This window comes from Gymnoscopelus braueri (assembly GCF_963280865.1).
Source record: "Gymnoscopelus braueri genome assembly, chromosome: 15".
Lineage (NCBI taxonomy): Eukaryota > Metazoa > Chordata > Actinopteri > Myctophiformes > Myctophidae > Gymnoscopelus > Gymnoscopelus braueri.
Window position 1 is genome coordinate 44,981,058 of NC_137620.1, and position 60,000 is coordinate 45,041,057.

Below are 60,000 nucleotides of genomic sequence, written 5' to 3' on the forward strand. Positions count from 1 at the left end.
ACAGGTAACGTTATATACAACTTATTATTAAAACTTAAAGGTTATTACAGTGTAGTGACGGAGAGAAGGGAGCGGCTGCAGATGTTTTTAATTAAGTAATGTCAGATAGACGGACCTACTATACACTGTAGGACTGTAAAGTGGTCATAGATCGTTTCACACTATACTATATTAGCCCTAGATAAAGGCTAGTCTCGTAGATGTATTTAATCGATTTTGACATGTTTGATTTTCTACGAGTCTTATCTACCACCCCCCAGATTGCCCTGAAATGTGAGCTCCAAAGCCCGCATTTCTACAAAAATGTACAAATACAAAATATAAGGTTCTTACCCCGCTTTTCCTAAATGTTAACAAGGTGTCCGGAGTATTTGTGCAATGTAATAGTCCATATTTTTCAATAAAGAAGGGTTTTAATCCCGTTTGTGGCCGAACGCCATTTTCCCCCTCGTTCACTTCCTGTTTACATTGAGTGTAATTCTGTCTTTCACCGGATGCGCGCAGTTGCTAACGCCCATAGGGAACTTCTGAAAGAATCGGCCACAGACGGGATTAAAACACTTCTTTATTGAAAAGTATGGACTAATACATTACACAAACACCCCGGACACTGAGTTAGCATTTTGGGCAAGTAGATAAGCACCTTATATGTTGCATTTGTACATGTTCGGAGAAATACGGGCTTTACTGGTGACATTCCAGGGCAAACTGGGGGGTTCGCTAAGACTAGAGATAAAAAATGTAAAAATCGTTAAATACGTTTACGACAGTCTTTGTCTAAGGCTAATACTATATCAATTCACTTTCTTGAAATCAGTCGTCATAATATCTAGTGGTTTTATATACAGGGGTGCACATAACTTTTTAGGTCTAGTACTCAGCACCTGGAGATGTGACTTGGTGCGCACCAAATAAATGGTCCCGTCCCGTTTTGTCAACGGGGGGGGGTGGGGGTGGGGTTCAGCCCGGTGCCCACCGGGACAGTTTTGTCAACGGGGGGGGGGGGGGGGGGAGGGGGGGGGGGGTTGCTGCGCGAGAGAAAAGGACGCTCTGCTTCCAAATTCCGCCGATTTTCGCCGTTTTTTTTTTCCCTGCCCTGTGCTGCGCTGCTTTTATCCGCCAAATTGGGACGTTCACGGCATATTTTGCACCATTACGTTGCGTTCATCATCGGTGACGAGTGCCTCTAACCAGTGATGAGCTGTGGATTTTTGAACTAGGGGGGCTATATTTTCTGACGTCACGTGCACGCGCACGTGCACGCATGTGCACATAGCCAATCAGCTCAGTGCTAGTTGAAATACTGTATTCAACATGTGATTTTTAATGTAATTATATCTTATTATTTAGTTGCATTGTTAATTTGTTGTTTTTATTTTTGTTTCAATTAATTAATTATTTTATTTTCCTTTTAGTTTTATATAAAAGCCCTTTACATAGACTCACCCACACATAACTTAAAATAATCAGACAACTTGTCTTTGTCTTGTCTCAGAGAACTGGGTCCTCTGCTAAGCGATCCCCTTCACACTCTGCAGTGCAGAGACTGTTGTCTCTCATTGTGAGAGGAATGTAACACATTTAATTCAAGTCCATGGCTTTTCTCGATTAGCCTAATGTTATGCAAAGCAGCCAGGTAGACGCTATTGAGAACGGCTCGCCGCTGACGGCGCGAACCTTGAGAGGCTATTGTTTAAACTTTAAGGTGTTAAGACCGCAGCTGACGGTGCGTGCTCGCGCGTGCATGTGGAGCTCCCAGCCCCCCAGCCAGTATCAGAACTAAGGGGTCGCCGACCCCCCATAGCACCCCCTACAGCTCCCCGGACACTGAGTTAGCATTTTGGGCAAGTAGATAAGCACCTTATATGTTGCATTTGTACATGTTCGGAGAAATACGGGCTTTACTGGTGACATTCCAGGGCAAACTGGGGGGTTCGCTAAGACTAGAGATAAAAAATGTAAAAATCGTTAAATACGTTTACGACAGTCTTTGTCTAAGGCTAATACTATATCAATTCACTTTCTTGAAATCAGTCGTCATAATATCTAGTGGTTTTATATACAGGGGTGCACATAACTTTTTAGGTCTATGTTTCTGTATGTGGTATCACTCCAATAAAGACAGACACAGTACTGGCATTCAGCGTGTATTCGAATCCCGTGTCAAACATTACAGTCATGACCATAGTAACGCATCCGGTTAAATACATGACTAGTCGATGGACTATCTCATCGATCTAGACCCTGTAACATCTTTCCTTACAAATAAAGCATTTTAAATATACAGTGCCAATAATATAGTGCAAATACATTTTCTTTTCTTTTCTCTCTTTTTTCCTCTTTTTCTTTTTTTTCTTTTTCTTTTTTTTAAAAAATACCTTAAATGCACATCTTAAAATGAATATCAAAGTCTGTCAATTGTTCACACAATTCACAGATTGAGTCTATCTCGTGGTCTGGACAGCCGTCCAGCCCTTGTTGTGTATGTGTGTCCCTCTGGCAAAGAGTCAGCCACTTCAGGTGAGGCCTGTAGTGCGGGCCTGCTAGGGCTTGGCATAACCCTGGCTGGAGAAGACTCAGCAACAGTACTGTCCGTAATAGTCTTTTCTGGCTTCTGTGCCAGCGCTGTCTCCTCCTCTTCTGTGGATCGAGCAGCGGTCGGCTCTGCCACCCGAAGATCCACTCTGTTGCGACGGTAGAGTGAGCCGCCGATGTCCACCAGATACGATCGCGGTGCCACTTTGCGAAGACAGGTGCCCACCTTCCATCGACCGGAGCTGTCCCCTGGCAGCGGTTTCATTCGGACAGTCTCTCCTACTTCCAGCTCTGGTAGGTCACGAGCAGACCTGTCGTAAATGGACTTGGCAAGTTGCCTTCGATGACGCAGCTTATCCGTGACTCCCAGAACAACACATGGTTCTAAAAGTTTGTTTGTCACCGGAATGGAAGTTTTCAGTCGCCGAGACATAAGGCGTTGAGCTGGGCTGCTGCCCATCTCCTCTGTGGGGGTGTTCCTCCAGTGCAGTATCGCCCTCCATGGGTCATTTCCGTCATGCATAGCTTTGCGCAAGATGTTTTTTGCTATCTTAACTGCTGATTCGGCCTTGCCATTTGCTTTCGGATACCTAGGTGAAGAGGTCACATGTTCGAACTGCCATTCTGATGCAAAGCGTTTGAACTGGGCAGTGAACTGGGGACCATTATCCGTAATTACCCTATATGGCTGCCCCTGCCTGGAGAACTGCGCCTTGCAGCGCTTGATGACCGTGTCTGCAGACAGATCGGGGAGTAGCTCGATCTCCCAAAAATCTGAATAATGGTCCACTATCAGCAGATATTCTTTCTGTCTGTGATTAAAGATGTCCATGCTCACAATCTGCCATGGCCTGGTGGGCAGTTCATGTGACAGCATGGTCTCCTTTTGCTGCTTGTGAGCATATTCGTTGCATGTTGAACATGTGCTAACAAAGTCTCTTATTTCAGCTTGCATATTAGGCCAATACAGCGTCTCGCGAGCCTGTCTGTAACACGCCTCTCCTCCCGTATGGCTTGAATGTATGCGGGCGAGCATCTCCGGACGCAGTGCCTTGGGGATGATGACCTTTTGCCCCCGAAACAGGATGCCATTTTGAACACTGAGCTCGTCGCGGAAGGACCAGTATTCTCTTGTGATGTGAGATGTATTTTCTTTCATATCTGGCCAGCCTGTAAGCACCATAGACTTGAGTGACTGCAAGCACTCGTCTCTCTCTGTCTGCAGTCTGATCTGGGCTAAGCTTTGATCACTCACATTCAAATAGTCTGCTTGGTTGATGTGTTGAACATCTTCCTGTTCTTGTTGAAGAGAACAGATGGCGTGTCGCTGGTAGACTGTTCCTCTGCCCGTACATTCCGCTGTCGCCCTGCTGAGCGTGTCACTTATAAACATTTCCGGTCCCGGTTTGTAGACGACCTGTAGATTGTAGCTTTGCAAGGTCATGAGCATACTCTGAAGCCTCTTAGGTGCATTAAGGAGAGGTTTATTGAAGATGGAGACCAAGGGCTTATGATCCGTTTCTGCAGTGACCAGTTCCCGGCCGTACAAGTAGTAGTGGAACCTCTGGCAAGAGAAAACAATACTGAGACATTCTTTCTCAATCTGTGCATAGTTTTGTTCAGTAGGTGTAAGCGCTCTTGAAGCAAACGCCACCGGCTGGCCTCCTTGCATGATGCAGCACCCAAGTCCACTCTGGCTGGAATCGCTCTGCACAGTGATTGGTTTGGTGACATCATAGTTGCAGAGTACAGGCGCAGACGTGGCTAAGGATTTCAGCTCCTGAACTGCTGCTTCATGCTTGGGCAGCCAGTGCCAGGGTGTGTCCTTGTCCATCAAACGTCGCAATGGCTCACAGACAGCAGATAAGTATGGCATAAACTTGGCTAAGTAGTTTGCGAAGCCAATCAGACGTTGCACACCTTTCACATCCACCGGGTTAGGCATGTCAATAATGGCCTTCACCTTCTCTGGGTCCACCTTCAACCCTGTGGATGTAAGAATGTGTCCATGGAAGCGGATTTCAGCCATCTTGAACTGTAGCTTCTTCAGGCCTAGCCGAAGTTTAACTTCTTGGCAGCGCTCCATCAGGGCTATGAGCTTGGCATCATGATCTCTTTCAGCCTCCCTTTCTGTGTCCCCACAGCCCACCACCAGAATGTCATCAGCGATGGGCTCGACACCTGTCAACCCTGACAAAAGTTCATGCTGCTTGCGCTGATACACTTCTGGTGCTACTGAAACACCAAACGGCAACTTCAGCCAGCGCTTCCTCCCCCAGGGGGTCCAGAATGTCGTCATGAAACTGCTTTCCTCATCCAGCCTGCACTGTAGAAACGCTTGTCTGGCATCCACCAAAGTGAACAATCTCGCCTTTGGCAATTTATAGAGGACATCCTCCAAAGTAGGCATGATATAATGAGAGCGTTTCAAGGCTTTGTTCAGGAATTTAGGGTCCAAACAGATTCTCAGCTTGTCCGTTTTTTTTATAATGACCATGTTACTTATCCAATCTGTCGGCTCTGTAACATCTGCAATGTGGCCGTCAGCCTGGTACTCATCCAGCTGTGCTTTAACCTCAACTTTAATAGCAATGGGGAAGTTGCGAGGAGCACACTGGACTGGGGTAACATCAGAGTCCAGCTCAAAATGAACCACACCGGGCACTGATTCCACAGGTGCCTTGAAAACATCCTCATATTTGTTGATCAGTTGATCTCTGGTTAGAGCTCCACACTGTGCGTGTTCCATCTGGCGTATTTCCTCAGGTATGGTGAAATGCATGAGCCCTAGGCGTTCAGAGGTTTCTCCCGACAGAAGAGGCTGGCGATTAGTATTCACTATCTCGAACGACAGCTTGTACTTCCGCCCACTAACTACACAGTCAGTGTCAAATAGTCCCATTGAGCACAATGCCTCTCCCGAATATGGCCTCAGCTTAGCCTTGCTGGGGCGTAATGGTGCTTTTGGTGCCAGCCTGATTTTGTTCTTATAGCTCATAACATCACATGTGGCACCAGAATCTAATTGACACCTCTGTGCCTTGCCATGCATCCTTAATGTGACAAACCATTTCTTTTTTCTATCTTTGATTGGCCCATTTGTCTCATGCATGTACGTGTATATATCTTCAACACTGTGGCACTCTGAATCCTCAGCTGAATCTTCCACACAGTGCAGCTTTTTGTCATTATATCTTGTTTTGCTCTTCATACAAACTTTTGCAAAGTGATTATTTGTTCCACATGATTTGCATTGCTTTCCATAGGCTGGACAGCGTTCTCTGCCTCTTGCATGAGCATTGCCACAATATCTGCATGTACTGTCAGTGTCTGTGCCTTTGGATGAATTGCTCTGTTTCCATTTGTTTGGTCTGGCCCGTTGGTAGTCATTGGCAACGGCATGAACAGCATCAGCTGACGTGCTCGCTGACGTCATGTCCATCGCTCTCATACGAATGTCAGCCTGCTCGGCTGCACGGCACATTTCTACTGCAGAGATTAGTTTGAGATCTTTCTCCCTTAACAGCCTGCGTCTAGTGCCCTCGTTTGCAACACCCAGTACAATCTTGTCACGAATCATTTCATCTCTCAGTTCCCCATAGTCACATGTCACTACTTTCTCTCTCAGTCTTGTAACAAAATTGTCTATAGACTCCCCGTCCTCTTGTTTACACATTCCGAAGACGTACCTTTCGTAGATCACGTTTTTTGCAGGCTTAAAGTATTTCTCCAAAGCGTCCATAATAGATGCGGGGTCCTCTTGCTCCTGCTCTGTGAGATTCAGATTGTGTCGATAGATGTGGCGACATTCACTTCCCATAACACTTCTCAGAGTTGCTGCTTGAACGTTCTTTGGTCTGTCCTCTAGACCCGTAACCAGAGCGTAATCCTCATATTCTTCCCGAAATATATCCCAATTGTTGCTCCACTCTCCCGTGAAACTCATCGGAGCCGGTGGTGGGAAGGCAGGGAAGCTAGCCATGCTGCTAGGTAGCGAGTGTTGTGTAGATGCAGCCGCAGCAGCACTCGGGCTCGTATCCTTTTTCGCCTGTAACTTTCCTCGTCCTCGTAACATCTAATATTACTAAACTGACTGGCTGACTAATAAAAATAACAAACGCAATTTAAATCCCACTTCTGTCACCATGGTTCTGTATGTGGTATCACTCCAATAAAGACAGACACAGTACTGGCATTCAGCGTGTATTCGAATCCCGTGTCAAACATTACAGTCATGACCATAGTAACGCATCCGGTTAAATACATGACTAGTCGATGGACTATCTCATCGATCTAGACCCTGTAACAGTCTAGTACTCAGAAGAGCACCTGGAGATGTGACTTGGTGCGCACCAAATAAATGGTCCCGTCCCGTTTTGTCAACGGGGGGGGTGGGGGTGGGGTTCAGCCCGGTGCCCACCGGGACAGTTTTGTCAACGGGGGGGGGGGGGGAGGGGGGGGGGGGGGTTGCTGCGCGAGAGAAAAGGACGCTCTGCTTCCAAATTCCGCCGATTTTCGCCGTTTTTTTTTTCCCTGCCCTGTGCTGCGCTGCTTTTATCCGCCAAATTGGGACGTTCACGGCATATTTTGCACCATTACGTTGCGTTCATCATCGGTGACGAGTGCCTCTAACAGCCGCTGCGTGCAGCGAGCTGCGAGTCGCAGCCTGTCTGTGTGTCAGGATGCGAGGCTCACACAATCACAGCATGCGTCCCCCTGCGCCTAATGGCTGTACATGGGGCCGACGCGTGCTTTAGCGTGATTGTGTGAGTGTTGCTTCAGGAAGTAAATTCCTAGCCTCGATCTTCAGGCTTTTATTTTTTATTTTTTCTAAAAAATAAAAGCTTGGAAATTCCTAGCCATGGTTCACATGACGCTTGTATACAAGCGTCATGGTGCCGAGTCCCCCTGGTCTAAAGTTGTGTTCGATTTTTTCACATTGCCATCTCTCACATAAACATAAACGTTCAGATTTCAAATATAAAGTGCTTACCACCGAGCCACGGATGTTACAAGGCGATGCGGACCGCGATGAGTACCCGTATCTCCCGTATTGTTCAATAAAAAGCATTTTAATCCCATCGCCGGCCATTTTCTCCAAATTGTCTCCGATACTTTCAACCATGCGACACTAATGGTTGGGAGGTGTATTGCACTCTGATACATTACAAAACAAAAAAAAACAAAAAAAGAAAATGGCCGGCGATGGGATTAAAATGCTTTTTATTGAACAATACGGGAGATACGGGTACTCATCGCGGTCCGCATCGCCTTGTAACATCCGTGGCTCGGTGGTAAGCACTTTATATTTGAAATCTGAACGTTAATGTTTATGTGAGAGATGGCAATGTGAAAAAATCGAACACAACTTTAGACCAGGGGGACTCGGCACCATGACTGTCATGGTATGACAGTCATGTTTCAGGGCTAGGAAATTCCTGTCCCAGCTGTTGGTACGCAAAAGCGCCTCGCGTCGTCTGATGTGGTGCGCATTATTTATTTTGGGTGCGCATGCGCACCTGCGCACCAGTTATGTGCACCCCTGTTTATATCACACTAATGAACACTATATCAATGATGGAAAGTAACTATTGTGTGTTGTGTTGTGTCGTGGAATGCCCACTTCCACCTAGTGGCAACCACACAACACAACACACTATAGACTACGGACATAGCTATGTCACAGGTTCGAGGCTCCGTTAACTCCGCCCACTTTGGCCGCCATTAGTCTTAGGCTTGTTTCGTCGCGCTGGTACCCTTAACAGACTCTATGGCTGGTACACCACTCTGTAGTCAGCAAGCAGCAAGTGTAGACGGTGTACAATGTACATGATCTTCCATCTCTCTACTATCTATCTGGTCACGCTGGTACATCCTGGTACATCACTCTGTAGTCCTGTGCTCATTGTTCAGCAAGCAGCAAGTGTAGACTGTGTACATTATCTTCCATCTCTCTTCTATCTATCTGGTCGCGCTGTAGTCCTGTGCTCGTTGTTCAGCAAGCAGCAAGTGTAGACGGTGTACATGATCTTCCATCTCTCTTCTATCTATATCTAACTTGTATAATCTCTAACACATATGCTTCTGTGCTCAAACAAGCATGACAGCACACAATAAAAATATAAACATCTGTTGTGCTGAGTCGCAGATAGCAGAGCACCGGCTAAGTGGCTAGTGGCTAAGCTAGCAGTTTGAATGGGACGTTTACGGCCGTATTAGCTAAATCTGGCATTTAAAAAAAAAAGAATTTATATCGAATATCTTAAATACAATGAAACAAACACATTTAGGCTCCCTACCTGTGCTCAAACAAGCATGACAGCGCACAATAAACATAAACATGTTGTGTTGATGAGACCGAGTCTGGCTGAGAATCAGCGTTGCCATGTCGGCTTATTATAAGCGACTTTGGGCAGAACTTTTTCTGGCTTTTTCTGTAAAGTTGCTTGTAAAATTGGTAGTTGCGGGTTGCGTTTTTTGTGTGGCTTATTTATAAAGTGTTCTTGCTTATTTAGGCTTGCTTCCAATTTTTTATTTTTTATTTAAACCAGTGGTTTTCAAATATTTTCATGAAAATGTTCTGTGCCAGGGAGCATTTGTGTTGTTAGAATGTTAAAAAAAAAAAAAAGTATTCTTTATTTTATTGCAAGAGTTTTTTTTTAAATAGCCTATGTACAAGCTCACGTGAGCTTGTAGATCGGCTATTTTCAAGTAGCTGATGTCACTAAGCCACTTCTTTTGGGCTTGTTTTCATAGACCTGGTTGCTTATTTCTCTCGCAAAATCTGGCAACACAGGTTCCGTTCCGTTCACTTACTAGCTCAATGATTAATGAATGAACAGTATAATAATAATAATAATAATAATAATACTTCGCTAATAATATCAATAATAATATATAAATAATCAGTACTCAAGATGACTATATTTTATTTTCGGTTCAGGTGAACCAGTCTATGAAATGAATGATTGTGACTCTGACTGGGCACATTGTCATTACATGATCTGGGGCACAGATGTAATGAATTTTTTTCCAGGTAGCGTGCCTTTGCGTCCGCGTTCAGCTTCTCTCTGTATGGTATGTCTCTGTCACGCATTGTGTGTGTATGTGTTGTAGACTTTACACAGACTGTGCGTTCAGGAGACGTTGTGAGTAGCTGTCAATGTTGTTGTTGATACGGCTAGCTGTTCATACGACCCTAGTTAAGATGGCCGCCGAAATACGTCACTGGTAGCTAGGCTCCTCCTCGACTCCTCCCTATGCCCGTTCTCTATATCAGTGATGGAAAGTAACTATTGTGTGTTGTGTTGTGTTGTGCTGTGGAATGCCCACTTCCACCTAGTGGCAACCACATCCTCCATTCCTACATACAAGAGAAGCCGTAAATTGAATACACTAGACTAGATGGTAGGCAACCATAATTATTGTCAAGTATGGACCTTCGAAATCTCTTATCTTTGTTTGAGGGAATGTTTTTACTATGTCACTAAAGCCCTGTTTCTCTATTGGCACGTTTGACCCTCAAGGTTTCAGCCTCCAGGTAGAAACTCAAAATAGTCAGAGAAGACATAAAACACCATAAAAACACCACCTGGGGGCTTAATGAAGTTCTATCAACCTCATACAGACACATGAAAAACAGAAAAAGTGCAGAACCATGGCACCACCTCTTTAAGTAAAGCATCAGAGTACTTTTTCCACCACTGCACTATATGATTGATCACACACTGAGATTTCACCAGGAAGAGATCCAGACCCGACACCACACACAACACACTGTATATTTGTCTAAATACACATTAAACATTACAGATTAATATCTCTACTCTAAATACATTGTTTTGTTTTAAGGACAACCTCAGGTCATAGGGTCATCTAAGACTGTGATGGCTTGGGTGGGAGATGATGTCATCCTTCCTTGTCACACTGAACCATCTGTCAACATGAGGGGGACGGTGGAGTGGACCAGACCTGGCCTGAAGCCTGAGTACGTACACATGCTCCAATATGGACATGTCATTACTGACCAACTGAACCCGTTGTACAAATGGAGGACGTCCATGTTTCATGAGCAGTTGTCTAGTGGTAACATCTCACTGAAGCTGACCAGGGTGAAGCTCTCAGACGAGGGGACGTACAAATGTTTTGTTCCACGCCTGAGCAGCAGCAGTTATATCCAGCTCCTTGTTGGTAAGATTTACTGTTCATAAAACAATGGATGTAAAAACAACAATAAAGATCATGACAACATAGCTGTCATTAAGTCAATACTAAAAGGCTCAGGGTCCTATCAGTGAGTCAGGCTGACTGAGAGAGCCTCACAAACTGACAGCGGTGGAATAAGTACCCAGATAGTTTTCTACTTAAGTAAAAGTATCAATACCATAATGTAGAAATACTCTTTAAAGTTAAAAGCATCAAAATACACTTACAGCATAAAAAGTAGTAAATGAGTTGTAAAAGTGGCTACTACTACTACTAATAGTAGTAATAATAATAATAATAATAATAATAATAAGGGTAATAATAATAATAATAATAATTAATAATGATAATATAATTTTATATATAATCCACTTTACATTTGGGCAAATCTCAAAGTGCTACAATAAACATTTGCATTAAAAAAAAGCATTTGGATGTATAATGTCCACTTAAATTTGCCAACATTTATTAAAAGCTTGGAACGTGTCATGATGTGAATATGCTTAATATGAAACAGGGCTTAAGTGTTTAATGTATGTTTCGTAATAATTATCTACATCTGCAAACTTGTAAATAAAGCTGTCAAATAATTGTGTTGTCAAAAGTACAATATGTGCCTCTGAGATTTACATTCTTAAGCACAACTTTCATCTAAGTGTATTGCTTGTCTAAATGATTTATAAATGATAAATGTATCAGTTTTTTTTTACAAATGGAACCAAATGGATCTGTTCCATTTGTACACTCTTTGTCTTAAAGTACCAATAAGTTAAATGAGCACTGAGGATTCTACAGTGTAGGCTGCATAAACTAATAAAGGAACAGAGCCGACCACAGTGATCAGTATAGGCTGAAGAAGAACATTTCTATTGGTTCACATTCAGTCTGAAAATAGAGGGGAAAGGATGCAATTACAAAATCTGAGGGTTGTAACGGAAACGTATGTCATGTAACTACTTACTGTGCAGGGAATAATAAGTGATTGACTGATAATGACTGATGATCTGTTTGTGTGTTTTAGCAGGGTCTGTGTCTCAGCCAGTGATCTCTTTAACTGGAATAAAAGGTGATCTCTTATCTTGGAGATGTGTTTCTGGGTGCTGGTATCCTGAACCTGAGATGTCTTGGCTGGACAGTGATGGAAACAACACCAATGCTGAACCCTCAGTGACAGAGAAACCTTCAGATCACTGTTATGTTGTCCAGAGGACTGTGACAGTGGCTCTAACAGAGCATATGACCTGTAGAGTTCACCTACCACACTTCAACCACACTGTTGAGATACACAGTGTTAAACCAGGTAATGAACCTTTCCTTTACTGTTTAACACCTTGAGGAACCTCTGTAAACACCTCTGTCATACTGTAACACTGTATTCACTCACTGTAATGAAGGTTTGAAAGTAGTTTGATAACTCTAAGAAATAAGACGAGTCGATTGCAGAGTGAAACATTCTGAATGCTCCATGTGATTAACGGTCATTGATTAAAAGCACGTCCCACACCTACATACGTGGATGTGCTAATTAAAGAAAGATGGTGGTGTAAACATCACAAACAAACTGGACAGATGTACAGTATGGAGAATGGAGATGACTGACTGGAGACACAGATGGAGGGCTCGTCTGAGGACGACGTACAGAGATATAGATATTTTTGATTAAATAAATTATTATTTTTAATTAAAATTGATTATCAATTGTGTTTTATAATCGATTAAATCTATTAATTCGATTAACTGTTGCACCCTTAATCTGTACATGCAATACTCTTTACCTGCTATATTTGCACAACAACTGTTGGGCCAGAGTGAGCTTTGTAATTCATTTACATCTGTCATCCCTTCTTGTTATTATAGTGGTATTGCAGTTATGCATTTATCACATTGGTTGTGCACTTATAGAGCATAGCAGTGGCAGTCATTTTGTGGTGCCACAGATCGAAAGCCCATTCATTTTTCCCATAGAGATTTCTAAAAATATTCATATAAATTATTTTTATTATTTTAAGCCTCAAACCAAGCCATCCAGGATCCTGGTGAATCTTGATCATAAAACATTAGATTTTGTGTAAATACATAATTTGAATATTTAATTATATTATTATACTATATTTATTAAATACCCTTTATTGCGGTTTTCAAATATGTTTGGACACAGAATCAAATGTTTTATGGCTTGGTTCACCAGGAGCCTGGACGGCTTGGTTCCAGGCTTAACATAATTTATATTTCCAGAAATTTCTATGGGAAAAAAGAATGGGCTTTCGATCTGTGCCGCCACAAAATGGCCACCACTGCTATGCCCTATTATGTCCTGCACTGCAACATGGAAATGGTGTTTGATCAATATACCTATAACTGTCAACTATTAAACCACTTATTAAAACTATACATTGAACTGTGGTACCAAACAACACGTTGTAAAAAAAAAAACTAAAAAAAACATACAACTTGATGTGAACGATGTGAATGTCAGATTATCATTTCATCATAAAGTCTTCATCCACATGTGAAGCTGTTTCTACTCTGGACTTACAACAAAGCAGAAGGATGTTTTTCTCAGGCTCCTTGATAAGCAAAGCAAATGTACATTTATTTATCAATAAATGTACATTTATCTAAAGTGACTTACTGTAACATCACCGCAAATTTGATGGATTATAATGTTACATAGTGTAACAGTTGTGTCATGACTCACTGTCTTTCAGAGAATGTCTCTCTGATAGCAGGAGTGATTGCAGGGATTGTTTTAACAGTGATCATCATCTTGGTGGCAGCAATACTGGGATATTTCTACTGGAAAAAGAAGAAGCAAACTAGTAAGTCTTGAACAACTTTGTTAATTTATATATATTTTTCAAATCCATATTTGACACATCCATCCATCTTTAAATATATAATGATAACTATGTGAGGATCTAAATAATTAGTGTCTCCACAATGACCTTTCACTGTCTCACATCTCAACTTTTACAGAACGAGACACAGCCACACCCTCCATCATATGTCAAGGAGGTAAGTGTGTGTGTGTGTGTGTGTGTGTGTGTGTGTGTGTGTGTGTGTGTGTGTGTGTGTGTGTGTGTGTGTGTGTGTGTGTGTGCATGTGCATGTGCGTGCGTGTGCGTGAAAGCCTGGAAATTTGTTATACATAATTATAGATGATAATCCAATATTTCATATTGTTTCAGATGAAGAACAGGTATTCCTGGGTGAGAAACTACAACTTCATTTATTTATCATTTTGATCAACTGTATTAGGGTGACATATTTTTGGGCATTTGGGTGGCAGATCTTCCTTGACCTGGTGGGAAATCCCCATATAGGCGTGGCCTATATGGGGATTTGCATCATGATGCAAGGAATCGAGGGAAAGGTTTTTTGATTGTACGGCTTACGGTCCAAGAGTTATAGGCTAAAATGTGAATTGGCCATGAGGCCGATTTGAAACACTGTGGGGTACAAAGCAAATCTTCAAATGCCATTAAAAGGTTATAGTGGGAATAACAACATTTCGGTCTGTTAGAGATGCACAAAATGTAAATATTGTGTTTGTAATCCACCCTCTGTCTCTTTATGGCCATATGTATGTCTGTGATTGGAATATATATGTATGTATATATATATATATATATATATATATATATAAATATATATATATATATATATATATATATATATATATATATATATAGGTGGGGAAATACAATGTCTATGCAGAAAAGTGGAAAAAATTGGAGGAATACTTTTGTCATGTCTATATGTTTCCATGTGTTCCATTACAGAGCCATCAGAATCCAAAGAGATGACTAACATGTCAGTAAAAGAGGAGGGGCAGAGAGATGACGTCATTCCTATTACATCACCAGAACCACGGAAATGGACCCCAGTCAGTGAAAGATGGAGGCCACAGTTAGAGAAGCTTGCAAACATTGATGACTGTAAAGTTACCAAAGTTAGGAGTCTTCTGTTTGTGACAGATGAAGAATTCCGCATCGCAGTGGGAAGTGATGGAACTGAGGTCTTCTTAGGGTTAACAGATGATGGCACTGAAGTCGTAGTGAAAAGAATGTCTAAATTCTTCTTTCATGTGCTGAAGAACGAGACAGACTTTTTACGTCTTCCAAAGCTTAAAGATCCTTCAATTGTACGATATGTTGACTTTGTAGAGGATGAGAACTTTGGTTACCTTGCTCTTCAGTTGTGTGAATGCTCCCTGGCAGAATACATCACTGAACACAGGCTCTCTGAACTAGAGAGGAAACAACTTGCACATCAGTTTCTCCAGAGCTTACGTATTCTTCATCACCAGGATCCTAAAATTCTCCACCGGGATATCAAGCCCCAGAATGTCTTGATTGGTAAGCTAAGAAATAAAAATTAAATAAGCAAATAATATCAGAAATATATGCAGCATATGCTGAATTTATTATCTAAAACCCTTTATTATGTTGATATACCCAATTTTCCTTGCAGATATTCAAAGCAAGGCAAGACTATCAGATTTTGGAATAAGCCGAGAATTACCCAAAGGACAAACAACCCTAGTCACAAGAGTTCAAGGAACGAAACACTGGAAGGCAAAGGAGACTTTGGACAATGATCAATTCCCATATAAAAGAAGCACCGATATCCAGGTTGTTTTTTTATTCTGTATGAGAACAATTTAATTAATAACAACACAAAAATGTTCTAACTCAATTTTCATGCTCATTCTTAACTCTTTGACTGCGGACGACGCGATAACGCGTCAAGTGCTACTTTGTCCAGTTGGCCGTCGACGCGCTCGACGCGCTGGACGCGCGTTCATTGTTTAATCTCTGATTGCGCTATGCTGCTTAATATTCAATGTTATTCTCGATTTCCACTTACTTCACGGACATCTGCATCCGGTTTCATGGCCTGGATTCCGTTTCCGGTTTTTGATTTTTTTCCCCAGTCATTTTCGTCCAAAATAGGTAAATAAACGGGTTTTCACACGGTATAACGGACAAACGGACAGCTTCTCTTCTATAATCTATGGTCTGGGTGACGATCAGTCATCGCCGTCGTGTCTCACAACGTAATTTTCGCTGATCAAAACAGTCTGGGTGACGTCACATCCGTTTTCATGTTTTTCCTTGTCTAATCTATGAAGAAGGGTGAGAGAGACCCAACGACATGATCTAGCTGTCATGTGCTGCTCTCTGGTGGCGGGTTTGTGCTGGGTCTTTACATTATGTGTCCTTAAATTATTTTCATGAGAAAAATTCAAAATAAAAAAATAAAAAAACACGAAAATTGCTGGCACTGGGGGAGTACTTTATGAAAATACTCTGGCAGTCAAAGAGTTAAGGTGGCTGGGATGTTGATATACTACATCCTGTCTGGAGGACACCATCCATTTGGCAAAGGCGTTAAATGTGAAGGCAACATTCTGGATGGAAAGTACAATCTGCACCATGTTCAGGATGTGGTCGCCAAGGATCTCATCGAGAGGATGATCAATGAAGACCCAAAGAAAAGACCTACAGTGGAGGAATGCTTGGCTCATCCTTTATTTTGGTCAAACGACAGGTATGATAGAAATATTTTCCCTTCCACATTATTCATTCATTCACTGATATCTAAACGTTATTTCAGTTCATCATAGTCTAATGCTTTCTGTATATTGTTTTTCCAGGAGAGTAGAGTACTTGAGAAGGATTGGAAAGGAGGTTGACAACTGTCCAGACGATGACAAGGACCTCATCACTGTACTGGACCAGTATGCTGAGCAGGGACAGTTCAACACATGGAAACACAAAGTGAGTTTATTACTAATAGTGTTGGATAAATGTATCCAACACTATGTAGGCCTATCATTATCATACTACCCCCTGACAGAAAGCCAACTTGCAAAAATCAGAAGTCGTTAATGCTCTAGCTTTTCAGATCTCTCTAACAGGTATCAAGGTGATTGCAGGCTTAGGGTCATTCATTGATTAGAGAGAGCACTGACGAGTTTGACACTTTTATGGCCCAATCAATCAACTCAGTGCACAACCCCTCTGAAGTTCACAGGGATCAATTAAGAGCTCCGGCCTCTCCCCCCCTCTCCCCCCATGGACTGTTCAGTCCCTGCAAAGGGATGAATGTCAATATAAACAGTGGAATTAAACCAAAATACAGCCAGAGGGATGTGTCTGATATAGGGGGAAATGAATATATATATATTTTTTGGCTCAAAGTTACCTAGTCTGCCTTTAACCTTTATTATCTCTATTTCACTACTTCTTTATTCATTATATTCTTTATTTCACTTTAACAATGTCATCTTCAGTGTAACTCAATAAGTAATTTCCACAAAGGTTCAGACCAGAACAAGATGAGACAGTCTATAATATGAGAACCATAACAGACACAATCTAGATGTAAAATCTCCAGCATTCTATTTAACAACTAAATTCATACATTTCTAACAAGAAAGGTCAGAGTAAATGACGAGGTTAGTGCTTCTGATATGTCAGCTTATAGTCTCAGATATTGTGACGTGTGGCACAGTTGGATATGAAAGAACAGATCTAAAATGTGCTGAGTCACCTGGCATGATAAGAATCTTTACACTGAGGTTCCCTGGACACTTATGTTCTTCAAAATGTTCATCCAGCCTTAAGTCAGTCTCCAGTCTCACCAGAGCCCTCAGTTGGTGAAACACACTAGATACGGGAATGAATGAATATTGCATTATCTCTTCATTCCCTTTACAATACCTTTGTAATGCCTTTAAATGCCTCTGTGTATGAAATATACTTTTAAAATACACTTGTCTTGTCAAGGTAACTAAAGCATAATTTAAAGCTCATATCCAGCTTCATGTTCCCAAGTCATTAAGTTAATCTTCAAGCTGTATGTTTTTCTCATTGGATACTGATGTCTCTGTAATGGTAGACATGGACATGTCATACGTGTGTGTGTGTGTGTGTGTGTGTGTTTGTGTGTGTGTGTGTGTGTGTGTGTGTGTGTGTGTGTGTGCGCGTGTGCATGTGCGTGTGTGCGTGTGCGTGTGTGCGTGTGCGTGTGCGCGTGTGCGTGTGTGTGTGTGTGCGTGTGTGTGTGTGTGTGTGTGTGTTTCTGTGTGTAAAAGATCAAGTCCCTTTCATTTGATCTTTAAGTTGTTTATAATTTTTGTCCAGTTACCACTTGAGTTGAAGATGGATGAAATGAAGTCGTACCCTGAGAACTCTTTTGGACTGCTGCGCTTCATTCACAATCTCCATGAGCACTAGTAAGTTAAATTACATTTAAAAACACAAACTTAAATAAATATCTGATACCCACCAAAATGTATAGAGCACTTCTCATGCAGCAATTTCTCTGGCTGTTAAGTGTCGGTCCAAGTCTGTTCTGTTTATCAGTGTTACACTTGAATTGTAGGACACTTGAATTGTGTGTTCACCATCAGATGTTGTGACTCCAGTGATCACTGCTTTGTGTTCACAGTGCTGAAGAGGCAGCTGGTGTTGACCTGATGGAGATGTTTCCTGATCTGTTTGGATGTGTTTACCAGTTTGCCCAAAAACAAGACTGGAACTCAAGGCCAACCCTGAAGGACATGTTTCAAACAGAAGATGTCTTCATCAGTTCTGTATGAAAGTCCACAAACCCTTTAGACAAAGACACTTTTCAGTCTTCAGTATTCAACGACTCAGTGTCTTGTAGGACTCTCATGATTAAAGAGTCCAATATGCAGTAGCCTGTAGTAAGAAAACATGTTCCCCACCAATCTAGTTGTCCCCACCGGGAGGAAATAGCGCCTCCCATTCAACATTCCCCATTGACATGTGCCGCCCAGCCAATAGGAGTACATGTAACAAAGATCACCCTCCCCCAGCCAATAGGAGTACATGTAACAAAGATCACCCTCCCCAGCCAATAGGAGTACATGTAACAAAGATCACCCTCCCCCAGCCAATAGGAGGGAGCGCTCCCTGTGATAACGGCACCAGCGCCTGCCTGCTATAGCCGCCTGCTATAGCTGTCTGCTGTAACTGTCTGCGTAACTGTCACTGTCTAGGCCCCTCAAGCCTAATTTATACTCCGTCGGGGGAAAGTGTCGCTCACATAGAACGACCGAGAATAGCAGACCTCCAAGCTCACAACGGTCGCTTCCAGCCAACACATATGAGGACATTGAATGAACTGAATCCAGAGCTCTCCAAAACAACAGGTTTGGGGATCTGTTAGGAATTGATTACATGAAACCGGCACCTGCGTGTGCAGTCTCAATGTTTGTAAACAAATAATTGGTCTATACAGCTTCAGTTTGACTAATACCTCTACTACATGGTACAGTAGCACCCTGAAGGTGATTCAAACTGAACTTCCAACAGTAGAAAGTAAACTAGACAGTTAATGGTGCGATACGATGTGAGGGTGTTATTTTTATAGCATTGGGTTTTTGTTTTTTTGTTGTTTTTTACTTGTCTTTTGGATTTTTTAATGATGTATGTGACGTGTTCGCTACGAGAGGGTGATGAGGCCTGTGTTTCTCTCCGTTACATCGTCTAGTTGTTCCCCTCTTTGCTCATGCCATTGGTTATACAATCAAATATGACAGACAAGCACTGATGAACATCAAAACGGCCATCACTCATGTACATAAATGTTTTTGGACGGATATGCTATGTGTCAATATGTAGATTGTACATAATGTACATTGTTGTCTATTTTTGTATTCCTTCTTTATTTTGTATTCCTTCTTTACCCCCTCCCCTGTTCTCTCTTTTCTTACTTTGAATGAAAATGAACTTCTTTGCTAAATCCAGTATATATCCACTGTATCATATATTGTTCATTAAATCCAGTATATATCAACTGTATCATATATTGTTCATTAAATCCAGTATATATCCACTGTATCATATATTGTTCATTAAATCCAGTATATATCAACTGTATCATATATTGTTCATTAAATCCTGTATATATCCACTGTATCATATATTGTTCATTAAATCCAGTATATATCCACTGTATCATATATTGTTCATTAAATCCAGTATATATCCACTGTATCATATATTGTTTTAACTATATAGCTCCATAGCAAGGATTACTATCACAAGATATTTAACACTGTTACTGAACAAACACTCTATAGCAATGATTACTCTCACAATATAGAGATATTTAACACTGTTACTGAACAAACACTCTATAGCAATGATTACTATCACAATATAGATATATTTAACACTGTTACTGAACAAACACTCTATAGCAATGATTACTCTCACAATATAGAGATATTTAACACTAACAAACACTAGTAATGATTACTATCACAATATAGAGATATTTAACACTGTTACTGAACAAACACCCTATAGTAATGAAAATCTCCAATTCTAGTTTTTGCCATTTCATTATTTGTTGTAACAATAATAATATATCCAGTGTGAATGCAACATAAGGCTTCATTCAGAATGCAGTATATTGTTGCACTCTCTGACCAGCAGGTAGCAGTAATGGACTGTTTGACTTCCACTGCTGTTCCTGGCCTAGTTAAGCAGGCTAGTGGATTGACTGGCCCTATGAGTCTCTTTTCTTAACATTGATCATTTAACCATTTTTTGGTATCCTTAATTCATTTATGTGCACTGGCTGAGCCATCAGGCACCAACAATATTTTAATATAAGAAATATGATGTCTTTAAATGAAAAACAATGCAAAATAATGTTGGCCAAGGCCTGGGGTATTTAATGCCCCAAATATACAATTAGCTCTATGCGTGTGTTCCTTTTAAACAATATTGTTTAAAACAGGGGTCTTCAACGTTTTCAGGCCAAGGACCCCTTGGCTGAGAGAGAGAGAAAGCAGGGACCCCCATTATATATTGTATAAAGTATTTTTTATTTTCATAGATTTCATAGGCAGCTTCATAGACTTGTTTCACAGCGCTATCATGTTGGATTCATGTTAATGTGTATTTCCAGACATTTAACCATGCTCTAAAAACAATACTTAGTAAACCTGACCTTTCGCTCTGTACTTTCTGTACTTTCACTCTTTTCCCCCCTATACTGAACCACTTTGCCGAAAATAGCAGATCTACAAGCGCACAACGCCTCGCAGTGCGAGGCGTTGTGTGCTTGTAGATCTGCTATTTTTGGCAAAGTTCTCCTCAGAATAGGGATGCTTGGTTAAAGTGGTTAATGTAAATATCACAAAGATTTGGCGGACCCCCTGTAGTAACTCTGAGGACCCCCTAGGGGTCCCGGACCCCCTGTTGAAGACCTCTGGTTTAAAAGGAACACACACGACATGATATTTATATCCTTGTTTGTCCAAACTAGATCCCGTGCTGTCGTCTCTTCACCTTGGCTCTGCTAGAGCATGTAAAGACGAGAAAAACAGGAAAGGCAACTTTCGAGAGAGTGAGTGAGAGTGAGAGAGAGAGAGAGAGAGAGAGAGAGAGAGAGAGAGAGAGAGAGAGAGAGAGGCAGAAAGAGAGTGTGTGTGTGGCTGCGCGCTCATGTGAGGGGAGGGAGCAGAGAGGTGACTTGCGACAGGTGTATCCCCAAAGCAGGTATAGCTGCACCCTCTTTGACTGCTTAGCAAAAAAATATCGTGTTGACACTTTGACAAAACAATAAGAAACATACTAAAGGATTCCAACTTATTCCAGGGCAGAACTGTTTTTCATCACACTTTTTTTTCTCTCTGAAGGACACAGCTGTAACTTTAGACTTAGCCTATAATAGTCACGGATGTGCTTATAGTGGATGAGGGTGTGAGTCATTAACTGAATCAGAACAGTTTCTACCTGCCGTCAGAGAGAGAGGAATTATTCCCAGCATAAAGCAGGGCTGCTGTTGTTTGTGGATTTGTCTCTTTTAAATCGCTAACTGTACTTGATTTGCTCGGACCGATGCCTTGAAAGTCTCCTCCGGTAGAGAAGTGGTCCCAGCTTGTAAACAGGTTGACCGTCTCAGCGTCCATTTGGTGGCTCGACAGATTAGAACCATCGGAGGAGAATGACATCGCTGACCAACGGCCTGTCACTGTGTCTGCTGGTCCTTTGGAGTTTAGGTAAGTTAGCGCTATAATATTTGTTCTTATTTAAATGTTTCTCTTACTGATGTTTGCTGTTTTTAACATGTATGTAAAGCACTTTGTAACAATGTTTGGAAAAGCGCTATAGCAGGCTATAGGCTATATAGTTTTCATATTTAGTTTTATTCATTATGCTCTCTGAAGTCTAGGCAGGTGGCCAACATTCTCAAGGGTTGTCTTCTACTGGGACCGAGTCCAAGAAAAGATAGAAAGAAAGAAAGAACGAACGAGAACACTTAAGAGGCTGTCTGATATTTCAGAAAAAAATGGTGGCTGTTGATCAATTTCCCTCCCAGCTGTTTGTGATTCACAGTGACTACATACTGTGTGCCTGCGTGCGTGCATGCGTGCGTGCGTGTGTGCACATGCCTGCGCACATGCCTGCACAGCTGGTGCGTGTGCAATTCATATACAGTGTGTAAATGCACTGTGTGTGGCTACCGGTGGTGTAAAGTAACTAAGTACATTTACTCAAGCACTGTTACTGTTGTATTTCCAATTTTCAGTATTTTTACTTCTATTCCACTACAATTATTTGCAAACAAATTTACTAGTTACTTTGCAGATATAAATCATTATATTATAAAAACATACATTCACCACTTCAGCCCTATTTTATACCTAGGCTATTATGACAATAGCAAATCTACAAGCTCACAACATGTCACATCACAATGTGTTGTGAGCTTGTAGATCTGCTATATTCAAACATTGTACTTTTACTTTTGGTACTAGCAACTGAGACTATCTGGCGTCTATCGTCTAACCTTTAATTAAGCAGTATTACGAGAGAGGGCGTGCTTTACCATTATTATTGGCATGACAGTGATGCGGTCAGGACCCAAGCATTTGTACTTTCGTGCCAATAATGCCGGTAAAACCCATCCTCTCATGTTATGTTGCTTAATTTGTGCCCGGGTAAACCGAAGCCAAATGAGAGCAGATTACTATGGTTAATGTTTATCAAAGTGACAGCCGCCCTTTTTTGTCACATTAACCCATTAAGACTGGGAACGCATCTGTGTAATTTGTATATTTCTTTGGCTATTAAAAAATAGCGGATTAGCTTGCCGCGCTACGAGCTTGTAGATCTGCTATTTTTTGAAAACCTGTGAAAGTGTGTGCACATCTTTGAATATATATATATATTTTTTAAAGCGAAAATGTTTCACTCAAATTGAACCACTGAAATAGACATATACGTTTCTTTAAAAAAAATCTGTTAGGATTTAGAAGACATTAAAGAATCCCAAGAAGAAAAGATTTGAGTTAAAAATGTTATACAGTATATAAAAATATATACATTCAAAGATTTGCTCAAATTTTAACGGTTTAAAAAATAAATAGCAGATCTACATGCTCATAGCACGGCACTCGGTGCCGCGTTATGAGCTTGTAGATCTGCTATTTTTGAATAGCTAAAGTATACAATAATGGTTCAAATCTAAAATGACAGATGCTTTTCCCGGGTCTTAATGGGTTAAAAGTGCAACTGAATTCATAGCAATGCTGGACTAGAGGAAAGCCTTTGTATAGTGTCTTTAAACACACACAAGATCAAAACTTGTCTCCTTGAACGAGTACCAGAGTACAAAAGTCTGCTATTTAAAAAAAATAATATATTATTATGAAAGACTTTACCAGAGGTTTTGAATACCTTGTTTAGCTTGAGGATATCTTATATTGTTTTATTGTGTGATAAGGTTATATTGATATTATGTTAAGTGATATATTACTATGTTATGATAGCTGTATACTATACATGTATGTTCATTTCACTGCTGTTAGCGTACTCCTCACTTTGAAACCACAATGGAATGAAGTCTTTGACTTTTTTGTGTTATCCCTGATCACTTTTGGGAACACATGTTCATGTTTTGAATAACGATATAAAAATACATACATACAAATAATACATAATAAAACTAAATGGAACTAAAACATAAGGAAGAATAGTGAATTAACATCCTTGCTGGCTGGTACGTATAAGGAGCAGTGGTGTAAAGTAACTAAGTACATTTACTCAAGTACTGTACTTAAGTACAATTTTGCCAGAGTATTTCCAATTTTCAGTACTTTTACTTTTACTCCACTACATCTCAGAGGCAAATATTGTACTTTTACTCCATTACAATTATTTGAGAACTGTAGCTACTAGTTACTTTGTAGATTTTGATTATTATTACAAAATATACATTAACCACTTCAGCCCTATATACATTTTGGCCATTTGAAAATAGCCGATCTACAAGCTCACAATGCGTTGCGATGTGACGCATTGTGAGCTTGTAGATATGCTATTTTCAAAAAAAAAATAGACATTTTATCTTTTTCCACCACTGCATCATACATAATAAAACTAAACTAATAATAACTAAAACATAGGGTAGAACAGTGAATTAACATCATTGCTGGCTGGTACGCATAAGGACTGCCTGGAGAAACAGGTTGCGTAGCAGTACTGATCATTTCATCACCATCCAACTGCATAATATATATTTGTGTCAACTCATTAATGCCTGTCTCGTTATGCCTGACTCTCTGTGTCTAATGTCTGTCTGTTAACCATCTATCTGTCCAAAACATAACAGTCACACAGGTGCAGGGAGACTTCGTTGAGCCCCCTCCCGACCACTCCATGCTGTGCGTGGTGGAGCATGAGACCACTCTGCCCTGTCGCTACCAGGTGGATCCGGGGGACACGCTGGTGCAGGTCACCTGGTACAAGGTGAAACCGGATGGCACCATGGAGCCCATTACTACTGCGCACCACACCGATGGCCAGACAGGTAGCCTACTGTCCTCATGGGATGTTTGACAAAAGCAAGTATACACAAATAGCAAGCAGGGGTGGAAAAAGTACTCACATTTTGTACTTAAGTAAAAGTATCAATACTGCAACATAGAAATACTCTGTTACAAGTAAAAGTCCGGAATTCAAAATGTACTTGAGTAAAAGTACAAAAGTATAGGCATCAAACTGTACTTAAAGTAACAAAGGTAAAAGTACTCATTGTGCAGAATGTCCCATTTCACAAGTTCAAAATGTATACAAAATCTTTTTTATACATTTTGCTCACATCGCGAGCTTATAGATCTGCTATTTTCAAATGACCGAAATAGGGCTGAAGTGGTTAGTGTATGTCTTGTAATAATAATCAAAATATACAAAAATAACTAGTAAGGGCGCGCTCCCACCGCACTTTTATTTTTCCTCTGGGGCGGAATCTGCCAATGCTTTGTCAATGCAAATGTGTGGATTCTTGGAAAAATCTGCAAGACCATGAATCCACGCATTTACATTGACAAAACATTGACAGATTCCGCCCCAGAGGTAAAATAAAAGTGCGGTGGGAGCGCGCCCTAACTAAGTTTTCAAATAAATTGAGTGGAGTAAAAGTACAATATTTGCCTCTGAGATGTAGTAGAAGTAAAAGTTTTGAATATTGGAAATACTCAAGTAAAGTAAAAATACCTCAGAATTGTACTCAAGTACAGTACTTGAGTAAATGTACTTAGTTACTTTACACCACTGCTGCTGTCTTCACGGGATGTTTGACAAAAGCACAAGTATACACAAATAGCAAGTAGGGCGGACATAGATGAGCGAGTAGAGCAGGTCGCCTGTTTATGTTCATTTAGCTTTCAGCATGATCACAGGTTTAAGAAGACGGGTGCCATTAAAAACACAGAATTATTTTTTGCTCATTCAATATAAAACTTCAATCTCCATAAATCAAATAAGTTCTAAAATCTAAAAATCATCATAGTCATCTGAGCTGCCATCTCAGCTGGGTGAAGCTGTAAAAGCAACATCCCCCCACCCTCTCTCTTCAAAATTGTGAAATTGTGTGCAAATCTTTGAATATATATATTTTTAAGCGAACATTTGTAACTCAAATCTTTGCTTCTGAGGGTTCCTGGAACAACATATTTTGAGATGGGGGCCCGTGGCCAAATACATATCATTTTGGGCATACATGGGCAACTGGCGGCCCGGGGGCCACATGCGGCCCCCACCTTCACTTAAGGCGGCTTAAGGTTAATATAGGAATACTGATATATCTATTTATGTCTATTTTAGTAGCTTAATGACTATTAATATTCTATTGTCTTTTTTATGTAAATTTTAAGTATTTGTATTTAAGTTCATAAAGTTAACACAAGTATAACTACATGCATTTGAAATTAAATACAAATGTTATTTTTCAGAATATCAATTTAAAAATTTCAAAAAACTAAATTCCAATTCCAATTCAAAAACAGCAAAAATAGCAGATCTACAAGCTAAAAACGTGTCGCAGTGCGACGCGTTTTGAGCTTGTAGATCTTGCTACTTTTGTGTGACATAGAATGGTCCGACATTATGCAATGTGTCCCTCTGGAGTGAGTGTGGAATGGCCCTCTCCATCATCAAAGTTGCATCACCCCTGATTTTGGGGGTCCTTGACAATGAAAAAGTTTGAGAACCACTGATGTAGCAACATACCTCTCTTCAACCCCCATGCAGCCTTTGGCTCCTGGTCGAACCATGTGAGGTTCAGAAGCAACCAGCCCACCGTGGACTCCTCTCTGGTCATCATGAACACAAAAGTGTCCAACGAGGGGAAGTACACGTGTCTCATCAGTACCTTCCCCAGCGGGTACTTTGAGAGGCAGATGTCCCTCACTGTCCACAGTAAGTCCTTCCTGTTCATCTCACCTGACTGACTGACATAATGTGTCCTGCATGCTCGGCCGCTTTAGGACACCAAATATCTACCACTCAATATTTTTTTTTCTGGTTAGGGCAGGGCTACTCTATACACTATTTTGTTTTGAAACAACTCCACTGGATTGCCAATGCCATGCAGTCCAGCCCTTTAAGACAGTGGCGCAGCCAGAACGCTAGTATAGGCTGGGCCTGACGCGAAAATGTGCGGTTATTGCGCAGATATTAGTCATTTGTGGGCGTGTTTTGGTTACTTTATTTCGGTTTTAGGGTTAGGGTTAGGGTTGGGTTAGGGTTATTTTATTTAATTCTTATTTTTGCCTGATTTTACAGATTTTTTTATCCAAAAATTAATTATAAAAATATATATATATATATATATATATATGTATATTTTTTATTTTGCAAAATGTATTGGGTGGGCCAGCTCTCTATGTGGGTGGGCCACGGCCCACCCAGGCCAACCCATGGCTGCGCCCCTGCTTTAAGATACACAGATATAACATCATACCATCCACAGAATCATACATTTACATACATTTAAAGGGATAGTTCACCCTCAAAATGACTTTTTTTCCCTATCGATTACACACCCCATAGAGACTTCATTCAATTCAATCAATTCATGGAGATGTTTGTGTTTTTGTCTCATTCCTAAGCCAATCATTTGATGACCGGCGGCGGCTCCGGTAGGAGACACAAAGTGTCAACTTTGAGTCTCCTACCATTAGCATCTTTCCACTGGTCATCAAATTATTGGCTTAGGAATGCGACAAAAACTAAAAATAATCTCCATGAATTCAAGGCTTCATGGTGTGTGTAATTGGTAGAAAATAAGTAACTTTATTGGGTGAACTATCCCTTTAAATGGCAGAGGAGAAGGCTGGAGAGGTGGAGGGAGTTTGAAAACAGATAGCATCAGGAACAGCTGTGACCAATGCTGAACATGAAGTGTGAACAGTGTTTAAAAAGACCGCTTATAAGTGAATCATTAGATTGAGGGCGAATGTGTAACCTTGTTAGCTAATGGGAATGAAAGGAGCTGAGTGAGTAAAGACTGTCTGGTTTTAGTGGGTGTAATATATATTAACTGTTGAGAATGAGGAGGAGAAGTGTGAGGCTGAGTGTGTAAACCTCCTGCCTGCCAGTACCTAGTACCTACCTGAACTAACGCTGTGCTTGATTACATGAGTACATGTACTTAGTTACTTTACACCACTGATTAGGGTGTAATATGGATAGTCTCACCGTAGCGCCTCTTTCTTAACCCTTGACCCCTGCAGCCAGACCCATCACCAGTTTGGACCTCGTGGTCCTGACGGAGGGTCAGGACTTTCGAGTGGCCGCCACCTGCCGCTCCGTGGCCCGTCCGACCCCGCGCCTCTCCTGGGACACGGATCTCAACGGCAGGTCCAGTAACCGGACCTCCGAGAGCGGGTTTGTCAGCAGCCAGTACTCCCTGCACCCCCTGCGGAGCATGAACGGCAAGAAGCTGGACTGCCTGGTGTGGCATCCCACTCAAGACGCCCCCCTGAGGCTCAGCAAGAAGCTGGTGGTGCACTGTGAGTACCCAGCTATGTATCGTATGGAATATTGATCCAGATCTGGGATAAGTTTGATGAAGATGATGATGATGATGATGATGATGATGATGATGATGTGATCACCGATCGATTGTAGTTCGACACTCTCTGTCCACTTCCTGATGTCTTCCCAGGACCCAAGCTGGTGAAAATAGCAGATCTACAAGCTCACAACGCGCCGCGATGCGACGCGTTGTGAGCTTGTAGATCGGCTATTTTCACTTAAAAGACAAACTTAAACTTAACATTTGTTTTTTTATGGAATTTCTTTGATTTTATTTTCATTTATTGATACAAATGCGGAAGTACATGCTTTTAAGTATTCAAAAGCAAAAGATTACAAAGTGAATTTGGTTTTTGATATGAACGCATTGCCGTATTGAAATTTAGACATTTAAAAAAGTAAATCTACAAATACTAATAGTGACAATAGCAGATCTACAAGCTCACAAAATGTCGCATCGCAACTCCTTGTGAGTTTGTAGATCAGCTATATCCGTGATATTTGAAATACGGCTTAAAGGACGATATAATCACATAATTGGTCCTCACTAATGCTCATGATAAAATGGTACCATTTTACCTGTGCGCAGTGACATTATCTTTAGGCAGGTTTTTTTTTCTCCAAACAAGATACCAAATTATTATTATAATTTTTTTATTATCGCAAGAACAATCACTGCTGGGTAACAGACCGAGAGAGAGGCACCACAAATACACATGCAAATATGGCCTTTGGTTTTAATACTGTTAAAAATGTGAAATGTAGGCTATTGTCTGTTTACTAAACAGCTGAAGAGATTGGAAGGAGACCCTTGTTACTGAACAAACACCAAATAGCAATGGTCATAATCAGAATATAGAGCTGAAACATTGCTTATTTTTTTAAGACGGGGTGCCGTGATTTTCAGTGATTCCCCCCCCCCCTAAAACATAATCATCAGGTATTATGGTTTTACTAGGAGGAAGATTTTTTTCAAAAAAGTGTACAGAAATTGTTAAAATTATGTTTTTATGTGGACACGCCTCCAGTTCATTAAGTATACCTGGTTCTCACCTTAGCACCTCCTCCACCACCTTAGCACCACACCTGTTGTGTTATGATAATGAGGGGGAGGGTATGGCTTTGTGATGTCACTAAAGCGCTGTTTCTCTATTGGCACGTTTGACCCTCAAGGTTTCAGCCTCCAGGAAGAAACTCCAAATAGTTAGAGAAGACATAAAACACCATAAAACCACCACCAGGGGGCTTAATGAAGTTCTATCAACCTCATAGACACATGAAAAACAGAAAAAGTGCAAAAACATGGCACCAGCTCTTTAACTTTTTTTGTTATACTTATACTTTGGGCTATTCAAAAATAGCACCGAGTGCCACGCTACAAGCTTGTAGATCTGTTTTTTTGTTTTGTTTTTAATCGTGAAGATTAGTGCAAATCTTTTAATATATATATATATATATTGTTTTACATTTTTAACTCAAATCTTTGCTTCTGGGGATTCTACAAATGTCTCCTAAATCTTAACAGTTAAAAAAAATGTATGTGGCTATAATATAACTTTAAATTAATTATTTATATTATAAAATGTTCTATTCTTTCTATTCTTTCTATGCATATTACTGTGTTCTATCTGTGTCTAATTAACGCAACTCGATTTGTGTTTTTTTTGCCAGACCCCCCAGACACAGTCATAAAAGGCTTCAGTAATAAGTGGTTCGTGGGCCTTGAGCAAGCTGCCCTGAGGTGTGAGAGCAGAGGAAACCCCACACCACAGAGTTTCACCTGGACCAGGTAGGACCTGTCTGTCTCTCTGCCTCTCTGCCTGTCTGCCTTCCTCTGGCTGACTGTCTGGATGACCAACTGTCTTAAGGCAGGTACAGACTGCAGCAGTGGTGGAAATGGACTGGATTCGCTTTGGGAACCCTACTCGTCACACATGCACGCGCGCGCATGTGTGACCGTGACCGTGACCGTGTGCGCGCACGATTTTTTTGGCGGTTCTGGGCGGATTGGGTTCGTTTTTTCCGCGGTTCTGGGCGGATTGGGTTCGTTTTTTTTCCAGTTTTTGGTTTCTTTATTTTGGTTTTAGGGTTAGGATTAGGAGTTAGGTTAGGGTTATGTTATTTAATTCATATTTTTTCCTGATTTGACCAATTTATTATCACAAAAAACTATTTCTGCCTAATAAAATATTCAAAGAAAATGGGTTTATACTAATGTATTTTGTGGATTATATTAGACAACAACTAGACGGTTAATTTCGCGGATTTGGGTACTTTATATTATTTTTTTTGTTACTTTATTTTGGGTTTAGGGTTAGGGTTAGGTTAGGTTTATGTTATTTAATTCTTTTTTTTTTGCGGTTAATTTCGTGGATTTGGGTACTTTATTTTCGTTTTTTTGTTACTTTAATTCGGGTTTAGGGTTAGGGTTAGGGTTAGGTTGTTTAATTCTTATTTTTTCGATTGGGTGCCCCTGATTACTCAATAAAAATACCTTAAAATTATACTCGAGTACAGTACTTGAGTACATGTACAGTACTTAATTAGTTACTTTCCACCACTCTCACTGTCAGCGTTAGATTAAAATTACTTACTCACCTTCTGCAAAGATTGTCTTGGTTTCAGAGAGCAGAGCATGGTGGTAAATATGAACTTTTGCCCCAAACTTTAAGTCTTTATATTCCATATGTCCACGTCCGTGTGTAGCAGCCTTGTTTACCTTGTGTGTGCACTAACTAGTCCATGAGCCAGAGCCCCAAAATTGAGCAATGATTATCGAAAGACTGGGCAAAACCAAACCTATATCAAATTGTTCATAGGGTCAATACGAGTAAATAAATATATGATAACCTCTCCACAGGAGCAGCTTTTTCATGGTTATCACACATTTTGTTATTTTCCCCATACGTACATGACAGGTGAAAAAATGACAAAATTTTAAAAAGAGTTATCATAATGAAACTTCCTGAGTTGATTACTTACATGAAGACAATGATTTATCGTATTACAAGTTTTCTGAAATTGTATATTTAAATATGCAAATTAGGCATTAGGAAAATATGCCCAAATTTGCATAACTTTCCAGAATCAACATTGGACAAAGCCAGAGTCAACATACTTATTTCATTTTGTTAAAGGGATACTTCACTTTCACATAAAATAAACATTAAAAAAATATATTTAAATATTTTAAATAAAAAATGAAAGAAGTTATGGCAAAATAAAGGCCCCCTCACACATTAGTAGGACACTCTAATGCGTGAGGGGGCCATGAATTTTCCATTACTTTTTTCATTTATTTTTTATATATTTTTTAAATGTTTATTTTATGTGAAAGTGAAGTATCCCTTTAAGATGTTGGAGTCAAAGGTTTTTAACGAGGGAATATTCAATATCTGGCTCAATTTTGGGGCTCTGGCTCATGGACTAAATGCCTAATTTGCATATTTAAATATACAATTTCAGAAAACTTGTAATACGATAAATCATTGTCTTCATGTAAGTAATCAACTCAGGAAGTTTCATTATGATAACTCTTTTTTAAATTTTGTCATTTTTTCACCTGTCATGTACGTATGGGGAAAATAACAAAATGTGTGATAACCATGAAAAAGCTGCTCCTGTGGAGAGGTTATCATATATTTATTTACTCGTATTGACCCTATGAACAATTTGATATAGGTTTGGTTTTGCCCACTCTTTCGATAATGAAATCTTGTCTGGCTCATGGACTAAACGTAGGCTTTACGTCGTCAAGCAAGCGGCCACAGAAGTCTGTTTCCTTTCAAAGCGATGTGCATTTCAAAATAAGAGTTTTTTTTAAATCTATACTTGAAAAGTGTTATAATTCAACACACGTTTTATTTTGAAATACTACTGGAAATAGAAGTAGCCAGGTTGAAACTACTTCACACGCAATTTTTTCCTGGACTAGGACCAAAATTCAGTCCTGGCACTTTGGTCCGGACCAAACATAACTAATAATTTGGCCGCGCGACCCGTAAATGACCGTAATAATCCTAAAACGGGAGCGAAAATATTTTTCCACAAAAAAAAAAAAAAAAAAAAAAACCTTTTTTTTTGTTTTGTTTTTTGGACAATCTGAAGAGCGTTCCCACACGTGTTCACAGCGTTCCCCCGCAACGGTTGCTATGGGAACGCCGTTCCCAAGCGTGCAACGCCATTTCCACCACTGGTGTCACTGCAGGACCTTTAAGTGGTCGGGGGGTCATCTGATCGTTAAGCATTACACACTGCAGGAGTTTATTTCTTGAAATCGGCTGTCATATATCGTTGTAGTTTTCACACTATAGATTGATCCCCGACCAGGGATTACACACTGTAGGATAGTTCACTAGGATGCTATCTCCAGTCTTAGACCCAATACATACATTTGTGTTTATTCCAATTCATTTTAATCGACGTATCCCGTGATATGCCCCTCGATCTCCCTCTCTCTCTCACTCTCTCGCACGTCAAGTGCGCAGAAGCAGTCAGTGACAGAGTTGCCATGTCCGCTTATTATAAGCGACTTTGGGATGTTTTTTCTGTAAAGTTGCTTGAAAGTGTAGTTGCTTTTTTGGCCTTGTTTCCTAATGTCTTTTGAACCAGTTGTTCTCAAAAATGTTCATGGCAAGGACCCCCAAATTAATATTTGTCCGCAGAGGCGCAGACCTCCCCCTTCTGAAAATATGTTGTGCCATAGACCCCCATACAAGATCTGCGTGGATTTGGAAAATATTTCAATTCCCCCCCCCCCCCCAGATTTCTTCTTTAAAAATAGCCTATCTACAACGTGAGCTTGTAGATCGTCTATTTTCAAGTATCCAATGTATTTGTATATAGGCTTCATGCATAGTCGCTTGTTGGGCTTGTTTTCACAAACCTGGTTGCTTATTTCTCTCGCAAAATCTGGCAACACTCACAGACAAACACACACATACACACACACACGCACACACACACACACACACACACACACACACACACACACACACACACACACACACACACACACACACACACACACATACGTACAGATCGCTCGCTCTCTGTGTGTGTGTCTCTCTCTCTCTCTATCTCTGTGCAATAGTCTCAAATAAACAGCCCCCTTCGAGCACGCTCGCTCACTCCCATTCTGTTTTATAATAATGTTTAACTTAATACAGGACTGGACAATAACTATGTGGGGGATCTGTTTGTTGTGGTCAGGTGGTCCACCGACCTTCCATAGCCACGGTGGCTGTAATGTGCTCTCATTGGCTGAAGCGTGCATCTCCTCGCAAGGTGGTCGCAGCCCCGTTCATATTGTATGATATTGTCTGCTGTCTTGTCCCAGACAGAGCTGAATATCTAACAAGGTAGTTATCTGAAAACGGTCTGAAAGCCGTCGCAGAGCAGATAATCGCGGCCATATCGTCTCGCGGAGCCTTTCACACACAGCGAGCATTAGCTCGCCGATCAAAGGCCGATCTGTGTCAGATCGGGAGGTATTTTCGGCGAGTGCCAAAAAAGGTCGGCGACAGCAATATCGGACCAAATCTCCTGCAGTGTGTACCTGCCCTTACTGTCTGTGGTTGTGTGTGTGGTCACTGTTAGGGAGCTGACGGTTCCAAATATATATATATTTTTTAAGTAAAAAAAAATATATCATGGTATTTTCTCTTTAAAGCAGGGGTCTTCAACGTTTTCAGGCCAAGGACCCCCTGGCTGAGAGAGAGATGAAGCAGGGACCCCCACTACATATTGTATGAAATTGTGTTTCAGATTAAACTTTTTTTGTTTACTTGGTCTGCCCTTTTTTCCCTCTACACCTATACCTCTTTGCCAAAAAATAGCAGATCTACAAGCTCACAACGCCTCGCAGCGTGAGGCGTTGTGAGCTTGTAGATCTGCTATTTTTGGCTAAAGTTCCTCTCAGAAAAAGGGATGCGAGGGTTCAAGTTGTTAAGGTAAGAAATCATATCCCATGAAGATTTGGCGGACCCCCTGTAGTAACTCTGAGGACCCCTAGGGGTCCCGGACCCCCTGTTGAAGACACCTGCTTTAAAACATTGAAACACTAGTTTTCATTGTGATATTGATTATGTTAGCTCCATTGATCCAAGCAGGAACACGATCTTGTTAAGCCGGAACACGATCGATTAAACATGCTTTGAAAATGATTGCCCATGCTCCCATTTACTAACCACTTAGCCTCGATCTCCAGGCTTTTATTGTTTAGTTTTGCTAAAAAATAAAAGCCTGGAAGCAGCGCGTCGGTGTACCCGGTATAGGAAGTGTTTCATTTCCCCAACCAACCAGAGTGCAGTGGGTGTCGCTCGTAATGTTGTGTTGACGGGGCGGGGGCTGACGGACAGATCGGTGAACCAATGGGATCACACGGATTCTCTCGCCGGAGATGTTAAACACACCCCTTTAGGTCAGAAAACAGGAGCGCTGCTGCAGCCTACTAACCACTTAACACGGCAGCCGAATCGCTAAGGTTAATTGGTTAAGTGGTCAGAATCTGACCACTAGATTTTTGTGGTCAGCACCTGACCACTTAACTGCCGATTCGGCGGTCCTGACAGTCAGATGGGTGGGCCGTGGTCCGTGGATGCTTTCGAGATTTTCAAGTGGGCCCTGATCCAGAAATGGATGGGAACCACTGGACTAGAGGTAGCTTTGTCATCGATTAATGGATTTTTCAGTGACGTTGGATTTGAGTCATTTCTAACTGGTTGACCATACTGTATCCTGTATATGATATTTACAGTTTTTCTCAATTGTTAACACACAAAAAGCGAAAATTCGGCACAATTTTCACAACCTTAACTTCATGTACTAATCGCTCGACCCAATTTGGCACTACTTCACACTCCCTTATCTGCATTAGACTCTGACTTTCCTTCTTTACACTCTGATGTCAATTACATTATCACCTTGTTGTCAAAACACTACACACAATGTTCAGTTGTTGCACACTCTTCTCACGTAAAATCTCAAAGCAACAATCTACAACACACCTTGTTGTCCAAACACTACACACAATGTTCAGTTGTTGCACACACTTCTCACGCAAAATCTCAAAGCATCAATCTATAACACCTAAATAGTCAAATCTCTAAACATTCAGGTCTGGTGAGCAATTTGCACCACCGGGCTGCTCCAGTGCGTGAGTGGTTCCAGGACCACCCACATTTTTCCATTCTGTACCTTCGACCTTATTCTCCTTTCCTGAATCCCATTGAGGAGTTATTTTGAGCTTGGAGGTGGAAGGTACGTAAATGAACGGAACCCACAGAGCCGGGTCCCACTGCTCCAGGCCATGGAGGAGGCTTGTGGCGACGTCACTGTTAGGGTGTGAATCTTCTGCTATCTCACGATTCGATTCCGATTCTTGGGGTCACGATTCTGATTCTTTTCCGATTTTTTCAAAACAAACGATTCTCGATTACGTAGTAAAATATGTTTTTTTCCAATTCAAAATCGAAAAATGACATGGCCAGACATAAACCGGAGGCATGATGCCTAAATCATGTAGAGAAATAAAACATTTTTGGCTGCATATTTGTTTTGTTTTATGTTTGAAAAAAGTAGGCCTACACTGAGTCATTTTACAAAAGGAGAAATGGTTCATTCTCCAGAGTCATTGTCATTCATATGGTGTGTTCCATTTCTATGATTGTGTTTTCAATTTTGCCCTGCAGTGTGCTGTAAATGTTTGGTAGTGTGCAGCACATGCTTATTGTGTGTACTGTAATGAATGGTATGTGTGTGTCATTTGAAAATATGGCTGTGTGTACCAAATGAAAACACGAGTTCCATTTTGTGAACAGTTAAAAGATTTGATGGCAAAGAGTCATCTTGCAAAGGCAGTGTGGGGTTTAGCATTTTGTGTGTGAGGTTTTCAGTTTTGTGTGTGCAGTTTTGAGAAAGCCGTTATTGTTTTGAGAAACGTGTGTTAACAATTGTGAAAAACTGTAATATGCTATTATGCTATGAACTTCTTTATGCTCCACTTGTTTATGCCTATTTAAGCAACGATGATGACGCACAGATTTTTGGTCATCTCAACGTTAATGGAAACTGATGGAAACTGACTTGTTTCCATTGACTGTTAATGGAAAATGGAATCAGTCACATTACTGCCCAGCAGCAGTATGCTTTTGCGGCTTTCTGCCTGAGTCACCCGGTGACAACTAGAAGCCATTCTGCTGGGTGGATTAAAGTATTCCCAGGGTGTGGCACGTTTGAAATGAGAGCCAGGGAAAATGGTTCATGACAATTGGCACTCCGTCTATTTATGAGAACAGACAGTTAGGGCCTGAGGGGGAAATGATTCACCCAGTGGCGGGCTAAAGGGGACAGTAAAGAGCTGTCTAAACCTTTGGTGATTTGCCTACAATGTGGAACCTATACAGTATGGTGAGGTGAGGTGCTGTTATTATTGCCAGATGAGAAAGTTGCTGGTAACTGCCACCTGATCTTAGACAATAGGAGCTTATACACGCCTTGAGAAAGGAGGGTTTGTGAGTAAAAAGCTTACCAGATGCACGCCATGGCATTACGCAATGACAGCCACAGGCAATGGCTGTGGGCAAACCTGTTAGAGAGAGAGAGAGAGAGAGAGAGAGAGAGAGAGAGAGAGAGAGAGAGAGAGAGAGAGAGAGAGAGAGAGAGCAGTGATGTTGCTAGGTTTTCAATGTAATGTAATGGCTCACAGGTGGTCATTGAAATGGGTCCCAGAAAAATGTTATAGGTCCCCAATAAAATGTTCCTTTCTTTTGTTCTTTCTCTCATTCTCTTTGATCTCCAATGGTTATACTTATAGCTACATTCATGTATGTTCAAATTATCTGAAAAAAAAAAAAAAAAAGGCAAATTTTAAACTATTTGTAAAATAAAGTGTGTGTGAGTACAGTATATCCTAATGCAGTATCCCCAAAATAATCATATTTGAACTGGGGGCCCCCCAAAATAATCATATTTGAACTGGGGGCCCCCCAAAATAATCATATTTGAATTGGGGGCCCCCCAAAATAATCATATTTGAACTGGGGGCCCCCCAAAATAATCATATTTGAACGCCCCCCCCCCCCCCCCAACCTGACAAGCACCTGGAACCAGGGGTTGAGGCATTACATTTAGTTTGACTCGGTTCCACAGATAAATATTGTGAGGCGTTGTGAGCTTGTAGATCGTCTATTTTCAAAATGTTTGCCTCTTTCTTATATTATTTGACAATTTGGCCAATGTTTGACCAGTTTTTACAGTATAGTTTGTTGATTACTTTTGATGCAGAAATGGTATTTCTTCTTTTCTTTCTTAAGGTATTAAAAGGGTCTTAAAAGTCCTTGTAGATCAGCTATTTCCGGCAGCTGAGACGCGTCCCTGTTTATCCCGGGTAGTAACGCTAGTACCTCTTGACCTATACGCATTGCCTCCAACTATATATATAAGGATTGCACTGTCTTTGTTTCATGATTGTTTGTACAGTTTGTTGCGTGTTGTTCTATATAGCTCTAAATAGCTTAATGAAATGAACTCATGAAAGGCACCACTCTCTTCACACTGGGTGTGATTCTTCTTCTACTGCCAATAAAGTATTCTATTCTATTCTATTCTATATTCTATTTAGCTAATGCAGAATGCAGTGGTGGAAAAAGTACTTGCATCTTTTGCTTAAGTAAAAGTACTGCAATACTCTGTTACAAGTAAAAGTCAGGTAATCAAAATTTACTTGAGTAAAAGTACATAAGTATTTGCATAAAAATATACTTAAAGTATCAATAGTAAAAGTACTCTTTGTGCAGAATATCCCATCTAACAAGTTCATAATGTATACAAATCTTTTGAAATAGCAGATCTACAAGCTCGCAATGTGTCGCATCACAACGCATTGTGAACTTGTAGATCTGCTATTTTCAAATGGCCTAAATATATATAGGGCTGAAGTGGTTAATGTATGTTTTGTGATAATAATCTAAATCTACAAAGTAACTAGTAACTAAAGTTATCAAATAATTGCAGTGGAGTAAATGTACAATATTTGCTTCTGAGATGTAGTGGAGTAGAAGTAAAAGTATTGAAAATGGGAAATACTCCAGTAAAGTAAAAATTCCAGAAAAGTGTACTTAAGTACAGTACTTGAGTGTACTTAGTTACTTTACACCAGTGCCACATGCGTGTGCATGTGTGCGCACGCGTGTGCATGTGTGCATGCGCACACATGCACACGCACACATCTGTGTCGTCGTGGACACTGGATAGTAACCATAGACTGTAACCCATGAAAAGATTTATTCTCCCCCTATCGGTTCACAACTCGGACGGCGCTGATTCGACTAGCAGACCTTCGGCCGGTCGGTGCGGGCACTCGCGCCTCCTCGGCCTCAAGCTCTGCTGAGTCGGCGCGCCTCCGTCATGGACAATAACTATTATCACGTGTGAGTGTGAACGTGTGTTCAGCGTTCCCCTAGCGTAGCTTCCTGGTTGCTATGTGGGGGGGAACAACAAAAGCCAGGTCGGCCTCGCATCAAAGCCTCGCCTCGCGCCTCCTCCTCCTCGCGCCGCCTCGTATCAAAGCCCCGCTTCGCGCCTCCTCCTCCTCGCGCCACCTCGTATCAAAGCCCCGCCTCGCGCTCCTCTTTCAATTTCCCTGGAATGCCCATTTCCCTGTGACATATATACACATGCTAATTGAAAGCATATTATAATGGCTGTGGACATGTGTTTTTGCTCCTTGCAGAGAGGGCAAGGACTTACCAGAGGGTGTGATCCCTCACCCTACAGGGACACTGGAGTTTGGGCGGCCCCTGAGCCTGTCAGACGCTGGCATCTACAAATGTGAGGCAAAGAATGAAGTCGGGGTGGGGAAAGCAGAGATGGAGGTCACCGTGGCTGGTAGGTGACAGGCAGACATGACAACATGGGACATTCTGCATAATGAGTAATTTTACTTTTGGTACTTTAAAGTACATTTTGATGCCAATACTCTTGTACTTTTACTCAAGTAATTTTTGAATTCCGAACTTTTACTTGTAACAGAGTATTTCAGGTATTTTCTTACCTTAATACACATTGTCATAAATACTATGCTTCCAGTCGCTAGTTTAAAGTCTTCTTTCAGTCATCATGATGTGCGTTTTGGTAAATTATGGTCCCATTTATTTTAAAATGTATTATAAAGTATGCTATGCTCTAGGAGGGGTGAGATGATTTCATTGACAAGCTACACAACCAATAGCATTCATTCCCCGCCCCCGCTCTTGATTGACAAGATACACACACACACGCACACACACACAAACACACACACACACACACACACACACACACACACACACACACACACACACACACACACACACACACACACACGCACACACACACAAACACACTAGTCAGTAGATTTTGTCGCTGATTGACTTGTATTCTCTGACTACTGTCTGTTCAGTGTCCTCTCCCAGGTAGCAAATCAAGTCAGGTTTCTAGTGTGACGACGTCTCCACGCCCCGCCGAACGGAGCGTCCGCTCGTCGGGACCCGACGTCTCCACGTGCCGTCCTTGATCAGCGTTTACCGTGCGCAACGCCGAGCGTCCACCCGGCGTAGCGTTGGCGGGACGGGCGGACGCGCCAGCGGCCGAGTAGCGTGGCGCTGTTGTATATGACCCCCCCACCCCCCTGGGTGGGCGATTATGGACCCCCACCCACATTTTTTATATAGCCTAGATATTGTATTCTTTAAGTGTGTATAGTTCAGACATTTAACCCATACTTTGTAAGGTGCTCCTTTATCCCTGTACACCAAACCTCTTAAATCCAAGCCAAAAATAGCTGATCTACAAGCTCACATGTCTGCGACGCGTTGTGAGCGTGTAGATCTGCTATTCCCCCAATAGAGATGCAAGGGTTCAAGTGGTTATGTAAAAATACAGTACCTATCACAAAGATTGGCAGCCCTGTTGAAGACCCCTAGCCTAATGTAATAATGCAGCACAGATGTTAAAGGGTTATTTCACTTTCAAAAAAACTTTTTGTCATTTTCTCATCTACTCAGGCCTTTGTGAACCCCCCAGACAGTTTTTAAGTTGCTTGATTCATTATTTAGATATTTGATATCCATTTTAACAGACACGCCCCCTTCCTATACAAACCCATTATAACTTCAATCTCCATTTTTAACATGTTAGATTCGTCAAAAACACCCGTCCTTGGTTCTGGTGACTCACCCTGCTCTCCTAATACGCGAGGGGGCCGTGTTTTTTTGATAACTTTTTTCATTTATTTTTAATATTTTTTTTGGAAAATGGAAAAAATTAAATACATTAAAAAAATTAAATAAAATAAATGAAAAAAGTAATCGAAAAAACACGGCCCCCTCACGTATTAGGAGGGCAGGGTGAGTCAGCAGAACCAAGTACGGGTGTTTTTGATGAATCTAACAGGTTAAAAATGGAGTTTGAAGTTATAATGGGTTTGTATAGGAAGGGGGCGTGTCTGATAAAATGGATATCAAATATCTAAATATTGAATGAAGTAACTTAAAAACGGTCTGGGGGGGTCACTAAAGCCTGAGTAGACGATAAAATGACCAAAAGTTTTTTTGAAAGTGAAATATCCCTTTAACTTCGTTTTGTTTTATTAGAAAAGGTACACAAATTAAGCAATACATATCCATAATGAAACAATACATATCCATAATGAAACAATACATATCCATAATGAAACAATACATATCCATAATGAAACAATACATATCCATAATGAAACAATACATATCCATAATGAAACAAACTTTATTAATTTAAAATATATTTTCATATATACACAAATGCTATCATTTAGCTAGGGAACACCTGGAACCCTCTCAAGGACCACTGGTGGTAACATTCATAAGGAAAGAAGTTCATTCAAGTGACAGTTCATATGAATGGCCTGAATGGCCTGTAGTTCGCTGTTTTACCCCTGCTGGTGTCAAAAAGATATTTTTCTCCAAAGGGTTGTTATAAATGCATGGAACATTTAACCGCTGAAAACAGTCCAGTGTTTCTGAAATAATTCTACAACGTGCCTAGTTTAACTAGCTATGTAGTATAAAACAAGCATGGCAACATAAGGGCACAGTCACACATAGGCTTCAGAAACTCCAGCGTCCTTGTTCACTTCAGTTCTGTGGGGGATTATGCGCTTGCTGTGTTTTGCCGCGACACTTTCAATGTGTCTGAAGCGAATTGGTGATCTTGTAGTTTTCTTTCTGTGAGCCAACCGCTCAAGTCAAACAACTACAAACCAGAGAACTGGCACTGCCCACAAGGCAATATGGGGAAGTATGCATCTGACCTAGCCTGGCTCCACCCCCTGAATCCTTTGCCTAGCATTCAGGGTCTGGTGACGCTTTCGAAGGCGGGTGTTCCTCGGTTGAAAATCTGTACGACGAATCGGGATCGGGACAATCCAGTATGAACCAATCGCGTTGGTTCATAGTGGAGTCCCACTTTGGCCACGCCCCCATCTCAGAACTCCGCTGCATTGAGAGGGCTTTCAGACTGAATAATGGAGTGAAACGAAATGAAAATTCAGGCTGAGTGTCAGGCTACATCTGACCCCTTGACATGTGTTAACTACAAGGCTTCTGACCTAGATGTGTGACCATGCCCTGAATCCTCCTCACAACTTGAGAAGTAGATGGGAAGGCATGTTTTGAACTGTACTTAAACAGGTTAAGGTTAATATACTATATGCTTCCAGTCGCTAGTTTAAAGTCTTCTTTCAATCACCATGATATGCGTGAAATTATGGTGCCCTCTGCAGGTTGTAAACTGTATGACATATGTGTATGCCTTACTGATCTGATCACATCTATAAGACATAGAGTTCAGAGGTCACAGAGAAGTGTTTTAAACACTATTTTATACTTATACATTTTCTTTTAAACAATGGTTATATAACCGATCTATAGGATCACTCAACCCAGTGCATAGTGAACTTGTAGATCTGCCTATAATGGCATCATGCCCTGAATAGAGACACCAGGATGAAAGCTGTAGATCTCACTGTCAGTTTCACTATTTGACTGTCTGCAGGACCGTTCTTTATTCATCCATTTTGATCTGAGGATTTACACTTTTTAAACAACTAACTGTTTGACATCAGTCAGCAGCAGTGGTAGAAAATGTTTTACTTAAGTAAAAGTATCAATACTGCAATGTAGATGTACTAGTAAAAGTCCGGAATTAAAAAATCATTTGAGTAAAATTACAAAAGTATTGGTATCAAAATATATTTAAAGTACCAAAAGTTTAAGGTACTCACAATGCAAATTGTCCCATTTCACAAGTTTTCAAATGTATAAAATGTCTAAAAAATCATTTGAAAATAGCAGATCTACAAGCTCACAATGCTTCGCATGGTCACGCATTGTGAGCTTTTAGATCTGCTATTTTCAAATGGCCGAAATGTATATAGGGCTGAAGTGGTTAATGTATGTTTTGTAATAATAATCAAAATCTTCAAAGTAACTTGTAAATAAAGTTTTCAAATAATTGTAGTGGAGTAAAAGTACAATATTTGCCTCTGAGATGTAGTGGAGTAAAAGTAAAAGTACTGAAAATTGGAAATACTCGGCAGAAAATAGGGTCCATTTCCGGGGAGGGAATAAGTCACAGCTCAGAGTCCGAGGTTTTCATTCTCAACAATTCACTTTATTGTCAGTCTTTTAGCAATCACATACAATTTAGGTCAGATCTTGTATAGAGCAATTTGTCCACAGAATCTACTTTATCCTGTTGAACGTGGCATCCGCTTGCATGTCAAACACGGAGCCCTGTCCTCCTCAAAAACAGGCCATTATATATCAAAGCATTTATTTCACATAAGACTACCTACTTCTGTATCAGTCAATCACCAGTGAGCGTTGTCAGAACAATTGACTTGGGCCAGCCCCTTCTCAAGCAATGAATTAACGATCTGCCCCCTTCACTCTGACACATGAAAATCTTTCTTTATCCCCATCTATAAACCCGTACTTTCCCATACGCTCACATTATAACATTATTATACAACATTTTATTAATGTTTAAATAAGTCCAAACAGTAACATGTCCGATGTCGTATGAATGATCTAGATAATTGAGATCACTTAAAAGAAACGCGCTCTCCTCCTGGGTTCCCCCGCCGTACCCCCTTCTTGGAGAACTCAGCCCCTCCCCTCTGGAGGGAACGTCAGAAACCCTTTTCTCAATAATTTTGCCATTAATCACGGAATGATCATATTATCCCACTAAAGGTCTTCAACTATATTTTACTAAAGCTCATATCTATCTGTGAATTTAGACAATGAATCCTGTATGTTTTAGATTAATTCTGTCAGTCTGCTAGTTCAGGGAGCAGTGTCTCACGGTGCGTTTTAACAGCGGGCGATCAGCGGGCGATCAGGATAGTATTTTCCGGAAGTGCATTATATGTCTATGAGAGCCGGCGACTACTGGCGATAGGGCGAAGTGGGCGGGGGGGCGATGAAAGATGGATTTTCTTTATCTTTTGGACGATGTCGCCGGCGATCGCCCGAGAGTCGCCCGCTGTTAAAACGTACTGTTAGTGTCAACAGGCACTCTTGCATAATATTATAATGATATCTGTCGGAACAAAAGAACTCGGCTGGGTGCGGTGCTTAGATTCACACTTCAAACGGCCATCGCCTGCTTCATAACAAAAGACAGGATTCTTAGAAGTGTTGTCTTGATTAACTCACTGCAGCTGGCAGTCACAGGTAAAATCCCACAAATAGCAACCTTTTTATTGTCCTAATTACATGAAACATTTTAACATTTCCTGGGTTTAAAATATATTAATATAATAGTTTCAGTCCATATTCTATAAGCACAGGACCCGATATACGACATTCTCCAGTAAAGTAAAAAATACCCCACAATTGTACAGTATAAGTACAGTACTTGAGTAAATGTACCCAGTTACTTTACACCACAGGTCAGCAGGATGTTCACTGTCTGACTGAAACTGACTGAAAATCAGTCTAGCTGAACTTGGAAATCTAAATTTGATACAACAGTGCCCTCTGGTGGAGGAAAACACAACATTTTCAACAGTTAAAATGCAGCATTAAGTTTAGTTAACACATTATTTGAGGTTATTTGTTGTACTTATTATAGAACACATACATCCTCAAGGAACACAGTGGAAATAAACTGTCAGCTTTATTGAGTTTTTATCCTTTAGATGATGGTGGAGCCTGTGGATATGGAGTGACTGTCATGATCGTGATATTTTACTTAACATATAATATAAATATATATTACATTTCTGTTTGGCTTTCAGTAGTGTAAAGTAACTAAGTACATTTACTCAAGTACTGTAAGTATTTTATTGAATATTTGTATTGTATTACATTTTTTTCATTTTCCCAAAAAAATATCAAAAATAAATAAAAAAGTTAGCGAAAAAACACGGCCCCCTCACGTATTAGGAGGGCAGGGTGAGTCACCAGAACCAAGGACGGGTGTTTTTGATGAATCTAACATGTTCAAATTGTTTGAAGTTATAATGGGTTTGTATAGGAAGGGGGCGTGTCTGATAAAATGAATATCAAATATCTAAATACTGAGTCAAGCAACTTAAAAATGGTCTGGGGGGCTCACAAAAGCCTGAGTAGACGATAAAATGACCAAAAGTTTTTTTGAAAGTGAAACATCCCTTTAAACATTTTTGTATAAATATTTTCGGATATCTCTATGGGAAAAATGAATGGGCTTTCAATCTGTGGCACCACCAAATGACCGCTACTGCTATGCCCTATTAGTGCACAACCAATGTGATAAATGCATAACTACAACTATAGTAACAAGAAAGGGTGGCAAATGTAAATGAGTTGTAGCTCACTCTGGCCCAACGGTTCTGTTGTGCAAATATAGGAGGTAAAGGTGTAAAGAGTATTGCATGTACAGATTAAGGGTCCAACAGTAAATCAAATGAATAGATTGAATTAATTATAAAACATAATCGATAATCAATTTTAATTAAAATAATAATTGATTTAATACAATTATCTATATCTGTATTGTCCTCAGACGAGCCTTCCATCGGTGTCTCCAGTCTTACTGTACATCTGTCCAGTTTGTTTGTCCAGTTTACACCACCATGTAAATGTTAGTGTTAGTGCATGTTAGTGCATTATTTCCATACACTAACATGGAAATAATGTTTGCTCAATTTACCTATAACTGTCAACTATTAAACCATTTATTAAAACTATGTACATTGAACTGTGGTCCTTAACAGCACATTGTAAAAAAACAAAAACATATAACTTGATGTGAACGACTACGTCACCACAGAATTTATTGATTCATATTATTATGTTATAACAGTTGTGTCATGACTCACTGTCTTTCAGAGGATATGATTCAGAGAGGATCAACTGTAGGACCAACAGAGAGAGGATTAACAGAGAGAGGATCAACAGCAGGAGTGATTGCAGGGATTGTGACTACAGTGATCATAATCTTGGTGGCAGCAATACTGGGATATTTATACTGTACAAAGAAGAAGCAAACTAGTAAGTCTTGAACTAATTTGAAATCCATATTTGACACATCCATACATCTATGTATCTATTATGATAAAAATGTGAAGATCTAAATGATTAGTGTCTCCATACTGACCTCTCACTGTCTCACATCTCAACTTTTACAGAACGAGACACAGCCACAGCCTCCATCATATGGCAAGGAGGTAAGTGTGTGTGTGTGTGTGTGTGTGTGTGTGTGTGTGTGTGTGTGTGTGTGTGTGTTTGTGTGTGTGTTTGTGTGTGTGTGTGTGTGTGTGTGTGTGTGTGTGTGTGTGTGTGTGTGTGTGTGTGTGTGTGTGTGTGTGTGTGTGTGTGTGTGCGTGCGTGCGTGCGTGCGTGCGTGCGCGCGTGCGCGTGCGCGTGCGCGTGCGCGTGTGCGTGTGTGTGTGTGTGTGTGCGCGTGCGTGCGCGCGCGTGCGTGCATGTTACACAAATATAGATGATAATACAATACAATATTTCATATTGTTTCAGATGAAGGACAGATCTTCCTGCAGGGTGAGAAACTATAACTTAATATATTTATAATTTTGATCAACTGTGTTAGGCTGACATATTTTGGGGCATTTGGGTGGCAGATCTTCCTTGGACTAGTGGGAAATCCCCATATAGGCGTGGCCTATTTGGGGATTTGCGTCATGATCCAAGGAATCGAGGGAAAGGTTTTTTGATTGTACGGCTTACGATCCAAGAGTTTGGGCTAAAATGTGAATCGGCCATGAGGCCGATTTGAAACACTGTGGGGTACAAAGCAAATCTTCAAATGCAATTAAAAGGTTATAGTGGGAATAACAACATTTCGGTCTGTTAGAGATGCACAAAATGTAAATATTGTGTTTGTAATCCCCCCTTTGTCTCTTTATGGCCATAATATGTCTGTGATTGGAATATATATATATATATATATATATATATATATATATATATATATATATATATATATATATATATATATACAAACAATCACAGAATATGACGTGTCCATGTGTACTATTACAGAGATATCTGAATTCAATGACATGACTAACATGTCAGGAGAAGAAGAGGAGCAGAGAGATGACATCATTCCTATTACATCACCAGAACCACGGAAATGGATCCCAGTCAGTAAAAGATGGAGGCCACAGTTAGAGAAGCTTGTAAACATTGATGACTGTAAAGTTACCAAAGTTGGGAGTCTTCTGTTTGTGACAGATGAAGAATTCCGCCTCGCAGTGGGAAGTGATGGAACTGAGGTCTTCTTAGGGTTAACAGATGATGGCACTGAAGTCGCAGTGAAAAGAATGTCTCAATTCTTCTTTCATGTGCTGAAGAACGAGACAGACTTTTTACGTCTTCCAAAGCTTAAAGATCCTTCAATTGTACGATATGTTGACTTTGTAGAGGATGAGAACTTTGGTTACCTTGCTCTTCAGTTGTGTGAATGCTCCCTGGCAGAATACATCACTGAACACAGCCTCTCTGAACTAGAGAGGAAACAACTTGCACATCAGTTTGTCCAGAGCTTACGTATTCTTCATCGCCAGGATCCTAAAATTCTCCACCGGGATATCAAGCCCCAGAATGTCTTGATTGGTAAGCTACGAAATAAAAATTAAATAAGCAAATAATATCAGAAATATATGCAGCATATGCTGAATTTATTATCTAAAACCCTTTATTATGTTGATATACCCAATTTTCCTTGCAGATATTCAAAGCAAGGCAAGACTATCAGATTTTGGAATAAGCCGAGAATTACCCAAAGGACAAACAACCCTAGTCACAAGAGTTCAAGGAACGAAACACTGGAAGGCAAAGGAGACTTTGGACAATGATCAATTCCCATATAAAAGAAGCACCGATATCCAGGTTGTTTTTTTATTCTGTATGAGAACAATTTAATTAATAACAACACAAAAATGTTCTAACTCAATTTTCATGCTCATTCTTAAGGTGGCTGGGATGTTGATATACTACATCCTGTCTGGAGGACACCATCCATTTGGCAAAGGCGTTAAATGTGAAGGCAACATTCTGGATGGAAAGTACAATCTGGACCATGTTCAGGATGTGGTCGCCAAGGATCTCATTGAGAGGATGATCAATGAAGACCCAAAGAAAAGACCTAAAGTGGAGGAATGCTTCGCTCATCCTTTATTTTGGTCAAACGACAGGTATGATAGAAATATTTTCCCTTCCACATTATTCATTCATTCACTGATATCTAAACGTTATTTCAGTTCATCATAGTCTAATGCTTTCAGTATATTTTTTCCCAGGAGAGTAGAGTACTTGAGAAGGATTGGAAAGGAGGTTGACAACTGTCCAGATGATGACAAGGACCTCATCACTGTACTGGACCAGTATGCTGAGCAGGGACAGTTCAACACCTGGAAACACAAGGTGACTTTATTACTAATAGTGTTGGATAAATAGACAGAAAGCCAATTTGCAAAATTCAGAAGTTGTTAATGCCCTAAATTGCACTTATCTGTCTGATATAGGGGGGAAATGAATATATATATATATATTTTTAGGCTCAAAGTTACCTAGTCTGCCTTTAACCTTTATTATCTCTATTTCACTACTTCTTTATTCATTATATTCTTTATTTCACTTTAACAATGTCATCTTCAGTGTAACTCAATAAATAATTTCCACAAAGAGTAAGACCAGAACAAGATGAGAATGTCTTATATGAGAACCATAACAGACACAATCTAGATGTAAAATCTCCAGCATTCTATTTAAAGGGATATTTCACTTTCAAAAAAACTTTTGGTAATTTTATTGTCTACTCAGGCTTTTGAGAGCCCTCCAGACCGTTTTTAAGTTGCTTGATTCAGTATTTAGATATTTGATATTCATTTTATCAGACACGCCCCCTTCCTATACAAACCCATTATAACTTCAAACTCCATATTTAACATGTTAGATTCATCAAAAACACCCGTCCTTGGTTCTGGTGACTCACCCTGCCCTCCTAATACGTGATTAGTGTTTTTTTCGATAACCTTTTTCATTTATTTTTTATATATTTTTTAGAAAATGAAAAAAATTAAATACAATAAAAAAATTAAATAAAAGAAATGAAAAAAGTAATCGAAAAAACACGGCCCCCTCACGTATTAGGAGGGCAGGGTGAGTCAGCAGAAACAAGGACGGGTGTTTTTGATGAATCTAACAGGTAAAAAATGGAGTTTGAAGTTATAATGGGTTTGTATAGGAAGGGGGCGTGTCTGATAAAATGATTATCAAATATCTAAATACTGAATGAAGCAACTTAAAAACGGTCTGGGGGGCTCACAAAGGCCTGAGTAGACAATAAAATGACTCAAAGTTTTTTTGAAAGTGAAATAACCCTTTAATAACTAAATTCATACATTTCTAACAAGAAAGGTCAGAGTAAATGATGAGATTAGTGCTTCTGATATGTCAGCTTATAGTCTCAGATCTTGTGACGTGTGGCACAGTTGGACGTTAAGGAACAGATCTAAAATGTGCTGAGTCACCTGGCATGATAGGAGTCTTTACACTGAGGTTCTCTAGACACTTATGTTATTCAAAATGTTCATCCCAGCCTGAAGTCAGTCTCCAGTCTCACCAGAGCCCTCAGTTGGTGAAACACACTAGAAGTGGGAATTAATGAATATTGCATTATCTCTTCATTCCCTTAATGCCTTTGTAATGCCTTTAAATGCCAGAGCCGTGTATGAAATGTGCTATTATTTTATCTCATTTTATCTTAAAGTTGTATATTTATTCCCAGTTATCACTTGAGTTGAAGATGGATGAAATGAAGTCGTTCCCTGAGAACTCTTTTGGACTGCTGAACTTCATTCACAATCTCCATGAGCACTTGTAAGTTTAATTACATTTAAAAACAACACAAACTTGGGGGCACGGTATATAAAATCATTGTAGATGTGTGTGTTCACCATCAGATGTTGTGACTCCAGTGATCACTGCTTTGTGTTCACAGTGCTGAAGAGGCAGCTGGTGTTGACCTGATGGAGATGTTTCCTGATCTGTTCGGATGTGTTTACCAGTATGCCCAAAAACAAGACTGGAACTCAATGGCAACCCTTAAGGACATGTTTCACACAGAAGATGTTCAGTAAGAAAGTCCACAAACCCCTTAGAGAAAGACGCATTTCAGTCTAACGATGCAAGAATCAGTATTCAATGACTCAGTAGACTGCCCCAACGCTCCTGATTTCGTGTATAGAGGGGCGGGTGTAAAGAGCCGGCGAGAGATTGCGGCTGATCCCATTGGTTCACCGATCTGTCCGTCAACCCCCGCCCCGTTAACTCAAACATTACGAGCGACGCCCACTGCACTCTGGTTGGTTGGAAAGTGAAACACTTCCTCATACCGAGTACACCGACGCGCTGGGCCAGGCTTTTATTTTTTAGCAACACTAAACAATAAAAGCCTGGAGATCGAGGCTAATGACTCAGTGACTTGAAGGACTCTCATGATTAAAGAGTTCAATATGCAGTATCCTGTAGTAACAAAACATGTTCCCCACCCAATCTAGTTGTCCCCACCGGGAGGACATGAGCGCCTCCCATTCAACGTTCCCCATCGACATGTGCCGCCTAGCCAATAGGAGTACATGTAGCAACAAAGATCACCCTCCCCCAGCCAATAGGAGGGGGCGCTCCCTGTGATCACCAGCGCCTGCCTGATAGCTGTCTGCTTTAGCCTACCTGCTATAGCTGCCTGCTCGCGTAGCTTTATTTCTCCGTCGGGGGAAAGTGTCGCTCACATAGAACGGCCGAGAATAGCAGACCTCCAAGCTCACAACGGTCGCTTCCGCGACGCGTTGTGAGCTTGTATGTCTGTGTATGCCCTATCCAGCCAACACACATGAGGACATTGAATGAACTGAAACCTGTGCTTCCCAAAACAACAGGTTTGGGGATCTGTTGGGAATTGATTACATGAAACCGGCACCAGCGTGTGCATTCTCAATGTTTGAAAACATATAATTGGTCTATACAGCTTCAGTTTGACTAATACCTCTACTACATGGTACAGTAGCACCCTGAAGGTGATTCAAACTGAACGTCCAACAGGAGGAAATAAAGTAGACAGTTAATGGTGCGATATGATACGATGTGAGGGTGTTATTTTTATAACATGGGTTTTTGTTTTTATTGTTGTTTTTTACTTGTCGTTTGGATTTTTTATGATGTATGTCACGTGTGCCTGTGTTTCACTCCGTTACATCAGTTGTTTCCTTCTTTGCTCATGCTGTTGGACATATAGTCCCATAAGACAGACAAGCACTGATGGACATAAAACGGCCATCACTCATGTACATAAATGTTTATGGATGGATATGCTATGTGTAAATATGTAGATACGTTGTTTTTTATTCCTTTATTTTTGTATTCCTTCTTTATTACCCCCCCCCCCCCCCCCTTCTCTCTCTTCTTTCGCTTTTCTGGAAATAGTACAATTTAGAGGTATTTTTTACTTTATTGGAGTATTTCCAATCTTCAGTACTTTTACTTCTACTCCACTACATCTCAGAGGCAAATATTATACTTTTACTTTTTATTATTACAAAACTTACATCAACCACTTCAGCCCTACAGTGTATGCATTTCGGCCATTTGAAAATAGTCGATCTATCGCGACGCATCGTGAGCTTGTAGATCGGCTATTTTCAAAAGATTTTAATTACAATTTATTCATTTGAAAACTTGTGAAACCGGTCATTCTGCATAATGAGTACTTTATACTTTTGGTACTTTAAGTACATATTGATACTAATACTTCTGAACTTTTATTGAAGTCTTTTTTTTATTCCAGACTTTTACTTAAGTATTTCTTCATTGCAGTATTGATACTTTTCTTAAAGGAGAATTTTGGACTAAAGTTTTCTTACCTTTTCTATGACGTTATGATATCTTAGGATGAATGGTACAGTAGAAAAATTCCATAACTCCACCCCTGAGCCGCCACAGCTTAAAAGGTGCGCGGATAGGCCTTAGGTTAGATCACATATTTTAATAGCTTTTTTTTTCTTTCTTTTTTTGTGAGATCTGACGTTCATAGTGACAGAACACTGTCCCCCCCCCAAAAAAAAAAGATTTCAATCTCGTCTAGCGAGACTTCTGTTTTTTTTTTTTTTTTTTTTTTTGGTTGCATAGTGTGTATGAACGTCAGATCTAAAAAAAAAAGAAAAAAAAAAAGAAGCTATTAAAATATGTGATCTTACCTAAGGCCGCGCACCTTTTAAGCTGTGGCGGCTCAGGGGTGGAGTTATGGAATTTTTGCTCCTGTACCATTCATCCTAAGATATCATAACGTCATAGAAAAGGTAAGAAAACTTTAGTCCAAAATTCTCCTTTAAGTAAAACATTTGAGTACTTTTTCCACCACTGACTATCACAATATAGACACTATAAACACTCTATAGCAAAACATAGGCCCTATTATCAGAATATAGAGCCATTGACAATGAGTAGACCTACTACACAATATAGATCTATTTAACTAAAAAACGTTTTGTTTTAACCAAAAAGCCTCAGCCTGTGTTCACTCAGGGTCAGTTTTAGGTCATTCTTCAGGGGAAAAACAATCAGAATGAATGTTTTTATTGTCTGTGATGTGGAGGAATAACTGACAACTTTGTTTATAAGGTGCTGCTTTAATTGTCTGTGACTCATTCAAACATCTTTGTAATAAGTTTGCTTTGATAATAAAATAACATTCTCTATTCATGTCAAATTCTCTGGAGACTTCTGCTTTTCGGAAATAAATGTAGTTTGTACAAACTACATTTGTACAAAGATAAAGAGTGTATCGTGTGTTTTTATGGGTTAGCTGTAGCCTAATTGTTGTTGGCGGGGCGGGGGGAGGGGGGGGAGGTTGAACAAGCCCTTTCCATGACAGCTGTATCTTGGTACAATTGAACATAATCAGATGCACCCTTATTTCATTATCTTAATCCAAATATTTAATGTTGTATTGCCTTTTAATTGCAGCTTCAAGCAAGCTTTTATCTTGATGTCAAATACATAATACAAATACTTCCTTAAAGGTCTTGTAGTGCATGTCACTATGCAGTGGGTAAGAATGAATGATACTTGAGTCAATATTCTTCACTGTAGCCTTACATCTTTATTATGATCCTTACATCTTTATTATGATACTTTAAAGTACATTTTGATGCCAATACTGTACTTTTACTCAAGTACATTTTGAATTCCGGACTTTTACTTGTAATGGAGTATTTCTACATTGCAGTATTGATACTTGCTTAACTTTTATTTAAGTAAAAATGGTGAGTACTTTTTCCAGCACTGCCAAACGGAGGACTCTGAAAGTGTGTCTATGTGAGAACAGGATGCTGTGACAACAAGTCACTGCATGCTGAGGCTGCTGGTGACTCACCTATACTAACATGCATCTGGCCCAACCCAATACAAAGGTTCAGCCATTGGAACACGTGCACGCACGGGCGCACACACACACACACACACACACACACACACACACACACACACACACACACACACACACACACACACACACACACACACACACACACACACACACACACACACACCCTCTTCCTGTCATGTTAGTGACTGACTGCTTAAACACACACACACACACACGCACACACACACGCACACACGCAAGCGCCCGCCCACCCACACACACACACACACACACACACACACACAGTGGTGAGCTGTGGATTTTTGAACTATATGGGCTATATTTTATGACGTCACGTGCGCGGGCACATAGCGCATGTGCACATAGCCACTCAGCTCAGTGCTAGTTGAAATACTGTATTCAACATGTGATTATTAATGTATTTATATTTCTTATTATTTTGTTGCATTGTTAATTTGTTGTTTTTATTTTTGTTTCAATTAATTAATTATTTTATTTTCCTTTTAGTTTTATATAAAAGCCCTTTACATAGATTCACCCACACATAAGTACTTAAAATAATCAGTCAACTTGTCTTTACATGAATTACTTTTTTTTAAAGACTTACATTGTTTTCAAAACAGTGGTTTTTAAAACAAGTAAAAAATAAAAAAAAATCACACCCAGTGTGAAGTGGGCGGTGTGGTCACAGTGGTCATCACAGTGATGGAAGAAGTGATGGAAGAAGTGATGGAAGAAGTGATGGAAGAAACCTTAAACTTAAAAAAAACACATTTATGTTTTTTTTTAAGTTATGGTCCTATTTATAGGGCTATGCACATGTGTCATGTTTCCCTAGCCAATCACAGTCCTGAATAGACTGTGATTGGCCAATCACGGTGGAGGGTTAGGGGGGTACATTTGTGGCCAATCACAGCGCAGGATTTGGTGTGCAAATATCCAAACCTCACATATAGGGGTGGTTTCACCGCCCAGAAATACCCTTTTGCTACTCACCAAAACAAAGACGGTTTTGTGGAGTTGAAAGCCTACTTTACTAAATGGGAACACTGTGAGCCCCCACCTCACGTCTAAAATACACTTTTTGGCCAGAAAAGAAAATATTTCACCAGAATTAAAACCTGTTTTTGATTACTCCACAGTGCCCTCTACAGATATGGTCAATGGAATGTTCCTATTGACCAGATTCTTCCTTCCGGTGAAATATTTTCTTTTCTGGCCAAAAGGTGTATTTTAGACGTGAGGTGGGGGCTCAGAGTGTTCCCACTTAGTAGAATAGGCTTTCAACTCCATTAAACCGTCTTTGTTTTGGTGAGTTCCAAAAGTGTATTTTTTTATTTTACTACAGACGAGAGGCTGCGCTACCGCGGTGCGAGGGGAAAGAATGGAAAGTACCATAACGTTAAGGAGAACTCCTTCTAACGCCATGGACCAGAGCTAGACAGGGTTAACTTTGCAGCCAGGTTGAGGCCATTGTTTAAGCTTCAAGGTGTTAAAGACGGCTCGCCCCTAACGGTGCGTTGTTGTGCTAATGATTGACGGCTCGCGGCTGACGGTGTGTGCTCGCGCGTGCATGTGGAGCTCGTGCATGTGGAGCACGCGCGAGCCCCCAGCCCCGATAGTGTCAGAAGAACTAAGGGGTCGCCGACCCCCCTAGCACCCCCTTCAGCTCACCCCTGCACACACACACACACACACACACACACACACACACACACACACACACACACACACACACACACACACACACACACACACACACCCTCTTCCTGTCATGTTAGTGACTGACTGCTTAAACACACACACACACACACACACACACACACACACACACACACACACACACACGCACACACGCATGCGCCCACCCCCCCCCCCCCCACACACACACACACACACACACACACACACACACACACACACACACACACACACACACACACACAAATATGAATAAACAAAACAAAAGCACATTTTAATTTCCCATCGATAGTGTAGACTTCTAATGTCTGCAGGACTGTTCTTTCTTCATCCATTTTGATCTGAGGATTTATACTTTTTAAACAACTAACTGTTTGACATCAGTCAGCAGGATGTTCACTGTCTGACTGAAACATCAGTCTAGCTGAACTTGGAGAGACAAATGTGATACAACAGTGCCCTCTAGTGGAGAACAACGCCACATTTTAAACAGTTAAAATGTATACTTCTTAATAAGATTACAGCATTAAGCAGTGGTGTAAAGTAACTAAGTACATTTACTCAAGTACTATACTTAAGTAAAATTTGGATGTATTTTTTACTTTACTGGAGCATATCCAATCTTCAGTAATTTTACTTCTACTACTACATCTCAGAGGCATATATAGTACTTTTACTCCACTACAATTATTTGCCAACTTTAGTTACTAGTTACTTTGTAGATTTAGATTATTATCACAAAACTTACATTAACCACTTCATCCCTATATGCATTTCGGCCATTTGAAAATAGCAGATCTACAAACTCACAATGCGTCGCGACGCGACGCATTGTGAGTTTGTAGATCTGCTATTTTCCAAAGATTTCAAGATTACAATCTATTTATTTGAAAACGGGTCATTCTGCATAATGAGTACTTTCTACTGTTGGTACTTTAAGTACATATTGATACCAATACTTCTGAACTTTTACTGAAGTACATTTTGAATTCCAGACTTTTACTTGTGACAGAGTATTTCTACATTGCATTATTGATACTTTTACTAAAAGTAAAACATTTGAGTACTTTTTCCACCCCTGACTATCACAATATAGAGCTATTTAACACTGTTAATGAACAAGCACTATATAGTAGCTAATGAGTAGGCCCTACTATCACATTATAGATCTATTTAACACTATTACTGAACAAACACTCTATAGTTATTAGGCCCTACTATCACAATATAGATCTATTTAACACTGTTACTGAACAGTGGGGGGTCCCCAGTTCAAATAGGTCCCCAGTTCAAATATGATTATTTTGGGTTGGGGGTCCCCAGTTCAAATATGATTATTTTGGGGTGGGGGTCCCCAGTTCAAACATGATAATTGCATTTAAAATATTACTATATCACAAAAAAAAAAATAAAGGCCTATAAATAAATAAATAAATACATTCTATTTTCATTTTGGAAATGTGAGTATTATGCCAATTTGGCATTTGGAGGTTAGCAGCCATGCTCAAATAGAAGAAGATCTGTAGCCGAGTCAATAAAAGTGAATACAAATATTTGTAGTTAAAAAAATATATATTTTAAAACGCTGTGTGTGTGTGTGTGTGTGTGTGTGTGTGTGTGTGTGTGTGTGTGTGTGTGTGTGTGTGTGTGTGTGTGTGTGCGCACGCGTGCGTGCGTGTGTGTGTGTGTGTGTGTGTGTGTGTGTGGACATTCCTTTCTTCAGCACTTGTCTTTTTGTAGACATGACCGCTTGTTTCTCTCGTACAACCTGGCAACACTGCCTAGCAGTAGTGGTGTTTTCATAGAACCGCGGCCGCTTTGTTTCTCTCACAATCTGGCAACCCTGACAGAAGGAAGACGTTACGATTCAGACCTTGTTGGTCAAACTGCGCCCCCTACCGTTCAACCTGTTGGTGAAACAGACAGACAGCATAATCATCAGGTTGTTTGGTGTCAGTTAAGGTTCGTCAATTAATTAAACTTTAGGTTAAAGAAATAAGACCCTCAAATGATTCTCCTTCGGTGTCGCTGGCCGAAATTCAGATCTACAGGCGACACCGGTTGTTAGATTGACTTGTAGATCAGTTCTTAACAGCACAGGTTGTGTTTTTAGCCACTTTCTAAACGTCAACAAAACAACAACACTAATAACCGGTGCGCCAACGGTTTTTAATGTAACTGAATTTAATGTTTAATAATCCCGTTTGATGCCAAACTCTTCCGTTTTTTTGTGTATTATTATTATTATTATTATTATTAATACTATTATTACTGATCTCTAGGTTCCATGATGATAACTATGAGGAAGGTCACAGGGTCCCAGGCCAGGCAGCTTCTGCACAACAAGTTCGTGGTTATTCTGGGAGCCTCAGGTGAGACATAAACTTATTTAATTCATATCTAATGCTTCATTCATGCATGGTTTGGGAGAAATGGAGAAACGGAGGAGGTTTGGGAAGATGTTTTGCGTGCAGAAACATGTATGTGTTGACATATTATGTGACAGTCATGGATGAACTTCAACATAGTGTTTGCACTTTCTCCCTTTTCGGTCCGTACATCTACATAAACGTTCATATTTCAAATATAAAGTGCTTACTTTATGGCCACGGATGTTATAGTTATGTACGGGCTCTCAGAAATACCCGTATCTTCCGTAATTGTCAATAAAAAGCATTTTAATCCGATTGGTGACCATTTTCTCCACCCTCTCAACTACGTGACCCTATCGGTTGGGAGGTGTATTGCACTCTGATACATTATAACTCTATGAGGGAAATGGCCGTCGATCGGATTAAAATGCTTTTCATTGAACAATACTGAAGATACGGGTACTTCTTAGGGCCCGTACATAATTGTAACATCCGTGGACATGGGGTAAGAACTTTATATTTGAAATATGAACGTTTATGTTATGTAGATGTATGGGCTGTTAAGTGCAAACACCAGGTTAAAGTTCATCCATGACTGACATGATAAGACAGTCATGCTTCATGGCTGCAGCTGCAGCAGTATACAGGCCATGCTGGATTGTTTACTATCATTGCTTCTCAAACGGTTTGATTTTTTAAATTATTACCCCCCTTTTACTCTGAGAATGTACAAATGGAACCAAATGGACCCTTGCGGTTCCATTTGTACACTCTCAGAGTTACAGACCTGCAAGGGTCCATTTAGTTCCATTAGTAGGCTACACTATCAGAGTTACAGACCCGCAAGGGTCCATTTGGTTCCATTTGTACACTCTCAGAGTTACAGATCTGTAAGGGTCCATTTGGTTCCATGTGTACACTCTCAGAGTTACAGACCTGTAAGGGTTCATTTGGTTCCATGTGTACACTCTCAGAGTTACAGATCTGTAAGGGTCCATTTGGTTCCATGTGTACACTATCAGAGTTACAGACCTGTAAGGGTTCATTTGGTTCCATGTGTACACTCTCAGAGTTACAGACCTGTAAGGGTCCATATGGTTCCATGTGTACACTCTTAGAGTTACAGACCTGCAAGGGTCCATTAGGTTCCATTAGTAGGCTACACTATCAGAGTTACTGACCCGCAAGGGTCCATTTGGTTCCATTTGTACACTCTCAGAGTTACAGACCTGTAAGGGTCCATTTGGTTATATTTGTACACTCACAGAGTTACATACCTGTAAGGGTTGAAGAGTATTTGTTCATATATCCTATTACCAGGTTAAGAAAGATGGAAACAGTTTAATTAGAATTAGCCTAAATCAACGGCATATTTATTTTACAATATACCAAAAGCAAGAGTACAAAATGTCTGAGTATTGTATCAAATAAAATGTAATAATAACCCCCTGGTTTGTTTCACGACGCACGGTCGCTCCACAAGGCAGGAAAAGGACGCGTCCAACCAGCACGACACAGAGATAGGTGTTAGGCTAATCTGAGGTCGAGGAGAATTCTGAGGTCTTGAGAGCGTGTGTGTGTGTGTGGGGTAATTTTTACCCCCTGCGTTCTGAGACTGCCTTGTGGGAGGGGAGTGAGCAGGACAAGCAGCAATTGGTGTCGCCTGCCCATATGACTCCTCTCTCCCCAAGGCGTCTGCCGTCACTTCTCTGTCATTTCAGGTCAGTCGTAGTCAGTGGTGGAAAGTAACTAAGTACATTAACTCAATTACTGTACTTAAGTACAATTTTGAGGTATTTTTACTTTATTTGAGTATTTCCAATTTCCAATACTTTTACTTCTACTCCACTACATCTCAGAGGCAAATATTGTACTTTTACTCCACTACAATTATTTGAAAACTTTAGTTTCTAGTTACTTTGCAGATATAAATTATTACATTATAAAACACACATTAACCACTTTAGCCCTATTTTATACCTAGGCTATTTGAAAATAGCTGATCTACAAGCTCACAACGCGTCGCATCGCGACGCATTGTGAGCTTGTAGAGCTGCTATTTTCAAACATTTTAGTACTTTTACTTTTTGTACTTAAAGTACATTTTGATGCCAATACTTTGGTACTTTTACTCAAGTAAATTTTGAATTCTGGACTTTTACTTGGTACTTTTACTTAAGTAAAACATTTGAGTACTTTTTCCACCACTGGTCGTAGTGTCCTCCCTGTCATCCTAGGTCAGACGCTGTTGTTTATCCTCTTTTGTCATCTTTGGTGTTGGGCTGTGGTCGGCCAGACAGTTGAGAAAGTTTAGCTGAGTTCCTGTCTACTTGGCCCGCCAGTAGCTTGTCTTGTAATCAGTCGTTTTCAACCACAAACACTTCTCCTTTTGGGGCATCAGTGGCTTCGGCACGTCTCGGTGGCCTTGCCACTGATCAAGGTCAGCCAAGTTCACAGTCAGGACAGTCATGGGTTTTAATACATTCACACATTTTCGCATCACTTCTCAAACGTTTTGATTGCAATTATTACCCCCCTTCAACTCTGAGAGTGTGCGGGTCCATTTGGTTCCATGTGTACACTCTCAGAGTTACAGACCTGTAAGGGTCCATTTGGTTCCATATGTACACTCTCAGAGTTACAGACCTGTAAGGGTCCATTTGGTTCCATTTGTACACTCTCAGAGTTACAGACCTGTAAGGGTCCATTTGGTTCCATGTGTACACACTCAGCGTTACAGACCTGTAAGGGTCCATTTGGTTCCATGTGTACACTCTCAGAGTTACAGACCTGTAAGGGTCCATTTGGTTACATTTGTACACTCTCAGAGTTACAGACCT

The 60,000-nt window shown here is 40.4% G+C and overlaps 2 protein-coding genes and 1 long non-coding RNA gene across 3 annotated transcripts; 2 read left to right on the forward strand and 1 right to left on the reverse strand.

Annotated features, from left to right (window-relative positions):
• Nucleotides 1-10,421: 10,421 nt before the first annotated feature.
• Nucleotides 10,422-19,577, forward strand: LOC308101590 (serine/threonine-protein kinase/endoribonuclease IRE1-like; the record flags this gene model as incomplete). The annotated part of the gene is made up of 9 exons (XM_080451011.1): nucleotides 10,422-10,620; nucleotides 13,449-13,559; nucleotides 13,717-13,755; nucleotides 14,523-15,098; nucleotides 15,214-15,374; nucleotides 16,073-16,293; nucleotides 16,400-16,523; nucleotides 17,892-17,983; nucleotides 18,199-19,577. The coding sequence occupies 9 exons, from the start codon at nucleotides 10,422-10,424 to the stop codon at nucleotides 18,347-18,349; spliced, it is 1,674 nt and encodes a 557-aa protein (XP_080307137.1). The 3' UTR covers nucleotides 18,350-19,577.
• A 1,706-nt stretch (nucleotides 19,578-21,283) lies between these two features.
• On the forward strand, nucleotides 21,284-50,226 carry LOC308101240 (uncharacterized protein). Its single transcript, XM_080450638.1, has 16 exons — nucleotides 21,284-21,790; nucleotides 24,406-24,603; nucleotides 26,325-26,492; nucleotides 27,809-28,087; nucleotides 29,784-29,901; nucleotides 38,845-38,999; nucleotides 45,509-45,670; nucleotides 45,808-45,846; nucleotides 46,157-46,180; nucleotides 46,682-47,257; nucleotides 47,373-47,533; nucleotides 47,618-47,838; nucleotides 47,944-48,067; nucleotides 49,434-49,525; nucleotides 49,647-49,822; nucleotides 50,107-50,226. The coding sequence occupies exons 1-15, from the start codon at nucleotides 21,736-21,738 to the stop codon at nucleotides 49,783-49,785; spliced, it is 2,511 nt and encodes an 836-aa protein (XP_080306764.1). The 5' UTR covers nucleotides 21,284-21,735; the 3' UTR covers nucleotides 49,786-49,822; nucleotides 50,107-50,226.
• LOC308102336 lies at nucleotides 40,880-41,967 on the reverse strand. The gene is made up of 2 exons (XR_013934643.1): nucleotides 41,704-41,967; nucleotides 40,880-41,439 (listed from the first exon to the last, which is right to left on the reverse strand). It is a non-coding gene; the product is annotated as an uncharacterized lncRNA (long non-coding RNA).
• Nucleotides 50,227-60,000: the final 9,774 nt, after the last annotated feature.

Bases quoted from the DNA above. Each gene is read 5' to 3' on its own strand.
- LOC308101240 (XM_080450638.1), top strand. From the start codon at position 21,736: ATGACATCGCTGACCAACGGCCTGTCACTGTGTCTGCTGGTCCTTTGG. The intron at 46,181-46,681 runs GTGAGAAACTAT...GTACTATTACAG, and splicing joins AGGACAGATCTTCCTGCAGG to AGATATCTGAATTCAATGAC. The intron at 47,839-47,943 runs GTATGATAGAAA...ATTTTTTCCCAG, and splicing joins TTATTTTGGTCAAACGACAG to GAGAGTAGAGTACTTGAGAA.